Here is a 72,089-nt window from a genome sequence, read left to right on the forward strand (position 1 = left end):
AGAAAAGATTGGCAGCAGTGTGCCATGGTCAGCTGTACCAGAAGAGAATGGCAAGAACATATAATAAGAAGGTGCGCCCCAGGAAGTTTGAAGTAGGGCAGCAGGTATTGAAGAAGATCCTCCCACATCAGGTCGAGGCAAAAGGCAAATTCGCCCCAAATTGGCAAGGGCCTTATATCGTGACCAGAGTATTGTCCAACGGTGCTTTGTGTTTGACAGATGTCGAGGGTAGATGTGTCGACATGGCTATCAATTCAGATGCAGTCAAGAGATATTATGCGTAATTTCTTTAATTATGGCAATTTTTGGTTTATTTGTTTGTATTTGGCATTTGTTGGATAATGAGATGACGGAGGCAATTCTTTCTTCTATCCAAACACTTTTAACCCTTGCTTCCCCCTTTTTGAGCTTTAAGTAATTCTTTCATACCCCTCTTTTGGAATCACTAATGGAAAAAACATGAAAAAAAAAGAAAAAGAAGAAAAAAAAAGAGAGAAAAATAAAAAGAAAAATAAAATGAAAAGAAGGAAAAAAAAAAGAAAAGAAGAAGATAAAATCACATGAAATACAAAACCATGGGAACTACGTTTGACCTGATTCCTCAAAGAGGATACGTAGGCGCCTCACGGCTCGGTCATAGTATGCATCATAGTGAATAATAGGATGCATAAGGTACATAGTGTGCATAATAGGCACATTGTGCGTAACGCACATAACGCAACATAAGTGTAAAAAAATAAATTCCCCAAGCAAGAAAACTGGGGCAGAGGTTATGTTTTAAGTTCCAACAAAGATTTGATTCCAAAAGTTGTAGCACACCACCCATCAAATTATTTTCAATTTCATAGCATTTCTTTAACTCTACACCAAAACCAACATCAACGTCCAAAAGACCTCCCGATCAATGTTCAAAAGATGTCGAGTCAGGCAAATGAGGCCGAGAATAATACACCGATCCCCAGCAAAGAAGAGGATCGTAAGACTGGGAATGAATTGATGGTCAAAGGAATCTCCAGAAGAGAGGGTCGTATCTACAACGCCCCGATTCCTCGAAAGAAATAAAATGAGAGAGTCTTATCGGTGAAAACCTTCACAGGCACCGAGAGGCGATGTAAGATGAGGGATATGAAATGAGAGAGTCTTATCGGTGAAAACCTTCACAGGCACCGAGAGGCGATGTAAGATGAGGGATGTGAAATGAGAGAGTCTTATTGGTGAAAACCTTCACAGGCACCATAAGGCGCCGGGAGATGAGAGAAAAGAGAGAGTCTCATTAGTGAAAACCCCTCGAAGGGCACTATGAGGCGACAAGACAGATCAGAAAAGCTACCACATTCGAAACGAAATGGACACTCCTTTATCATCCCCAGCAAGTCAGACCATCGGGCAAATCGATTGATACAAATAGACTGGGTCGGGAATCTATGGTGCACGTCATGATCACGGGAACCAGTCATGTCCTCCAGATAAGTTCTTCAGAGTTTCTTCTCCCCACCAAATATGGGTTCAAAAAGATTTTCTCCCTCTAGCTTTTATTTTCTCTTCCTAAAATTTGTCTTGAAAAGAATTTTTCAAAGCTTACTACCAGAAACCGGAGGGGAATTCACCCAATGCAGGATAATACAAACAATCTTAGAAGCCGATCCCAGGCAATGCAGGGATCGTGCCCAGTAATTTTGGAGGAAGTGAGCTCCTAAAGGGAGTGGTTTCGGGAGTTAAAAGCAGACTCCCGCAGAATATGCTTGAAGAGAAAGCGGAAAAGGGTATTAATTGAAAGCCAATCCCCAGCAGGCTAGAGGCCCCCAACAGGCAACTTTGCCCACTAATCAATTGGGACATAGAGCAAGAAGAGAGAAGAAAGGAAAATCATCCGCCAGAAAGGCGCCCTCTACCACCACGACGAAAACTAATTAAATCCTTTTGTCTGCTGCAGGAAAACAAAGGATTGATGATGGCAGCAAGATGCAACGCCAGGGAAGTCACCGAAACCGGAGCAGAAACTTTTCTGCCGATTGTCAAAAATTTTCTCGGAAAGAACGGGGAAACAATTTCAAATACATTTAAGTTCTAGGTCGCCCACCAGTATAATGCGGGAATACATTTAAGTTCTAGGGCGCCCACCAGTATAATGCGGGAATACATTTAAGTTCTAGGGCGCCCACCAGTATAATGCGGGAATACATTTAAGTTCTAGGTCGCCCACCAGTATAATGCGGGAATACTTTTAAGTTCTAGGTCGCCCACCAGTATAATGCGGGAATACATTTAAGTTCTAGGTCGCCCACCAGTATAATGCGGGAATACATTTAAGTTCTAGGTCGCCCACCAGTATAATGAGGGAATACTTTTAAGTTCTAGGTCGCCCACCAGTATAATGCGGGAATATATTTAAGTTCTAGGTCGCCCACCAGTATAATGCGGGAATACATTTAAGTTCTAGGTCGCCCACCAGTATAATGCGGGAATACATTTAAGTTCTAGGCCGCCCACCAGTATAATGCTGGAATACATTTAAGTTCTAGGTCGCCCACTAGTATAATGCGGGAATACATTTAAGTTCCAGGTCGCCCACCAGTATAATGCGGGAATACTTTTAAGTTCTAGATCGCCCACCAGTATAATGCGGGAATACATTTAAGTTCTAGGTCGCCCACCAGTATAATGCGGGAATACATTTAAGTTCTAGGTCGCCCACCAGTATAATGCGGGAATACTTTTAAGTTCTAGGTCACCCACCAGTATAATGCGGGAATACAATTAGCTCTAGATTTTGGAATCAGTAGCCCCGCCTGAAGACGGAAGGTTACAACAGAGATCCCCAAGCAGGAAACAATAAAATCCCCAGCGCCAAGAGGCAGAAGGATGCCAAAGCAAGCGCACATTCAAAAGGAAGAAGGAACGCGTCTCAGAAGAAGCAGTTCGGAAACATTATAGCATGCTCAACGTAACAATTTTGATGAAAAGCCATACCGCCGAAGAAACAATTGAAAGGCTTGAAGAAGAGGGTATGTTCCCAACGAGTCAAGCGAAGTGATGAAAACTGGCATTCAGAAAAGGCGAAGGACCAGCATCATCTCCAAAGTTCACAAAATAAAGGCATCAGAGGAAAGCATTAGCCGACAAGAAAGCAAGGCAACAAGAACAAGTTGAAGATACAAGAGATCTCACACTCTAGCTTAACTTCTTGTTTTCCTTTCAAGAACAATGTAACAACGAGATCAGTGAGTAGTAGCATCCTACAGCAGCATGCAACAGCGCACAACAGCAGCAAGCACTACAGTCACACAGTAGTCCCAGCTACCAAAATTTCCCGAACTACATTGACCTGATTCCTGTTCAGCCCAGGATATGTAGGAAACCTCTGAAGCAAAGGTTCGGTCAAATCTTTTTCTAAAAAATGCTTCACACGGAGTATTCGGACGGACAAAAATCGCTTGCTTCATCTTTGCGCGAAAACCCTTCGTGTCTTCGTGCAAAGAGGGGCAGCTGTAAGCACGTGATTTTTGCTTTACGAGCAATCACTCCAAAAGGAAAACAAATAGTGATAAATGACCTCACTGTACAATTTGTCGCTTTCTGAGACATGTGTTGTTAGTCATTTGTGGGTCTGCCCACTTTGCATTTAATCTCACCGATCAAAATGCAAAGCATGTCTGTCAGGATAATCAAGAATCATAATTCAGTCGTTAAAAAGAACGAAAATTCGAAAAATGTATACATGTGCATCGTTCGTTATAGGTTGTGATTTAACTTACTTAAACATTTTAATTTGGTGTGATAATTGTGTTGAGGTGTTACATTGTTGTTTGTTTTAATTTCATTTATTTTATTATTTATTTTGTTATTTTCATTTTTTTTATGTTGAAATTAGAAAACAAAGAAAAGAGGGGTTAAAATCGATTTGGGCCCAAAGAAATAAAACAAAAAGATGGGCCCAAACCAGCACAAGTCCGGTCCAGACCAGGCCTGCCCAGGCACCTCCCGAAACAACGTCGTTTCAGGGACGGTTAATCTGAGCCGTTCATTTCTATTGATCCGATGGCCTTTATTGGCCCTCATGACCCGACCCATTCCCATTTTTGACCGACCCCTTGCTTAACCAAACGGCACCGTATGGTCAAGCCTCCCCAATCCTGGCCATCAATTTTAATCAATCCAACGGCCAGGATTGAATCAGCCTCCCCGTATATAAGCCTCCTATCATACCCCACGCCCCTATCCGAACCCCCCCACTCATCGTCTTCACCCAAACACTGAAGCCCCCCCAAACCCTAGCAGCCGCCCTAGCTTCCCTTTCACCAGAACCCGGTGGCACGAACGCCGGTGACCACCTCCTGAACACCCTAAGACCCCCTCACTCTCCTGAACATGGATCTGTTACCCCCTAGCCTCGAATCACTTTCCTTCGTCTCGAATCTTCATTTGAAGATTTGAGTCGAACCCGGACCTATACCAAATTACCCCATCTTCATACCAGACACTCCCCTGACCCTCCTCGTGACCAAACCAAGCTTGGTTTAGTCCGAATCTACCCACAACTCCTAAAAAACCAGATCTGAAAATCCAGACCTTAGAACACATGCACCTGGGGAGTCCGGCCAGTCTTGACAGGAGTCTGAGGTCTAATAGACCTTAACCAAGGTGTCCTCATGTGAGAACACCGTGGTTAAAGTTTGTTCGGCCTCAAATGGTCAAAGTAAGTCAGTTTTGGGCCAGTTTGGTTTAAACATTTTTCGGTAAGTTTTTCTTTCCCTTTTCATTTTTATTTAACTGCTAATTAAGTCATTAGCATGCTTTGCGGTGATTGTTTGTTATTTTCTGATAGTTTCTTAATTTCTTCCATCTCTGTAAAGACCTTTTATTTGGTCGATTGTTTTTTATGTGTATGTTCTAAATGTACTCTGTGATATACATGTTCGTCGATTAGATTAATCGTCAAATAAGTTAACTTATATAGGTTCCTAGTGATTGACCAAGTTGTCCGAAGCCCTTTAGGTCCCTGTATGTGTTTGTTTATTTGAACGACTGATCATTACCTGTTATAATTAGTATAGTCGACTCGATAAATGTCGTCGATTAGTTCTCTATAATTGATGGATCAAATAAGCTAATAATTTCACGTGACTAATTGAACCTTGTCACTGACTGAATGCCCCAGCATTGTCTGAAATGAGTTTGTTTGCATTGCAAAAATGACTGAAAAGGTTCAGTCCAGGGCAGTCCTGAAATTGAACTTTCAGAAGTTCAAAAATGCCCTGATGCTGCAATAGGCATGGCAGTAATAATCAAGGGTTAACAAGGGTATTCTGGGGTGTTAAAAAGGACAAAAAGATTAGTTTAAATGAACTGACAAGTGAGGTACTAATTAAGATTAAACTAATGCCAATGGGGAACAAGACACAAGAGTATGGGTTTAAAATAAATACTTAAAATGAACCCATAATTCTTGATTAAAGAAAAACCAGGCGTGGGGAACAGGGGGCTGGCACCAAAAGATGCTTAGGCATGGGCTTAAAAGAGTATGGGCAGTCTGCAAATAGGGGGGAGGCAGCTTAACTGCACTGGGATTTTGGCTTATAAATAGGCCATTTGAGAACTTAAAAAGGGTGGAATTTTTAGTCTTGGGGCTGGAATTTTTAGTCTTGAGGCTGGAACTTTTAGTCTGAAAAAGGTCTAGTGAGTTCAAAAGAAAACTGAAAAAACATAGGGTAGTTTCCAGTAAACATTGCAACCAAACGCTGTCTGAAAGTTGTATAAGAGTGCATTTTGGTCAAGCTGTCTTGGCCAAGTTCTGTTTGTTTGCATTAACTGAGCTGTTTATGGTTGTTGAACTATTGGTGTTGCTGCATTGAACGCTCTGTTATTGCTGTTGTTTCTCTACTCTTTCCTGGGATTGCTCGTTTGATGCTCGACTATTTGCTGGTTCTCTTTGTTCTAGGAAATACTGCTGGTTGTCTGTGGACTGTAGAAAACACTTGTGGTTGTTGGTTGTTGCTGTGTTGTTGCTGTGTGTCTGCTGCTGCTGTGTTTGTTGCATACTACTCAACTGATTACTCTCTTTCTTCCTTTCCTTTCTATACCAGGTACACACCTAATACACTGTCAGATGTAGCTGGAAACTTGAGCATGAATGTAAACGAAAAGACCTGAAGAATGTTTTTTTTATACATAGTTTGTTACTTTAAATATCATGTAATGTAGAAAAATTTTATTCTTGTTTTGGATGCTGGAGATAACCTTCAGGCCTAATAACTGTTAATGAATGGTAGTTGAATGTTAGATTGTGTATATAGGATGGTGATAAGAGTATGCCCAAGGCAGTAGGTTGTATCTCAGATTTAGTGCAATGGTGTAGTATAAGCCTGTAATGTATGCCAAGCATGAAAATCGTACACTGTTAATTAAGTTCTTTCCTTTCCAATAAATTGCCATATAACTGTTAAAACCATGTTTTAAGATAAAGAACACAGGGTTTACAATCTCAACCCCACGAAGGTCGAGCCCGGGTCAAAACAGACCAAGCAGGCTCGCATCGAACAAGCAGTGGCCCAGGTCTGGTCAATCACGCATGGGCTGAACAAGCAGTGGCCCAGGTCTGGCCAATCACGCATGGGCTGGATTTGGGCCCGTGATTATTTGTTCGGCTGACTGTGCACGCAGCCTCGTTTCTGATTTTTAAGCATTTCCGAATTCTGTTATAAATAACTTGCAAACATTTAATTAATTAGGACTATCTACTGCTTTCAATTGATAGAGACAAACACGACAAGAAACGTAGTTGTTATAGGATATCCTTTAAAAATAAGAACGAGATGAGCCTCGACGAAAATAAACAAAATGCGCAGGTTGCGGGGCCCTCGTTAAACGTATGGTATCGAAGCATTCAGTTTCCAGGATGGGTCGTTTAGCAAATCTCACGGCCCTCCCAGAATAATAACGCGATAGTCTCTTTAAGCGCGTATCTAATAAATTTACCTTCTTAAATTCGGGTGCGCATTTATGTGACCCAAATCCAAATCTCGACGGATTCGAAATGCGTTTCTAATCACGGGTACATTGATTGTGACGTGGTTCGAAATGTATGTCCATGACATCGCAAATTCATTTTAAAAAAAATAAGAATGAGATGAGCCTCGCCAAATAAAATACAAATTGCGGGGCCCTCAGTAAATATTTGCTTTAAAAATTGTTTAGACTTCGGGATGGACCGTTTAGTAAAATTCCACGGTCCTACCCAAAATAAATACGCTAGTCGCTTTAGGCGCGCCTTTAATAATTTAATTTCCTTAAACTCGGGTGCACATTGATGTGACCCAAATCCAAATCTCAACGGAGTCAAAGTGTGTCGACGACCACGGGTACATTGATTGTAACGCGGTTCGAGATACATTTTTTAAGCGATGTTCACATTCCTAAAAAATAATGATAATAAAGCGGTAAAAGATAAAATTTGCACATGGTTCATAATTGTATTAAAAATCAGATAAATAAGCCGAATATAACAGTTGAGCGACCGTGCTAGAACCACGGAACTCGGGAATGCCTAACACCTTCTCCCGGGTTAACAGAATTCCTTATCCGGATTTCTGGTATGCAGACTGTAATATAGAGTCATTATTTTCCTCGATTCGGGATTAAAATTGGTGACTTGGGACACCCTAAATCTCCCAGGTGGCGACTCTGAAATAAATAAACCAGTCCCGTTTCGATTGTCCTTTAATTGGAAAAAACTCCCCTGCACCCCCTCGGGTGCGGAAAAAGGAGGTGTGACACACCTTATGACGCTCCTATGGCTTCTCCAGCCAGTCCTGGCTTTCTACGCACCATGGCTCCTCGACTTCTTAGATCCTTGAGGGGATCTCGAAGAACCTAGTTGGTTCTGCTTTGAAACTCTACTTGTTAGCCTGTCTGAGGCCATTCTATCGACTGTGAGTGAGAATTTCTCTTTATTTTTGTTACGAATCCATGGTTTCTAAACCTATGCTCTCATCTCTGTTATGTTTTCAAAAAACCCTAGTCTATTACCTTCGATCATTTCCAGATCTATATAGATCTGAGATGAATCGAGCACTATTATGTGTTTTTCTCTGAAAATTTCTAATTTTAATCGTTTGTTCTTGCTTTTTTCCTAAAACTAGGACTCATTACGAGTTGTTTTTCGAAGGATTTCTGACTTCTAGATTTTTGATTATTTCTATTTTTCATCTTCTTGACCGATTTTTGCAAGAGTACTCGAACCCTAATTGACTCTATGTAATATACTGATCTTTCCAATTCTTGCTTCGATTTTGGGTCTTTTCGTGTTACCAATCGTATTAATTTTCTGTATCTTTCGCCTTGCATGTTTTTCTTCGTCAAATCCAATAATCTGTAATTTTACCCTAATTGAGCCCTATTTGGGTTCTAACCTAATTTTTCTGACTAAGTTCTATGTTTCTGTGAAGTTTTACTCAGTTTATTTTCTATTTATGGGAATTGATATATGCTTTCCAGAAATCATTGTTATTTTGAAATTTGGTTGACTGATTTGCTCTGTTAGAGATTTGTATACTTAAGTCTTGCCTGTTTCCCTGTTTAAGGCCTCAATTAGTCATTCTTGCCTTATTTGATTACCTGTATATTTACTGATTCCTTTACGTGATTCTTCCCTTAATTAGACCCCTGATTATTTTATTCTGAACTCTTTTATTTGGTTTAATTTGAACTTCTTTCCTTAATTAGACTCCCTATTATTACCGTTTGACTAATTTCCCCTAATTAAAGTAGTCTATTTTGAACCCCTTAAGTGATTGGATTCTGATTGCCCTTAATTGCTGATTTCTGATTCTTTTACTTTATTGGCTCTACTCTTGAACTGTTATATAAGCACTCTCATTCTGCTCCTTCTACATACGAACACACAGTTCAGAATACACACACATACAATCAAACTCTCTTTTTGCTACTTGTGCTAACTGTTGGTCTAGCAGGCTGAAAGCCAAGGCTAGGTAGTGGAATTGCACCTGTTTTTACATTCTGCATTTTCTTCTTAACTGGTATATCTCTAGTTAAATTTTGAAACTCAAGTTTATGTGTTTCATGTCTATACATCCATGCCTGTTCCTGTACTAGTTATTCAATTTGTTTCTCTGTTTGCTGTTATTAAGCATGTCTAAATTCCGCCTTATGGGTAATCAGCATGTCTGACTTCACTTAGTTTTTTGATACTTGTCCAACATGTTTACTTAGTTCCCTTCCCCCCTTTAACTAGTATGACCATGTAGTTACTTAGTCTTCTAGTGCATTTGATTGGCCCTAATTGTATGTCCAATTTTGTTCAACAAACTCTTATCTTCAACATGATCCTGTTGCATTCTTTCTCTATGTTTTAACTGTCTTGTTCTATACATTTGTTGTCTCAAATGTTTCCCTGTTTATGTGGTCTCAACTCCATATGTTCCCAATCTCCTTCACCCCCTGTTTGTAAGTATGCTTGTTAGAGGTCTGTGAATCTGGGTATTCTGTGAATAATTGGGTTGTTTTCTGAGTATGCTTTTCCTCAAAAATGATTTGAAAACTATTGCTCTTACTCATAGTATTCTTCTCAAAACTGGTCACTCATAGCATCTTTAAAAACTGTTCTCCATTTTTGAATCTTTTCTCTACACTGTTTTACTAAATCTTTCAAAATTATATTAAGCACTCTCACTTTACTCTTAGACTATTAGGTTCTGCCCCTCTGGTGTGTGTACTGCTTAGGCATCCTTGAGATCCCTCTGAACTCTGGCACACCAGGGCTAGCCCTTCCACACTGCACATAACTAATCCCTATCTGAGAAAGGTCTTGGTGTGAGCATTGCTCGGGATACTTGAGGTCCTTAGGGAACTCTAACACACCAAGACATACTATTGGCTATGAGATCTTTCGCTTCTGAGACTGTATTGAAAGCCTGGCATTCCCATGTTTACTTTGGGCCTGATTCAGGCTCCCCATAGTATAGCTTCATTTACTTATGTAATTCATTTGATTCTGGTCTGTAATAATATTATTTGTAACTAGATGTTGGGGTGATTAGTAAAAAAGGAGGGTTCCTATATGATTTTTGTGGGGAAACCGGGTGGAAAACCTGCTTTAGGTTTATATTATGAGAGAAATCATGCTTTAGGACTATGATGTGCTTATCTGCAAATTGGAATCATGCCTTAGGTTCGTGTTGTTGCATTAGAAATCTTGCCTTGGGGTATTCACGTTTATATTTTGCATATTAAAAACATGTTATAAGTTCATCACTTCTTTCTCTAATTCTGCATAGGTTGTTATCACCTGAAAATCATGTCATTAAACTACTACTGTAATCATGCTTAATAAAATGACTGTCTCTCTATGTGCATTAGATATCCTGATTTAGGACTCTGTTTGCATTGGCTCTAAATCATGTCTTCGTCACTTAAATGAATAACTGTCTATAAAAGTTTTAAGAATAGTCCAACACATAGATATCATGTTCTAGTGTAAACATGCATGAAATCAGTTCTGTAATATTAATCACCTAATTTAGTATGCCTATAGGATTGAATGACCTCAAGTTGTCTTAACAAATTCCTAGAATTATGATTGCATACAAACCCACGCCTAGGCAAACCTTAGGTAATTAATGGTCTTATAACTATGAAATTGGGCTCTATTTATGTGTGAAATCGTCCAGGTTTAACAGGCTATAAAATCAGTAGGCAATTGATTAGGATTCTGCCACTTCGCCTAAAACAAATGCTGCATATTCTGTGTTTGTAATGTTCATCTAGATATCATGTTCTAGGGCGTTCTGGATTTCTTTAAAATCAATTGTTTGAGACGTGCTATGTATCTATTTATGTGTGGAGGCAAACATGAGCCCCTAATTGCTTCCCTATTTGACAGTCCTACGTGTTCTTTGTTGTTTCTTAGATTTTACCTTTTAAACACCTTAGGAGTGTCTAAAACTGCCTAAGTATAGAGGTCCTAAACACCTTCGGGACCACAGGGAAGGGACGAGTAAAGCATGCTTAGAGTTCGTTTATTAAACTCGCTCATATAACCACTAAGGGGAGGGTAATGGGTAGTAAAAGGATATGATATCTTGTGCGCTAATGCCACGTGTAACCCCTCTAGTCGAGGAAGTCTTACCGGGTATTGTACATATGTGATCCTATAGGCTAATCAACTTAGGACTTCCCTTCCCCAATTCACATATGTATTCTTGGACTGTTCAAACTTCCTTAATTTATGTATACTTGGACTATCTAAACTTCTTAAACTTACATATACGTGTTTGGACTGTGTAAACATCCTTGATTACATATGCGTTCTTAGATTACATAAACTTCCTTATTTGCAAATGTGTGCTTAGACTGCTTATCTATTAAACGACTAATTCACATAACTAAGTTCGGTCGGGACCCACCGTTGTGGACTGCGAGGGGTGCCTAACACCTTCCCCTAAAGGTTATTTCGAGCCCTTACCCTAATCTCTGGTAATGCAAACTGGTTACATGAGTTAATTTCTCTAGGTGCCCTAACACACCTTAATCCGTTAGGTGGCAACTCTTCAAATACCCAATTCCCAAAAGGAAACGAGTTGTTCCCAATGAATGTCGAAACCCGGACTCCGCGAAGGAAAAAGGGGGTGCGACAACCTGCACGAGTTGCTATAGAAGAGCCACCAGTAGCTCCAGTTGGAGGGTAGGCACCTGAGATGTCTGTTACTGCACCAGCTCTTCAGGAGACCCTCGCCCAGTTTCTGAGCATGTTCAACACTTTAGCTCAGACAGGGTTGATACCACTTGGTCCTGCCACATCTCAGGCCGGGGGAGGAGCACAGACTCCAGACGCCCACACACAGAGTAGCAGGTTCAGATTGACCAGGTTCTAGAGGTCATACTAGTAAAACCGGTAGCCCTAGTCCTGCCCAAGGTTAGGGTAGTAGTTTCTGAGGAGGAGTAGCGCATTCTCGAGAGGTACAAGAAGTACCACCCTCTTACTTTCAGTGGCTTGCCATCAGAGGATGCCTAGGGTTTTCTTGAGGAGTGCCACCATATCCTCCTTACTATTGGTGTAGCGAAGTCTAGTGGGGTTTTTTTCACTGCATTCCAGCTTAGGGGAGCGGCTTATCAGTGGTGGTGAGCATATAAGTTGGGTAGTCTAGCCGAGGTAACTTCACTCACTTGGACTTAGTTCTCAGATATGTTATTGAGGGAATATGTTCCCTATAGTCTCAGAGATGCATGGCGCACAGAATTTGAGCAGTTGCACCAAGGTTCTATGACCGTGTCGGAGTATGCAATTCGGTTCAGTGATTTGGCTAGGCATGCACTAGCCTTGGTTGCTACTGTTCGAGAGCGGGTCCATAATTTTATCGAGGGGCTCAACCTAGTATCAGATTTAGCATGGCCCAAGAGTTGGAGATGGACATCGCATAACAGCAGGTAGTGGGGATTGCTAGGAGGCAGGAGGGTATGCTGACTCGGGAGAGAGAACCCAAGAGGTCTTGAGAGTCTGGCACTTATAGTGGTACTCATGCCCCAGATGCAGCTCGTCAAGGTAGGGGCTATGGGAGTCACCATCATCATTCAGCACTTCCAGCCACCAGTGGTATTCTAGCCACTCCTAGGCCCCAGGCTCCCTATTATGCACTACTATTGTCTAGTGCAACTCCTATAGAGGGTGCTTTCAGCGGTCAGTCTAGCCGATCTGGCCCGAGCCATCTACATCAGCCACGTCTTCCAAGAGTTTGTTTTGAGTGTGGTGACACTCACCAAATGATAAGGGATAGCCCCAGAGTTAGGAGGGGTGCACTTACACAAACTACTCAGGCTCTGTGTGCTCCATCGGGTCCTCAGGCTATGGTTACTGATGTTTTATACATCAATACCACACTAGAGGGGGGGGGGGTGATTTGTGTGGTACCCAATTTTCGCTTAACTTGATTATGGAAGGACCAGATTCTTCTATGGATCCAACTACTCGTGTTTGCGGAATAATAAGTAAAGAAAATAAAGAACACAAAGATTTTTACATGGAAAACACCTGGCTCAAAAGGTGAAAAAACCACGACCTACTACTCAGTGGGATTTTCCCAAACTTCCACTTAAATCACTGAGCCAAAAACTGCATTTACAAAAACTCTTTTGTAAACCTAGGATTAACTCTAGTCCCATTGTGGCACACATTCTCAACTGTTGTGACAACTTCAAGTTAACTCTAACTTGAACACTCTAGGTACCTAATACAATTGCTTCTATAAAAGCTGAAAGGTACAATGTAAAATCACCTACTATAATTGAACTAGAATAAAAGATAGACACTTGGAACTGGTTCTTTTATCTTGTTCAAGTAGCTTTAGGATTGCACGCTTGAATCACACATAAATTGCTTGCAAAATCGCCTTGCTCTTTTTCTCTCAATTTAATTAACTTTTGCTTATGTGCATTGCCTGTAAAAGAGAACAACACTGATATTTAATGGGTTAGTAATTAGAGATTGACTGGGATTCAGATACTACTCTTCTATCATAGAAGAGTTCTAGTTGATCTCATACTCTAACACTACCTTCTTCCTAAACTGTGTTCTTTTCGTGTAAGGAGTCTTTCTCTCCTTATCCAATATGCAACCTTTTCGATCAGATCAGGAGATATTACTTCTGATAAGTTAGATTTATCTCCTTCACGTGCATCTCACATATTTGGGTTGATCATGACTGTGCTTCTCAAGATGGACCTGGTCCATGTCTGAGTTTTTTTGTCAGTCTTCAAAACTTCACCTGTACTTGGGCCAACAAATTTCCCCTTTTTTATGATGACAAACTTTGTGCTTCTTACTTACTTGGATCCTGTAAGAACTCAGCTTAACCATTAATACAAAGTTTAGAAAATTCACTTATCATCAAGAACCAAGTTAATTAGGTTATAAATATCACTTATTCAGAATATGTAAAGCACAATATCTCTTCCCCCTTTTGGCATCATCGAAAAGTTGCATACAAAGTATGAGTCCCAGATTTTAATAAGTACTCATGGCCACTGGGGAAAACTGCAAGTGCAATGATGGATTAATCATCAGTAATCAAGTACACATATATAAACTATCAAGGAAAGATTAACATTGAACAAGAGAAAAATAGTAGATATCATTTATAGAAGATATGTTGCTATCACAATCCACAACCAGAAAGCAAAACATTCAAAACATGAGCAAAAAGAAAGAAAAATCCCTAATCCAAGTCACTGAATGTTACACACATCTTTCCATATGTAAGAGTACGTCATAAGTCAATTAATGTAAGCTAAAAAAAGGAATCATCTTTGAAAAATTTACAAAGTTAGTTCATCATGTTAATGTGGAGGTTACACATATTTAAGATCATTAATACCAAGTAGCAAGATGGTTTGAAGGCTTAGAAGCTAAACGAATTGAAGAAAATAAGTTTCGTCGAAAGTCGACAAGTTGGAATGCTTTACCATGTACTTTTGGGGTGAAACTAGGGTTATTAACATTATAAAGAGATTATAATATGAGTTATTTTAGTCGTATTATAGTTGGTGTTATGTTTTGAAGTCAAGCGAGTTATGGAACAAAAGTTGGAAAAGGTCATCTCACATGTTCCATTCATAAATGTGCTGAATATTAGGTCAAATATAACTGAGCCTTTCTCCCAATATACTTGGAATTAAGGGATTATCTACCTAAAATATTAACATCTATGAGTCTAGTTTCTAAAGCATTAAACCGTTTGTCGATACGAAGTCGGAGTAGAGAGATACTCGTATTTTTGCGAGACTGCATAGGCTGGTAAATGACAAGTAGATGCATCACCTACTTGCCAAAAAGAGAGGCCTCAACTAAGTCGGTCAAGAGGGGACTTTTAAGGGATTATAAACTCAGTTATTTCACCTATATTTCAGACCAAGAAAACCTAACTGAACCCCTGAAATGCCTCCCCAAAAATCCCACACAATCCCTAGGGTATTCCGGGTGTTACGACGTGATTCTAGTGCTGAAAAGTCCGGACAGCTTGCTAGTTTCTCTTTCTCCTTCTTGTAGCCATGTTGAGGAACTTATTTTTGATGAAATATTATCAGGTTTCATGTGTTATACTCAGTACAAGGTAAGTTTATGCTTCTCCTTCCATTATCTATGCGTTTGCGAGTTGTAACTCGATCGTAAAGAATAAACCTAGCTAGTTTCGAAAGAATGGTATGTTGTTTGTTCTTGTGTAATGGTTGGCTGGTTGTGAACTTATTTTTAAGTTGAATTCATGGGTGGTTTATTGGATAAGAGGTATAATGATGTACTTTTCTTTGTATTTCTCAATTTGAAAGAAAATACAAGTCGAAACGTGTTTAAGTAAACTAAACTATTATTTTTGAGTTGATGAACTTGTGGGACTGTTTTGTGGGCTGTTTCTTATTGGTATTGGGTTGTCTCTTTTGCTACTATTTTTATGGAGTTGAGAGGAGGAAGGGTGTGCAGAAACACCACATAATGGCAAGGTTGTTTGTTGGTCGTTCGTTGTAACATTTCCGGGTCGTTTGACACTACTACGGTGGTCGTCTTATATATGAAGTGATTTGGTTGTGTGGACTATTTTGGGAGGCTCAATATGATTATTATTAATGTTGTTTGGGATTTTTGGTGATTGTTTTGACTTGTGTGAAGTAATATATATAGGGGAGTTGTTGTCCGTTTCCTCGTAAAATAGGTTGTATTCAATACATAATAATTACGATGCCTAAATGGTAACGAGAGTGTCATTTCTCTTATTGTAGACTAAGGAGCCGTGAAATTGCATAGCTTGAGGTTGTGAAGAATATACAAGGTATGTGAGGCTATTCCTTTCTTTATTTTGCATGACTCCGATTGTACATAATGTAATGAACGAGCTTCCAAAGATACTCTACTCTTAGAAGCTAGCAGTACTTACATTGTTTCCCCTCTTATGGAACAATTGATGTTAATGTTGCTTCTCTTATTCTTATGTTATCAATGTTGGTGATACTTCCTGATTCTTATAAGGTTCATAGTGAAGAGTTAGTCTTAATAATGTGTATAGAGGATACCAACCTTACGTCACTCTAAAAGGTGTAGAACATGATTCCATGAGTCGAGCATGCATTATATATATGTATCTATTTTTCTCTATCGAGCCGCGCTATAGTCGGCCGGGTACGCACCTATTGTGCAACCACTAATCAGTTGGTATTACCGAGCTCAACGTGGCTAGGTACGATTTTACCGAGCCTTATGATGGTCGGGTATGTTTTTACCGAGTCCTCTTTGAGGCAGGGTACGATATGATGATGATGATGCCCACAGAGGCGAATGTTTTTAAAAGCTTATGTATATATATGTTTTATGCATTTCATGTCAGTAGTACCCAGAGGCACTCAGATGTTATAGGGTGTATCTCCTCTCTTTTTACACTACCGTTCTTGTTTATGTTTTCCTGCCTTACATACTCGGTACTTTATTCGTACTGACGTCCCTTTTGCCTGGGCACGTTGCGTTTCTTTCCCGTAGATCCCGATAGACAGGTTGACATTCCTCCTAGTTGGCTATCAGCTCAGCGGAAGGTGTTGGTGCACTCCACTTGCTCCAGAGTTACCTATTTGGTCAGTATGCATTGGATATGTATTGATTGATATGGCAAGGCCCTGTCCCGACCTTTATGATATTAGGTACTCTTAGAGGCTTGTAGATAGATGTCAGGTGTATGGATATTTTTATGGCCTTGTCGGCCTATGTTTTGAGTTTACAAATGGTCATGTCAGCCTTATAGGCCCGTATGTCACATGTATAAGTTTGCATATCATGTTGGGTCGTCATATGTTGAGTATTCCCTTATGTTTCATTATTATTATATCATGACAGATTTTTTGGCTCATTTACCCATGATAGTATGATAAGAAAGATATCTTACGTTGGTACTCGGTTGAGTAAGTCAACGGGTGCTCGTCGCGGCCCATTTGGTTTGGGCCATGTGGGCCATGATAGAAGTGGTATCAGAGCAATTCTGTCCTAGGGAATCTACAAGCCGTGTCTACTAGAGTCTTGTTTATGGGTGTGTAATGCACCACACTTATAAGCAGGAGGCTGCAAGGCATTTAGGACTGTCACTATTTCTTCTTACTCTAGATCGTGTGGTAGAGCTCAATTCTATTTTATTCGTAACACAATGGTACCTCATCCAAACAGATAGTCGGTAAGAGATTAAATTTTGCCGTGGAAGAGCTGAGTCAATGAAACTCGATTTTGCATCATGCTTATGATGAGTAAATGTAAGGTCTTCATTAGATTATATGTACTCTAAGACGCGTAAGTTTATTGATAAGCAGGCGTAAGGCATGAATATCTATCCACCCATATGGTTTAAAAAGCAACAAGAGAATCAGAAGATAGATACAAGTTTCAACAAATAAAAGAAGCAAGGTGGCGAAGGTTACGAGGTACCAGTTAGTAAAGGTTTTGAGTTTTTACAATTCAGGCAGAGAAATATATGTATTTCGAGTTACATTCAACAGTAACAGAGGTATTTACAATTGGCCACGCCCATCTCTGTATGCCCTATGTGAGTTGACAGATATAGTTTAAGAGAAGAAGGGGATAGCAAGATCCAATTGGGGCTAGAGTAACCCAAAAAGCTAGATGGATTATTATCATTAGCTAACATTTCCGAAGGATATTGCAAATGTGGTAATAGTTCTCCTTGTAAGACACCCCGGTGGTGCAATCTAGAATAGTACATTTAGATATGAATACTAGAATGTCTGGAAAAATTTAGAAGATTGGCACTGTAATCCTAGAAGGAATAAATATTTACCTTTGTATGGCTCCCGTTCCTAGTAAAGAGAGAATGCTAGGTGACCTAAAGAGCTAGTGAGATGAAAAAAGGGGAGCTAAAAGTGCAAGAATGATTTGTTGAAGTTATCAGAATAAAGTGATAGACAGAAATATTAGCTGGAGAATTAGAAAAGAGTAAATGAAGCATTATGAGTAAGATGTAATAAATGGGTGATAACAGTAAATCAAAATACGACACGATGACAGAGTTTATAGTCAAGTAAAGAAAGATAAAAGAGGTGACATGACTTAAGGCAATAAAAGAGTATAAGACATAAAGTCATATTCCCATTTCCAAAAATGTTTTGGTGACTCCAACGTGATTACCAGAAGGAAAGGTTAGACCCCGGAGTAATAAAAATCAGTATGGGCTGGTGAACAAGATAAAGTGAACATCAATTAGGGACTGAAGGATTTTATAATGGTTGATATCATGAGAATTTCAGAGATTACATTCCGACAATAATAGAATGGACAACAAAATAATAACCTTTAAGGTTCATTTAGGAAGATGCTTCCCTAAAGCAACCACGTGGAGCAGAGTTAAGCTTAAGGGAGTAGGTGTGCCAGTTACACTAAGTGTCCACCTTGAGCGTAATAATTCAATTATCCCCGATATAAAGAGGTTACCACAAGACGAGTAAGATGTTAGTGAAGATGTGAAAAAAATGACAAAATAAAGATGTAACTATGGAATAGTAAATGAGGAATGCGGTAAAAGGGTGAAAGGAATGAGATTGCATCTATTTAGATCCTATAGATATGATATGACCCCAGAACATTATGCTAGCATGACGCCGGAGAAAAGTGGTAAGGGTTACACACCCGATGATATTGATAAATAAGTGCAAATGAACACTTGATACATAAGGAGCCAGCCCGAGAGGTAACTTAAGACAAAGCAAATAACAAAAGAGAGATTACGAGAAAAAAAACATGCGCAGAAGGGGCATGAGTACACCACAACGGTACTCAGTAAGTGCCAAGCCTAACCTCGGTTGGGTAGTGACGAGGAAGGTTAGGGCCCTACTGAGGTAAATAATAATAAGCATGAGAGGATAATATAAACAGTATAAATGATAATTCACAGTAAGAACCTATACAGTATGATAAGAGTACAATAACAGAAACAGAAGTAAAGGCATAACAAAAGGAAAACACCGCTCATAGCAAGGATAACAACCGGGGATCTCTTGGTATCCTGAGGATCTCTTGGTATCCTCAATATGAACACTAGGGATCTCTTGTTATCCAGAGGATCTCTTGATATCCTCAATATATATGCCAGGGATCTCTTGGTATCCCGAGGAACTCCTGGTATCCTCAAAATGCATGCCAGGGATCTCTTGGTATCCCGAAGATCTCTTGGTATCCTTAATATACATGCCAGGGATCTCTTGGTATCCCGAAGATCTCTTGGTATCCTCAATATACGTGCCAGGGATCTCTTGGTATCCCGAGAATCTCTTGGCATCCTCAATATACGTGCCAGGGATCTCTTGGTATCCCGAGGATCTCTTGGCATCCTCAATATACATGCCAGGGATCTCTTGGTATCCTCAATATACGTGCCAGGGATCTCTTGGTATCCCGCACCTCAGTTCAGGTCATAAATACGTACATGGGATCTCCCGGGATGCCGTCCTGTAGTCCCAAAGTAAAATACACAGCAGCAACCAGATCATAAATACATACAGGGGATCTCCCGGGATGCCGTCCCGTAGTCCCAAAGTAAAGCGCACAACAACAACACAAGAATACCAATTAAGCTAAATTTCGTACCAAGTATATAGTTAATTCTAGCCTAACATGCTCTACATAATGCAGTTAAGGTAGTTTAAGCAAATAGGCAATTGGGTCAACTAAACATGCTTCTCTAAACTAGCAACAGGCTAAATCTACAAGTAGAAAAAAACAGGAAAAATAACTCAATTGAAATACATAAGGAAAAACCGAATTTTCAACAATTTGCTCAAGTACGCGCTCGTCACCTCACGTATAAGGCATTTAAATTATCAAATATATCATATCCTAAGGGGAAGGTCCCCCACACAAGGTTAGACAAGCCACTTACCTCGAACCGGCTCCAAAATCAACTCGAAACCACACGTTTGCCACGAGTATCTGACTCCAAATGGCCCAAATCTATTCAATTCAATTACATATCGTAAATAACATCTCAAGCAACTGATTCTATGATTTAATTCAAAGCTAAGACGCGAAATTAGGTAAAATGACCAAAACGCCCTTCAGGCCAACGTCTCAGAATTGGGTGAAATTAACATTTTCAGAAACCTCGTACTCTCACGAGTCTAACCATATAAAAGTCTCTCAAATCGGATGTCAACAACCCATTCAAAACTCAATAATTCGGCCTAAGAAGTGTCTTCCAATTTTTCCCACTTTTTAATCCCCAATACGAATTTAGATGATGAAATTAACTATAGATTGATGGAATATAACTAGAAAGGGGTAAAGAATCGTTACCCATAGATCTCCTCTTCAAATCCCTCTCAAAATCGTCATCTCCGAGCTCCAATTTGATTTTTCTAACTTTTGAAACTAAACCCTTGAATTTCATATTTCAGCCCAGTGATTTCCGCATCTGCGGTCAAGGGACCGCATCTGCGGAACATTGGTCGCATCTACGACTTTCATTAAATGGCACAGGAGCCGCATCTGCGATACTACTTTCGCAGATGCAAAACTGCATCTGTGGTGGAGCTTTCGCATCTACGGTCATTGAAGGGACACCCAAATTCTGCTTCTGCAGTCTCCTAAACCTCATTTGCGGTACCGCATCTGCAGTCCCCAAACCGCAGATGCAAAAATACCAGAAGCAGTAAAAATCTGCAACCCTTCAACTTCAAAATTCTTCGGTCAATTATCTGAAATCACCCCGAGGCATCCGAGACCTCAACCAAAAGTGCCAATATCACCTAATACCTTATTCAAACTTGTACTAATCCTTAAAACACCTAAAACAACATTGGAAACCCGAATTAATCAAGGATTTAAGCCTAAGAACTCTAATTTTCCTCAAAATATGCTTTAGATCAAAACCCTAACCAAACCACGTCTAAATGACTTGAAATTTTACACACACATCCCAAATGACATGAAGGAACTATTCCAACTTCCGGAATTCCATTCCGACTCTCGGATCAAAATCTCACTATCGAGCCGGAAACTTCCAAAATTCAACCTTCGGCATATCAAGCCTAAATTAGCTACGAACCTCCAAAACACACTCAGAACACGCTCCTAACCCCAAAATCACCTAACAGAGCTAACGGAACTATCAGATTTCCATTCTGAGTCCGTCTTCACATTTGTCTGACTACGATCAACTTTCTATCACTTAAGCTCTCATTTAGGGACTAAGTGTCCCAAAACTCTCCGAAACTCAAAACCGAATATCTCGGCGAATGGAATTAGTAGAATTAAACTTGGAGAATCAGTTAATAGGGTATCAGAGCGTTAATTCTTAAGCCTACCGGTCGGGTCGTCACATCCTCCTACACTTAAACATTCATTCGTCCTCAAACGAGCATAGAGACATACTTGAAGTAGTGAAAAGATGAGGGTAATGGCTGTGCATATCCTGCTTGGTCTCCCAGGTCGCCTCCTCGACCGGATGGCCCCGCCACTGAACCTTTATCGAAGCAATGTTCTTTGACCTCAGCTTTCTAATCTGCCTGTCCAATATTGCCACCGGCTCCTCAACATAAGATAGATCCTTGTCCAACTGGACCGAACTGAAATCCACCACGTGTGACGGGTCGCCACAATACCTCCGGAGCATCGAAACATGAAATACCGGATGAACTCCTGCCAAGCTGGGAGGCAAGGCCAGCTCATAAACAACCTCCCAAATACGCCTCAATATCTCAAAAGGGCCAATAAACCTGGGACTCAGCTTCCCTTTCTTCCCGAACCTCATAACGCCCTTCATAGGCGAGACTCGAAGAATAACCCGCTCTCCAACCATATAGGAAACATCGTAAACCTTCCGGTCTGCGTAACTCTTCTATCTGGACTAGGCTATACGGAGTCTATCCTGAATCACCTTAACCTTCTCCAAAGCATCCTGAACCAAGTGTGTGCCCAATAGTCTAGCCTCACCCGGTTCAAACCAACCCACCAAATATCTGCACCACCTACCATATAAAGCCTCATACGGTGCCATCTGAATGCTGGATTGATAGCTGTTGTTGTAAGCAAACTTCGCCAATGACAAGAATTGATCCCAAGACCCTCCAAACTCAAACACCAATGCACGGAGAATATCCTCAAGAATCTAAATAGTACGCTCGGACTGTCCGTCCGTCTGAGGGTGAAATGTTGTACTCAACTCTACCCGAGTACCTAACTCATGCTGAGCGGCCCTCCAGAATCGTGATGTGAACTGGGTACCTCTATCTGAAATGATGGAAACTGGAATACCATGCAGACGAACAATCTCCCAGATATAAATCTCCACCAATCGCTCTGAAGAATAAGTAGTACACACAGGAATGAAATGAGCGGACTTGGTCAGCCGATCCACAATCACCCAAATAGCATCAAACTTCTTCAAAGTCTGTGGGAGCCCAACTACAAAGTCCATGGTGATCCGCTCCCACTTCCGCTCCGGAATCTCTATCTGCTGAAGCAACCCACCCGGTCTCTGGTGCTCATATTTCACCTGCTGACAATTGAGATACCGAGCTACAAATCCAACTATATTTTTCTTCATTCGCCTCCACTAATAGTGTTGCCTCAAATCCTGATACATCTTCACAGAACCCGGATGAATGGAATACCGCGAGCTATGTGCCTCCTCCAGAATCAACTCCCGAAGCCCCCCGACATTGGGTACACAAATCCGACCCTGCATCATCAATACCCCATCATCACTAATGGTCACATCCCTAGCATCACCGTGCTGAACCTTGTCCTTGAGGACAAGCAAATGAGGGTCATCATATTGTCGCTCCCTAATACAATCAAATAAAGAAGACCGAGAAACCACGCAATCTAGAACCCGACTTGGCTCTGAAAGATCCAATCTCACAAACTGGCTGGCTAAGGCCTGAATATCTATCGTCGTAGGCCTCTCTGATGCTGGTAAATAAGCCAAACTCCCCAAACTCTCTGCCTGGTGACTCAAACCATCAAGCCATTATATTGTCCTTGCCTAGGTGATATAGAATAGTAATGTCATAATCCTTTAGCAACTCTAACCACCTTCTCTGGCGCAAATTTAGGTCCTTTTTCTTTAACAAATGCTGCAAGCTCTGATGGTCAGTATAAATCTCATAAGGAACCCCGTATTGACAATGGCGCCAAATCTTCAGAGCGTGAACAATGGCAGCTAACGCAAGGTCGTGTACAGGGTAGTTCTTCTCATGTATCTTCAATTATCTGGACGCGTAGGCAATCACCCTACCGTCCTGAATCAACATTGCTTCGAGGCCAACCCTCGAGGCATCACAATAGACTGTATAAGACCCCGAACCTGTAGACAGTATCAAAATTGGGGCTGTGATCAAAGCTGTATTGAGCTTCTGAAAGCTCGCCTCACACTCCTCTGTCCACTGAAACGGAGCACCCTTCTGGGTCAACTTGGTCATAGGGGCTGCAATCGATGAAAACCCCTCCATAAAACGACGGTAGTAACCCGCCAAACCAAGGAAACTACGGATCTCCATAGCTGAGGATGGTCTAGGGCAACTCTGTGCGGCCTCTATCTTTTTCGGATCCACCTGAATGCCCTCACTCGATACCACGTGGCCTAAGAATGCCACTGAATCCAACCAAAACTCACATTTCGAGAATTTAGCATATAACTTCTTCTCTCTCAGAGTCTGAAGCACAGTCCTCAGGTGCTGCTCATGATCTTCCCGACTCCGGAAATACACCAGAATATCATCAATAAAGACAATGACGAACAAGTCAAGATACGGCCGAAAACCACTATGCATCAAGTGCATAAAGGTTGCTGGGGCATTGTTCAGCCCAAATGACATAACAAGGAACTCGTAATGACCATACCGAGTCCTGAAAGCAGTCTTCGGGATATCTGGCTCCTGAATCTTCAACTGATGGTAACCTAAGCACAAATCAATCTTAGAAAACACCCATGCACCCTGAAGCTGGTCAAACAGATCATCAATACGAGGCAAAGGATAAGGGTTCTTCATGGTAACCTTGTTCAACTGGAGATAATCAATACACATCCGCATAGAACCATCCTTTTTCTTTACAAACAAGACAGGAGCACCCCAAGGTGATACACTAGGCCTAATAAAACCCTTATCGAGCAATTCCTGTAACTGATCCTTCAACTCCTTCAACTTAGGAGGAGCCATACGATACGGAGGAATATAAATGAGCTGAGTGCCTGGCAACAGATCAATGCCAAAATCAATCTCTATCAGGGGGCATGCTTGGAAGGTCAGCTGGAAACACACCGGGAAAGTCCCGTACTACTGGAACTGAATCAACTGAAGGGGTATCAATACTGACATCTCTCACATAAGCTAAATATACATCACACCCCTTCTCAACCATACGCTGAGCTTTAAGAAAAGAAATGACTCTACTGGGGGGTGTAATCTAAGGTACCCCTCCACTCAACACGCGGTACACCTAGCATAGCCAGCATCACGGTTTTGGCGTGACAATCAAGAATAGCATAATGGGGCGACAACCAGTCCATGCCCAAGATAATATAAAAATCAACCATGCTGAGTAACAATAAATCGGCTCTAGTCTCAAAACTACTAAGAGCAACCAAACATGACCGATAAACGCGGTCCACAATGAGAGAATCTCCCACAGGAGTAGAAACATAAACAAGGAAACTCAAAGAATCCCGAGATACCCCCAAATATGGAGCAAAATAAGAAGAGACATAAGAATAAGTAGAGCCTGGATCGAATAGAACCGATGCATATCTGTGACAAACCAATATAATACCTGTGATGACAGAGTCAGAGGAATCAACCTCGGTGCGGGCAGGAAGGGCATAGTATCGAGCCTGGCCTCCCCCTCTAGGGCGACCTCTACCTCCCCGACCTTCACCTCTAGTTGGCTGAGCAGGTGGGGTAGCAACTGGAGCTGTAACCATAGCTTGAGAACTCTGCGGGGCACGCTGTGGCTGGGAATTCTGTGGAGGTGCACTCCTCCCAAGTCTAGGGCAATCCCTCACCACGTGGCATGTGTCACCACACTCAAAACAAGCTCTGGTAGGATGTGGTGGCATGTGCAGGAGGCACGCTAGAAACTGGAGGTGCATAATACGGCTCCTGAGGCCTAGGAAGAGCTGTAGCACTACTGGCTGCTGGAAGAGCTGAATGAATAGGGTAGGTCATATAACCCCTCCTATGACGACCGGAAGCTGGTGTACGGGCACCAGAATAATGGCCCGACTCTCGAGACCTCTTAGCCTCCCTCTCCTCTCTCTTCCTAGCATGCATACCCTCAATCCTCCTAGCAATGCTCACCACCTGCTGATAAGAGATGTCCATCTCTAACTCACAAGCCATGCTAGACCTGATGCTGGGAGTGAGCCCATCAATAAACCGGCAAACCCTCTCGCAAATAGTGGAAACCAAGGTTGGTGCATGCCTAGGCAATCTGGTGTAATGGATAGCATACTCTGAAACAGTCATAGCGCCCTGGCGCAAATGCTCAAACTCTGCGCTCCACGCGTCCCTGAGGCTCTGAGGAACAAACTCTCTCAAGAACAACTTTGAGAACTGAATCCAAGTCAGTGAAGCAGCCTCGTCTGTACTGTCTAACTCATAGGTGCGCCACCACTCATAGGCGGCTCCCCGAAGCTGGAAAATAGTGAAAGAAACCCTGCTTGATCCTGATATACCCATAGTGCGAAGGATACGGTGGCACTCCTCCAGAAATCCCAAGGCATCAGCTGATGCTAGTCCACTGAATACCGGAGGATCATACTTCTTAAACCTCTCAAGTCTCCGCTGCTAATCCTCTGAAGCAGCTACCCCGTCCTCGGGCTGAACTAGCACTGCAGGCGGTGCTGGAATGATCTCTGGGAACATGCACTCGCTACTCAGGAGTGCCGACAGCGGGAGTCTGTGCTCCTCCCCCGGCCTAGGATGTGGCTGCAGCAAGGGGAAGCAGCCCTGCCTGAGCCAAGGTAGTGTACATGCTCATGAACTGTGCTAGAGTCTCCTGGGGAGCTGGAGTGGTAGTAGCAGTAGGCGTGTTAGGTGCCTGGACTCCAGCTTGATCCGCTGGTGGTACCTCGGCGACAGCTCGCGCAGGTGCTCTGGCTGCACCACGTGCGCATCCTCGGCCTCTACCCCGGCCTCGGCCTCTGACGGCTACAGTAGGGGGCGCGGGTGCCTGATCATCTCGGGTAACATGTGTCCTCACCATCTGTGAGAGAATAGAAGACAAAATTTTAGAATTGTGATATCAAAAATTATTGCACGACAAGGAAATCAAATGAAGGAGAATTTTCCTAACAGTTACATAGCCTCTCGTAGATAAGTACAGACGTCTCCGTACCGATCAACAAGACTCTAATAAACCGGCTTGTGATCCATGACTCCTATGAACGTAGAGCTCTGATACCAACTTTTCACGACCCTAGTTCGCCCTCCGTGAACCATCGTGACGGCACCTAGTCTCTACAACTAGGTAAGCCTAACTTTGCGAAAGATAACCAAACTTGCGGAAGTAAAACAATCTAAAAACAGAAATAAAGCAATAACAATAGGTAAATGTGCCGCTCGACATATACCATGTTCAACTCTCAACACCAAACATAAATCCAAGACCCGGAAACCCATGAATCACAAGCTAAGAAAAGAAATACCACATAGCTCTAACTTCGGAATTTCAAATAAAGAACAGAAAAGTATAGAAGTGCTAAATACTGCAAGCAAGAATAGAAAGGGACTCCTTGGTCTGCGGACGCGGCAGATGTACCTCGGAGTCTCTAAGCAGTCTCCTCCCTCAACGATAGTAGGCCTGATCAGCGATACCTGGATCTGCACATGAAAAATAAATGCGCAGAAGGGGCATGAGTACACCACAGCGGTACTCAGTAAGTGTCATGCCTAACCTCGGTTGGGTAGTAACGTGGAAGGTTAGGGCCTTACTGAGGTAAATAATAATAACCATGACAGGATAAGATAAATAGTATAAATGAGAATCCATAGTAAGAACCTATACATTATGATAAAAGCACAATAACGAAAACAGAAGTAAAGGCATAACACAAGGAAAACACCGCTCACAGCAAGGATAACAACCGGGGATCTCTTGGTATCCCGAGGATCTCTTGCTATCCTCAATATGAACACTAGGGATCTCTTGGTATCCTCAATATATATGCAAGGGATCTCTTGGTATTCGAGGATCTCTTGGTATCCTTAATATACGTGCCAAGGATCTCTTGATATCCTGAGGATCTCTTAGTATCCTCAATATACGTGCCAGGGATCTCTTGGTATCCCAAGGATCTCCTAGTATCCTCAATATATGTGTTAGGGATCTCTTAGTATCCCGAGGATCTCTTGGCATCCTCAATATACGTTCCAGGGATCTCTTGGTATCCTAAGGATCTCTTGGTATCCTCAATATACGTGCCAGGTATCTCATGTTATCCCGAGGATCTCTTGGTATCCTCAATATACGTGTCAGGGATCTCTTGGTATCTTTCACCTCAGTCCAGGTCATAAATACGTACAGAGGATCTCCTGGGATGCCGTCCCATCGTCCCAAAGTAAAATACACAGCAACAACCAGATCATAAATACATACAGGGGATCTCCCGAGATGTCGTCCCGTAGTCCCAAAGTAAAGCGCACAACAACAACACAAGAATACCCAATTAAGCTAAATTTCATACCAAGTAAACAGTAAATTCCAGCCTAACATGCTCCAAATAATGCAATGAGGCAGTTTAAGCAAATACGCAATTGGGTCAACTAAACATGCTTCTCTAAACTAGCAACAGGCTAAATCCACAAGTAGAATAAAACAGGAAAAAGAACTCAATTGAAATACTTAAGGAAAAATAGTATTTTCAACAATTTGCTCAAGTACGTGCTCATCACCTCACGTACAAGGCATTTCAATTATCAAATATATCATATCCTAAGGGGAAGGTCCCCCACACAAGGTTAGACAAGCCACTTACCTCAAATCGGCTCCAAGATCAACTCGAAACCACACGTTTGCCACGAGTATCTGACTCCAAATGGCCCAAATCTATTCAATTCAATAACATATCGTAAATAACATCTCAAGAAACTGATTCTACGATTTAATTCAAAGCTAAGACGCGAAATTAGGTAAAATGACCAAAACGCCCCTCGGGCCAACGTCTCGGAATCGGGTGAAATTAACATTTTCAGAAACCACATACTCTTACGAGTCTAACCATAAAACAATCTCTCAAATCGGATATCAACAACCCATTCAAAACTCAATAATTCGACCTAAGAAGTTTCTTCCAACTTTTTCCAATTTTTAATCCCCAATATGAATTTAGATGATGCAATTAACTATAGATTGATGGAATATAACTAGAAAGGGGTAAAGAATCGTTACTCATAGATCTCCTCTTCAAATCCCTCTCAAAATCGCCATCTCCCGAGCTCCAATTTGATTTTTCTAACTTTTGAAACTAAACCCTTGAATTTCATATTTCAGCCCAGTGATTTCCGCATCTGTGGTCAAGGGACCGCATCTGCGGAACATTGGTCGCATCTGCGACTTTCATGAAATGGCACAGGAGCCGCATCTGCGATACTACTTTCGCAGATGAGAAACTGCATCTGCGGTGGAGCTTCTGCCTCTACGGACACTGAAGGGACATCCAAATTCCGCTTCTGCGGTCTCCTAAGCCTCATTTGCAGTACTGCATCTGAGGTCCCCAAACCGCAGTTGCAAAAATACTAGAAGCAGCAAAAATCTGCAACTTTTCAATTCAAAATTCTTCCGTCAATTATCTGAAATCATCCCGAGGAATCCGGGACCTCAACCAAAAGTGCCAATATCACCTAATACCTTATTCAAACTTGTACTAATCCTTAAAACACCTAAAACAACATCAGAAACTCAAATTAATCAAGGATTTAAGCCTAAGAACTCCAATTTTCCTCAAAATACGCTTTCGATAAAAAACCTAACCAAACCACGTCTGAATGACTTGAAATTTTACACACACATCCCAAATGACATGAAGGAACTACTGCAACTTCCGGAATTCCTTTCCGACAATCGGATCAAAATCTCACTAATGAGCTGGAAACTTCCAAAATTCAACTTTCGGCATTTCAAGCCTAAATTAGCTACGGACCTCCAAAACACACTCCGAACATGCTCCTAACCTCAAAATCACCTAACGTAGCTAACAGAACCATCAGATTTCCATTCTGAGTCCGTCTTAACATTTTTCTGACTACGGTCAACTTTCTAACACTTATACTCTCATTTAGGGACTAAGTGTCCCAAAACTCTTCGAAACTCAAAACCGAACATCTCGGCGAATCAAATAAGCAGAATTAAACTTGGGGAAATAGTTAATAGGGGATCAAGGTGTTAATTCTTAAGACGACCAGCCGGGTCGTCACAAGAAGTGGCCCTACAAGCACAAGGGCATGGAGGTTTGTAACTAAGGATGTTTATAGGTGAGTAAGAATATCAAAAATTCCTTCATGTATACAGTATAACAAGATCATAACTTTACAAGATCCATAAGGTATCCTAAGTACTACCACGAAACACTATCTCCGAAAATAAGGAAGAGGGAGTCAACCTAAGCATATTAACTTGAAGATGAATTGGTCTGGTAACAATAGTCTCACTACAACATTGGATGCACTCTATAAGAAAGTGGCGCCTATAGTGGCTAATGAATGGGGAAAAAAATCAAAGGTGATGTTTGAGATCATATGAGGTACATGAAATTATAGTATTCGTGGGCAATAAGACAAGCCAAGTATTGATGTAACAAGTGGCATAACGACCAGGAAGAGTAATTGCTTACATTTAAAGACAACCGAGAAGGTACAAAAGGAAATCTGTGGTTCTGGCAAGTTAAAGGAAGGATGTGAGTAGTACAATAGATATGTGTAAGTCGCAATCTAAAGTATGGCAGAGTGACAAGTTTTTAGGTATATGGGAGTAAGGATAAGAAAAGGTGAGTTAGAAGCTGATAAGAATAGGTAAGACCTTAGAATTAAGCCCATCAAACAAGAGAGCTGATGGTTTATGTATGTTATAAAAAGCTCAGTATAGCTTGAATTAACATGGTGAGTCTAAGACTAGGAGCAATTAGAAGAGATGAAATGCTGCCCCGGTAGTAGAATAAGGGTGTAATTGTGATAGATAAGAGGATGACATTTAGGCCTTTGATTGAGGAATAATTTAAAGAGAAGGAATTTTATGAATTGCAATGGATTGTAATACCCCCATAAGATGAATCATGTTAGGATGCTATGAAATACGGTTATGGAAGTATATTATCATCCCTAGGTGGATCGGACAAATCACTACCGATATTCCCCGATGAGACATGAGCCCTAGCGATAATGTACTATGTAAGGGGTTTCAAGTTATCAGTGGTAGATTATGGATCAACATTAAGGTGAATCACCAATGGATGGATAAAACTTGCAAAGTATGAGATGAGATTAGACCGTCATTATTAAGATGAACATTAATGAGGAAGCATTAAAGGACTTAGATTTATACATATAGGACAAGCAGCGAAAGAGTAACCCGGAGCTGTGTGGCAGGCCTCGGTAATAATAAACCGAAGTAAGAGTTAGTATATAGTATGAACTACCTAACATAAAACCATAAGCATATGTAACCAAGGCTATGAAGAAATGTATAGCAATAGTCGTAAGTTCTACAAAGTATCAAGCGAAGGACTTTAGTACACCTATAGATGCCTAGAGAGACATCTTGTCATAGTTCTGTATATGTTCACAAAGTGAGGCCTAGAGATTGGCCAAAAATTGGAGGAAAAATAAATAGAAGAAATGCATAAGAACATATACAAGTACACGATTGTACATGATGCATGTCAGAAGGTAATAACAGTTACGAGATTGGAAGAATTCTGACCACAGGTCGCGGTATGTGAAAGAGGCCTAAAGTGGGGGAATACCCAGGCCCTTGGATTTATTTACGGAATAGTTTCCTAGATGTCAAGGACAATATTTAAGTATTCATAAGAGCTATAGGTTATGATATTGATAAGAGCATTAGTCGACATTCGAGGACAAATGTTTCAAAGGGGGGAATGATGTTACACCCCATGTTTTCATACGTCATAAGTCAATTAATATAAGCTCAAAAAGGGAATCATCTTTGAAAAGTTTAAAAAGTTAGTTCATCATGTTAACGTGGAGGTTAAAAATATTTATGATCATTAATACCAAGTAACAGGAGGGTTTGAAGGCTTAGAAGCTAAACGAATTGAAGAAAATAAGTTTCGTCGAAAGTCGACAAGTTGGAATATTTTACCATGTACTTTTGGGGTAAAACTAGGGTTATTAACATTATAAAGATATTATAATATGAGTTATTTTAGTCGTATGATATTTGGTGTTATGTTTTGAAGTCAAGCGAGTTATGGAACAAAAGTTGGAAAAGGTCATCACAAGTTCCATTCATAAATGTGCTGAAACTTAGGTCAAATGTAACTGAGCTTTTCTCCCAATATTCTTGTAATTAAGGGATGATCTATATACCAGATTAACGATCTATGAGTCTAGTTTCTAAATCATTAAACCATTTGTCGATACGAAGTCGTAGTAGAGAGATGCTTGTATTTTTGCGAGACTGCATAGGCTGGTAGATGACAAGTAGATGCATCACCTACTTGCCAAAAAGTAATGCCTCAACTAAGTCGGTCAAGAGGAGACTTTTAAGGGATTAGAAACTAAGTTATTTCACCTATCTTTAAGACTAAGAAAACCTAATTGAACCCCTGCAACTCCTCCCCAAAAATCCCACACAGACCCTAGGGTATTCCGGGTGTTACGACCCGATTCTATTGCTGAATAGTCCGGACAATTTGCTAGTTTCTCTTTCTCCTTCTTGTAGCCGTGTTTAGGAACATATTTTTGATGAAAAAGGACCAGGTTTCATGGGTTATACTCATTACAAGGTAAGTTTATGCTTGTCCTTCCATTATCTATGCGTTTGCGAGTTGTAACGCGATCGTAAAGAATAGACCTAGCTAGTTTCGAAAGAATGGTATGTTGTTTGTTCTTCTGTAATGGTTGGCTGGTTGTGAACTTATTTTTAAGTTGAATTCATGGATTATTTATTGTATAATAGGTATAATGATGTACTTTTGGTTGTATTTATCCATTTGAAAGAAAAGACAAGTCGAAACGTGTTTAAGTAAACTGAAATATTATTTTTGAGTTGATCAACTTGTGGGACTATTTTGTGGGCTGTTTCTTATTGGTATTGGGTTGTCTCTTTTGCTACTGTTTTTATGGAGTTGAGAGGAGGAAGTTTTTGGAGAAATACCACATAATGTCAAGGTTGTTTGTTGGTCGTTCGTTGTAACATTTCCGGGTCGTTGACACTACTACGGTGGTCGTCTTATGTATGAAGTGATTAGGTTTTGAGGATTGTTTTGTGAGGCTCAATATGATTATTATTGATGTTGTTTGGGCTTTTTGGTGATTTTTTTGACTTGTGTTAAGTAATATATATAGGGGAGGTGTTGTCCGTTTCCTCGTAAAATAGGTTGTGTTCGATACATAATAGTTACGACGCCTAAATGATAACGAGAGTGTCATTTATCTTATTGTAGACTAAGGAGCCGTGAAATTGCATAGCTTGAGGTTGGGAAGAATATACAAGGTATGTGAGCCTATCCCTTTCTTTCTTTTGCATGACTCCGATTTTACATAATGTAATGAACGAGCTTCCAAAGATACTCTACTCTTAGAAGCTAGCAGTACTTACATTGTTTCCCTTTTTATGGAACAATTGATGTTGATTTTGCTTCTCTTATTCTTATGTTATCAGTGTTGTTGATATTTACTGATTCTCATAAGGTTCATAGTGAAGAGTTAGTCCTAATAATATGTACAGAGGATACCGACCTTACGTCACTCTAAAAGGTTTAGAACATGATTCCATGAGTCGAGCATGCATTATATATATGTATCTATTTTACTCTACCAAGCCGCACTATAGTCGGTCGGGTACGGCACCTATTGTGAAACCACTGATCAGTTGGGATTACCGAGCTCCACGTGGCTGGGTACGATTCTACTGAGCCTTATGATGGCCGGGTTCATTTTTACTGAGTCCTCTTTGAGGCCGGGTACGATATGATGATGATGATGGCCACAGAGGCGAATGTTTTTAAAAGTTTAGGTATATATATGTATTATGCATTTCATGTCAGTAGTCCCCAGAGGCACTCAGATGTTATAAGGTGTATCTCCTCTCTCTTTACACTACTATTCTTGTTTATGTTTTCCTGCCATACATACTCGGTACTTTATTCGTACTGGCGTTCCTTTTGCCTGGGGACGTTGCATTTCATGACCGCAGGTCCCGATAGACAGGTTGACATTCCTCCTAGTTGGCTATCAGCTCAGCGGAAGGTGTTGGTGCACTCCACTTGCTCCGGAGTTGCCTATTTGGTTAGTATGCTTTGGATATGTATTGATTGATATGGCGGGGCCCTTTCCCGACCTTTATGATATTAGGTGCTCTTAGAGGCTTGTAGATAGATGCCAGGTGTATGGATACATTTATAGCCTTGTCGGCCTATGTTTTGAGTTTACAAATGGTCATGTCGGCCTTATAGGCCCGTATGTCTCATGTATAAGTTTGCATATCATGTTGGGTCGTCATATGATGAGTATTCCCTTATGTTTCATTCTTTTTATCTCATGACGGGTTTTCTGGCTCATTTACCCATGATAGTATGATAAGAAAGATATTTTACGTTGGTACTCGGTTGAGTAAGTCACCGAGTGCTCGTCGCGGCCCATTTGGTTTGGGTAGTGATAGAAGTGGTATCGGAGCAGTTCTGTCCTAGGGAGTCTACAAGCCGTGTCTAGTAGAGTCTTATTTATGGGTGTGTAGTGCACCACACTTAAAAGCAGGAGGCTGCAGGGCATTTAGGACTGTCACTCTTTCTTCTTACTCTAGATCGTGTGGTAGAGCTCAATTGTAAGAATTCAAAATTCTATATTCTATTTTATTCGTAGGACAATGATACCTCATCCAAACAGATAGTTGGTAAGAGATTAAATTTTTGCCTAGTAAGAGTTGAGTCAATGAAACTCAATTTTGTATCATGCTTATGATGAGTAAATATATGTTCTTCAGTAGATTATATATGTACTAAGATGCGTAAGTTTATTGATAAGAAGGCGTAATGTATGAATATCTATCCACCCATATGGTTTAAAAAGCAACAAGAGAATCAGAAGATAGATACAAGTTTCAAAAAATAAAAGAAGCAAGGTGGCGAAGGTTACGAGGTACCCGTTAGTGAAGGTTTTGAGTTTTTACAATTCAGGCAGAGAAATACATGTATTCTGAGTTACATTCAATAGTAACAGAGGTATGTACAAGTTAAATGAAGGATGTGAGTAGTACAATAGATATGTGTAGGTCGCAATCTAAAGTATGACAGAGTGACAAGATTTTTGGTATATGAGAGTAAGGATAAGAAAAGGTGTGTTAGAAGATGATAAGAATAGGTAAGACCTTAGAATTAAGCCCATCAAACAATAGAGCTGATGGTTTATGTATGTTATAAAAAGCTCAGTATAGCTTGAATTAACATGGTGACTCTAAGACTGAGAGCAATTAGAAGAGATGAAATACTGCCCCGGTAGTAGAATAAGGGTGTAATTGTGATAGATAAGAGGATGACATTTAGGCCTTTGATTGAGGAATAATTTAAAAAGAAGGGATTTTATGAATTGCATGGGGTTGTAATACCCCCATAAGATGAATCATGTTAGGATGCTATGAAATATGGTTATGGAAGTATAGTATCATCCGTAGGTGGATCGGGCAAATCACTACCAATATTCCCCGATAAGATATGAGCCCTAGCGATAATGTACTACGTATAAGGTTTCAAGTTATCCGTGGTAGATTATAGATCAACATTAAGGTAAATCATCAATGGATGGATAAAAGTTGCAAAGTATGAGATGAGATTAGACCGTCATTATTAAGATGAATAGTAATGATGAAGCATTAAAGGACTTAGATTTATACATATAGGACAAGCAGTGAAAGAGTAACCCGGAGCTGGGTGGCAGACCTCGATAATAATAAACCGAATTAAGAGTTAGGATATAGTATGAACTACCTAGATGTAGTAAAACCATAAGCATAGGTAACCAAGGCTATGAATCAATGTATAGCAATAGTCGTAAGTTCGACAAAGTACCAAGCGAAGGACTTTAGTACACCTATAGATGCCTAGAGGGACATCTTGTCATAGTTCTGTATATGTTCACAAAGTGAGGCCTATAGATTGGCTAAAAGATGGAGGTAAAAGGAGAGAAGAATCGCATAGGTACACATACAAGTACATGGTTGTACATGATGAATGTCAGAAGGAAACAACATTTACGAGATTGGAAGAATTCCGACCATAGGTCGTGGTATGAGAAAGAGGCCTAAAGGGGGGAATACCCAGGCCCTTGGATTTATTTACAGAACAGTTTCCTAGATGTCAAGGATAATATTAAATTATTCGTAAGAGCTAAAAGTTATTATACTGATAAGCGTATTAGTCAATATTCAAGGAAGTATGTTTCAAAGGGGGGAATGATGTTACACCCCATGGTTTCGTACGTAAGAGTACGTCATAAGTCAATTAATGTAAGCTCAATGAGGGAATCATCTTTGAAAAGTTTACAAAGTTAGTTCAACATGTTAACGTGGAGGTTACATATATTTAAGATCATTAATACCATGTAGCAAGAGGGTTTGAAGGCTTAGAAGCTAAACGAATTGAAGAAAATAAGTTTCGTCGAAAGTCGACAAGTTGGAATATTTTACCATGTACTTTTGGGGTGAAACTAGGGTTATTAACATTATAAGGAGATTATAATATGAGTTATTTTAGTTGTATGATAGTTGGTGTTATATTTTGAAGTCAAGCGAGTTATGGAACAAAAGTTGTAAAAGGTCATCACAAGTTCCATTCATAAATGTGCTGAAAATTAGGTCAAATGTAACTGAGCTTTTCTCCCAATACACTTAGAATTAGGGGATGATCTACCTTCTAGATTAACGATCTATGAGTCTAGTTGAAATAATGGCTGGTTTATTGGATAATAGGTATAATGATGTACTTTTGGTTGTGTTTCTCAATTTGAAAAAAAGACAAGTCGAAACATGTTTAAGTAAACTGAAAAATTATTTTTGAGTTGATGAACTTGTGGGACTGTTTTGTGGGTTGTTCCGTGTTGGTATTGGGTTGTCTCGTTTGCTACTGTTTTATGGAGTTGAGAGGAGGAAGTGTTTGGAGAAACACCACAGAATGCCAAGGTTGTTTGTTGGTCGTTCGTTGTAACATTTTCGGGTCGTTTGACACTACTACGGTGGTCATCTTATGTATGAAGTGATTAGGTTGTGTGGACTATTTTGGGAGGCTCAATATGATTATTATTGATGTTGTTTTTGTTTTTGGTGATTTTTTTGACTTGTGTGAAGTAATATATATAGGGGAGGTGTTGTCCGTTTCCTCGTAAAATTGAATGTGTTCGATACATTCAATAGTAATAGAAGTATGTACAATTAGCCACGCCCATCTCTGTATGCCCTATAGGAGTTGACAGATATAGTTTACGAGAAGAAGGGGATAGGAAGATCCAATTGGGGCTAGAGTAACCCAAAACGGTAGATGTATTATTATCATTAGCTAATATTTTCGAAGGATATTGCAAATGTGGTAATAGTTCTCCTTGTAAGACACCCCGGTGGTGCAATTTAGAATAGTACATTTAGATATGAATACTAGAATGTCTAGAAAATTTAGAAGATTGGCACTATAATCCTAGAAGGAATAAATATTTACCTTTTTATGGCTCATGTTCCTAGTAAAGAGAGAATGCTAGGTGACCTAAAGAGCCAGTGAGATGAACCAAGGGGAGCTAAAATGCAAGAATGATTTGTTGAAGTTATCAAAATAAAGTGATAGACATAAATAGTAGTAGTAGAAGAAGAAGAGAGTAAATGAAGCATTACGAGTAAGATGTAATAAATGGGTGATAAAAGTAAATCAAAATACGACACGATGACAGAGTTCATAGTCAAGTAAAGGAAGATAAAAAAGATGAAATGACTTAAGGAAATAAAAGAGTATAAGACATAAATCATATTCCCATTTCGAGAAATGATTTGGTGACTCCAACGTGATTACCAGAAGGAAAGGTTAGACCCCAGAGTAATAAAAATCAGTATGGGCTGGTGAACAAGATATAGTGAACATGAATTAGGGACAGAAGGATTTTATAATGGTTTATATCATGAGAATTTCAGATATAACATTCTGATAATAATAGAATGGACAACAAAATAATAACCTTTAAGGTTCATTCAGGAAGATGCTTCCCTAAAGCAAGCACGTGAAGCAGAGTTAAGCTTAAGGGAGTAAGTGTGCCAGTTACACTAAGTGTCACCCTTGTGCGTAATAAATTCAATTATCCCTGGTATAAAGAGGTTACCGCAAGGCGAGTAAGATGTTAGTGAAGATGTGAAAAAATGACAAAATGAAGAGGTAACTATGGAATAGTAAATGAGGAATGCGGTAAAAGGGTGAAAGGAATGAGATTGCATCTATTCAGATCCTATAGATATGATATGACTCCAGAACATTATGCCAGCATGATGCCGGAAATAAGTGGTAAGGGTTGCGCACCCGATGATATTGATAAATAAGTGTAAATGAACACTTGATACATAATGAGCCAGTCCGAGAGGTAACTTAAGACAAAGCAAATAACTAAAGAGAGATTACGAGGAATATAGATATGAGAATGGACCAACGATTAGTTTGTAGTTGATTCAGGAAGAGCCAAGTTATGGCTAGATAAGAGGTTATAAGCAAATAAGTAGATCATGCAAGATAAACGTAGTGTATCCTAATATAGTTAATTCAGTCTCGCAGATATGACGTCATAACCCTTGAGAAATGCTCATATAGGAGTTAGGGTATTTAAAGGTATTTTATACGGGTTACGGGAATAATGGAGAGTTCCATTAAGGAGACAATCAAAAACTGAGTTTAGAAGTAACCCTACAAGCACAAGGGCACAGAGGTATGTAACTAAGAATGTTTGTAGGCGAGTAAGAATATCAAAAATTCCTTCGTGTATACAGTATAACAAGATCACAACTTTACAAGATCGAGAAGGTCTCCTAAGTACTACCACGAAAGACTAGCTCAGGAAATAAGGAAGAGGGCTTCAACCTAAGCATATTAACTTGAAGAAGAATTGGTCTGGTAACAATAGTCTCACTACAACATTGGATGCACTCCATAAGAAAGTGGCGCCTATAGTGGCTAATGAATGGAAAAAAATCAAAGGTGATGTTTGAGATCATATGAGGTACATGCAATTATAGTATTCGTGGGTAATAAGACAAGCAAAGTATTCATGCAACAAGTGGCAGAACGACCAGGAAGAGTAATTGCATACCTTTAAAGACAACTGAGAAGGAACAAAAGGAAATCTGTGGTGCTAGCAAGTTAAAGGAAGGATGTGAGTAGTACAATAGATATGTGTAGGTCGCAATCTAAAGTATGGCAGAGTGACAAAATTTTAGGTATATGGGAGTAAGGATAAGAAAAGGTGAGTTAGAAGTTGATAAGAATAGGTAAGACATAAAAATTAAGCCCATCAAACAAGAGAGTTGATGGTTTATGTATGTTATAAAAAGCTCAGTATAGCTTGAATTAACATGGATGAGTCTAAGACTGGGAGCAATTAGAAGATATGAAATGCTGCCCCAGTAGTAGAATAAGGCCTTTGATTGAAGAATAATTTAAAGAGAAGGGAATTTATGAATTGTACGGGATTGTAATACCCCCATAAGATGAATCATGTTAGGACGATATGAAATACGGTTATGGAAGTATAGTATCGTCCCTAGGTGGATCGGACAAATCACTACCAATATTCCCCGATAAGATATGAGCCCTAGCGATAATGTACTACGTAAGAGGTTTCAAGTTATCCGTGGTAGATTATAGATCAACATTAAGGTGAATCATCAATGGATGGATAAAAGTTGCAAAGTATGAGATGATATTAGACCGTCATTATTAAGATGAATAGTAATGTGGAAGCATTAAAGGACTTAGATTTATACATATAGGACAAGCAGCGAAAGAGTAACCCGGAACTGTGTGCCAGACCTCGATAATAATAAACCGAATTAAGAGTTAGGATATAGTATAAACTACCTAGATGTAGTAAAACCATAAGCATAGGTAACCAAGGCTATGAAGCAATGCATAGCAATAGTTGTAACTTCGACAAAGTACCAAGCAAAGGACTTTAGTACACCTATAGATGCCTAGATGTACATCTTGTCATAGTTCTGTATATCTTCACAAAGTGAGGCCTAGAGATTGGCTATAAGCTGGAGAAAAAAGGAGAGAAGAATCGCATAGGCACACATACAAGTACAAGGTTGTACATGATGAATGTCAGAAGGTAACAACAGTTACAAGATTGGAAGAATTCTGACCACAGGTCGTGGTATGAGAAAGAGGCCTAAAGGGGGGAATACCCAGGCCCTTGGATTTATTTACAGAACAGTTTCCTAGATGTCAAGGACAATATTAAAGTATTCGTAAGAGCTACGGGTTATGATACTGATATGCACATTAGTCAACATTCGAGGTCAAATGTTTCAAAGGGGGGAATGATATTACACCCCATGTTTTCGTACGTAAGAGTACGTCATAAGTCAATTAATGTAAGCTTAAAAAGGTAATCATCTTTTAAAAGTTTACAAAGTTAGTTCATCAAAATAACATGGAGGTTTCAAATATTTAAGATCATTAATAACAAGTAGCAAGAGGGTTTGAAGGCTTAGAAGCTAAACGAATTGAAGAAAATAAGTTTCGTCGAAAGTCGACAAGTTGGAATATTTTACCATGTACTTTTGGGGTGAAACTAGGGTTATTAACATTATAAAGAGATTATAATATGAGTTATTTTAGTTTTATGATAGTTAGTGTTATGTTTTGAAGTCAAACGAATTATGGAACAAAAGTTGGAAAAGGTCATCACAAGTTCCATTCATAAATGTGCTGAAAATTAGTTCAAATGTAAATGCGCTTTTATCCTAATATACTTGGAATTAGGGGATGATCTACCAACCATATTAACGGTCTATCGGTCTAGTTTCTAAACCATTAAATCGTTTATCGATACGAAGTCGGAGTAGAGAGATACTCGTATTTTTGCGAGACTGCGCAGGCTGGTAGGTGACAAGTAGGTGCATCAACTACTTGGCAAAAAGAGAGGCCTCAATTAAGTGGTCAAGAGGGGACTTTTAAGGGATTATAAACTCAGTTATTTCACCTATCTTTCAGACCAAGAAAACCTAATTGAACCCCTGCAACGCCTCCCCAAAAATCCCACACAAACCCTAGGGTATTCCGGGTATTACGACCCGATTTTAGTGCTGAAAAATCCGGACAACTTGCTAGTTTCTCTTTCTCCTTCTTGTAGCCGTGTTTAGGAAAATATTTTTGACGAAAAAGGACCAGGTTTCATGGGTTATACTCATTACAAGGTAAGTTTATGCTTGTCCTTCCATTATCTATGCGTTTGCGAGTTGTAACGCGATCGTAAAGAATAGACCTAGCTAGTTTCGAAAGAATGGTATGTTGTTTGTTTTTGTGTAATGGTTGGATGGTTGTGAACTTATTTTAAAGTTAAATTCATGGCTGGTTTATTGGATAAGAGGTATAATGATGTATGTTTGGTTGTATTTCTCAATTTGAAAGAAAAGACAAGTCGAAACGTGTTTAAGTAAACTGAAAAATTATTTTTGCATTGATGAACTTGTGGGACTGTTTTATGGGCTGTTCCGTGTTGGTATTGGGTTGTCTCTTTTGCTACTATTTTTATGGAGTTGAGAGGAGGAAGGGTGTGGAGAAACACCACATAATGTCAAGGTTGTTTGTTGGTCGTTCGTTGTAACATTTCCGGGTTGTTTGACACTACTACGGTGGTCGTCTTATGTATGAAGTAATTAGGTTGTGTGGACTATTTTGGGAGGCTCAATATGATTATTATTGATGTTGTTTAGATTTTTTAGTGATTGTTCTGACTTATGTGAAGTAATATATATAGGGGAGGTGTTGTCCGTTTCCTCGTAAAATAGGTTGTGTTCGATACATAATAGTTACGACTCCTAAACGATAACGAGAGTGTCATTTCTCTTATCGTAGCCTAAGGAGCCGTGAAATTGCACAGCTTGAGGTTGGAAAGAATATACAAGGTATGTGAGTCTATCCCTTTCTTTCTTTTGCATGACTCCGATTGTACATAATGTAATGAACGAGCTTCCAAAGATACTCTACTCTTAGAAGCTAGCAGTACTTATATTGTTTCCCCTCCTATGGAACAATTGTTGTTGATGTTGCTTCTCTTATTCTTATGTTATCAATGTTGTTGATACTTCCTGATTCTTATAAGGTTCATAGTGAAGAGTTAGTCCTAATAATGTGTATAGAGGATACCGACCTTACGTTACTCTGAAAGGTTTAGAACATAATTCCGTGAGTCGAGCATGCATTATATATATATATGTATCTGTTTTACTCTACTGAATCGCGCTATAGTCGGTCGGGTATGGAAACTATTGTACAACCACTAATCAGTTGGGATTACTGAGCTCCACGTTATCGGGTACGATTCTACCGAGCCTTATGATGGCCGGGTACGTTTTTACCGAGTCCTCTTTGAGGCCGAGTACGATATAATGATGATGATTCCCATAGAGGCGAATGTTTTTAAAAGTTTGTGAATATATATGTATTATGCATTTCATGTCAGTAGTCCCTAGAGGCATTTAGATGTTACAGGGTGTATCTCCTATATCTCTTTTTACACTACTGTTCTTGTTTATGTTTTCTTGCCTTAGATACTCGAAAATTTATTCGTACTGACGTCCCTTTTGCTCGGGGACACTGCGTTTCATGACCGCAAGTCCCGATAGACAGGTTGGCATTCCTCCTAGTAGGCTATCAGCTCAGCGGAAGGTTTTGGTGCACTCCACTTGCTCCGGAGTTGCCTATTTGGTCAGTATGCTTTGGATATGTATTGATTGATATAGCGGGGCCCTGTCACGACCTTTGTGATATTAGGTACTCTTAGAGGCTTGTAGACATATGTTAGGTGTACGGATACTTTTATGGCCTTGTCGGCCTATATTTTGAGTTTACAAATGGTCATGTCGGCCTTATAGGCCCGTATGTCACATGCATAAGTTTTCATATCATGTTGGGTCATCATATGTTGAGTATTCCCTTATGTTTCATTCTTGTTATCTCAAGACGGGTTTTCTGGCTCATTTACCCATGATAGTATGATAAGAAAGATATCTTACGCTGGTACTCGGCTGAGTAAGGCACCGGGTGCTCGTCGTGGCCCATTTGGTTTCGGTCGTGATAGAAGTGGTATCAGAGCAGTTCTATCCTAGGGAGTCTACAAGTTGTGTCTAGTAGAGTCTTGTTTATAGGAGTATAGTGCACCACACTTATAAGTATGAGGCTGCAGGACATTTAGGACTGTCACTCTTTCTTTTTACTCTAAATTGTGTGGTAGAGCTCAATTGTAATAATTCAAACTTCTAATTTCTATTTTTGTCGTAACACAATGATACCTCATCCAAACAGATAGTTGGTAAAAGATTAAATTTTGCCGTGGAAGAGTTGAGTCAATGAAACTTGATTTTGCATCATGCTTATGATGAGTAAATGTAATGTCTTCAGTAGATTATATGTGTACTAAGACGCGTAAGTTTATTGATAAGGAGGCGTAAGGCATGAATATCTATCCACCCATATGGTTTAAAAAGCAACAAGAGAATCAGAAGATAGATACAAGTTTCAATAAATAAAAGAAGCAAGGTGGCGAAGGTTACGAGGTAACAGTTAGTGAAGGTTTTGAGTTTTTACAATTCAGGCAGAGAAATATATGTATTCTGAGTTACATGCAATAGTAACAGAGGTATGTACAATTGGCCACGCCCATCTCTATATGCCCTATGGGAGTTGACAGATATAGTTTAAGAGAAGAAGGGGATAGCAAGATCCAATTGGGGCTAGAGTAACCCAAAAGGGTAGATGGATTATTATCATTAGCTAACGTTTCCGAAGGATATTACAAATGGGGTAATAGTTCTCCTTGTAAGACACCCCGGTGGTGCAATCTAGAATAGTAAATTTTGATATGAATACTAGAATGTCTGGAAAAATTTAGAAGATTGGCACTGTAATCCTAGAAGGAATAAATATTTACCTTTGTATGGCTCCCGTTCCTAGTAAAGAGAGAATGCTAGGTGACCTAAAGAGCCAGTGAGATGAAGAAAGGGGAGCTAAAAGTGCAAGAATGATTTGTTGAAGTTATCAGAATAAAGTGATAGACAGAAATATTAGCTGGAGAATTAGAAAAGAGTAAATGAAGCATTATGAGTAAGATGTAATAAATGGGTGATAACATTAAATCAAAATACGAAACATGACAGAGTTTATAGTCAAGTAAAGAAAGATAAAAGAGGTGACATGACTTAAGGCAATAAAAGAGTATAAGACATAAAGTCATATTCCCATTTCGAGAAATGTTTTGGTGACTCCAACGTGATTACCAGAAGGAAAGGTTAGACCCCGGAGTAATATAAATCAAAATGGGCTTGTGAACAAGATAAAGTGAACATCAATTAGGGACTGAAGGATTTTATAATGGTTGATATCATTAGAATTTCAGAGATTACATTCCGACAATAATAGAATGGACAACAAAATAATAACCTTTAAGGTTCATTTAGGAAGATGCTTCCCTAAAGCAAGCACGTGGAGCAGAGTTAAGCTTAATGGAGTAAGTGTGCCAGTTACACTAAGTGTCAACCTTGAGCGTAATAAATTCAATTATCCCCGATATAAAGAGGTTACCACAAGGCGAGTAAGATGTTAGTGAAAATGTGAAAAAATGACAAAATGAAGAGGTAACTATGGAATAGTAAATGAGGAATGCGGTAAAAGGGTGAAAGGAATGAGATTGCATCTATTCAGATCCTATAGATATGATATGACCCCAGAACATTATGCTAGCATGATGCCGGAGAAAAGTGGTAAGGGTTACGCACCCGAAGATATTGATAAATAAGTGCAAATGAACACTTGATACATAAGGAGCCAGCCCGAGAGGTAACTTAAGACAAAGCAAATAACTAAAGAGAGATTACGAGGAATATAGATATGAGAATGGACTAATGATTAGTTTGTAGTTGATTTAGGAAGAGCCAAGTTATGGCAAGACAAGAGGTTATAAGCAAATCAGCAGATCATGCAAGATAAACGTAGTGAATCCTAATATAGTGAATTCAGTCTCGCAGATATGACATCATAAACCTTGAGAAATGCTCAGATAGGAGTTGGGGTATTTAAAGGTATTGTATAAGGGTTACGTGAATAATGGAGATTGCCATTAAGGAGACAATAAAAATCTGAGTTTAGAAGGGTCACGACCCTGGTTCGCCCTCCGTGAACCATCATGACGGCACCTAGTCTCTACGACTAGGTAAGCCTAACTTTGCGGAAGATAACCAAACTTGCGGAAGTAAAATAATCTAAAAACAGAAATAAAGCAATAACAATGGGTAAATGTGCCGCTCGGCATACACCATGTTCAACTCTCAACACCAAACATAAATCCAAGACCCAGAAACCCATGAATCACAAGCTAACAAAAGAAATACCACATAGCTCTAACTCTAGAATTTCTAATAAAGAACAGAAAAGAACAGAAGGGCTAAATACTACAGGCAGGAATAGAAAGGGACTCCTTGGTCTGCGAATTCGGCAGATGTACCTCGGAGTCTCTAAGCATTCGCCTCCCTCTATGATAGTAAGCCTGATCAGCGATACCTGGATCTGCACATGAAAAAAAACATGCGCAGAAGGGGCATGAGTACACCACAGCGGTACTCAGTAAGTGCCAAGCCTAACCTCGGTTAGGTAGTGACGAGGAAGGTTAGGGCCCTACTGAGGTAAATAATAATAAGCATGACAGGATAATATAAATAGTATAAATGAGAATTCACAGTAAGAACCTATACAGTATGATAAGAGTACAATAACGAAAACAGAAGTAAAGGCATAACACAAGGAAAACACCGCTCACAGCAAGGATAACAACCGGGGATCTCTTGGTATCCTGAGGATCTCTTGCTATCCTCAATATGAACACTAGGGATCTCTTGGTATCCCGAAGATCTCTTGATATCCTCAATATATATGCCATGGATCTCTTGGTATCCCGAGGAACTCCTGGTATCCTCAATATGCATGCCAGGGATCTCTTAGTATCCCGAAGATCTCTTGGTATCCTTAATATACGTGCCAGGGATCTCTTGGTATCCTCAATATACGTGCCAGGGATCTCTTGGTATCCTGAGAATCTCTTGGCATCCTCAATATATGTTCCAGGGATCTCTTGGTATCCCGAGTATCTCTTGGCATCCTCAATATACATGCCAGGGATCTCTTGGTATCCCGAGGATCTCTTGGTATCCTCAATATACGTGCCAGGGATCTCTTGGTATCCCGCACCTCATTCCAGGTCATAAATACGTACAGGGGATCTCCCAGGATGTCGTCCTGTAGTCCCAAAGTAAAATACACAACAACAACCATATCATAAATACATACAGGGGATCTCCCGGGATGCCGTCCTGTAGTCCCAAAGTAAAGCGCACAGCAGCAACACAATAATACCCAATTAAGCTAAATTTCGTATCAAGTATATAGTTAATTCTAGCCTAACATGCTCTACATAATGCAATTAAGGTAGTTTAAGCAAAGAGGCAATTGGGTCAACTAAACATGCTTCTCTAAACAAGCAACAGGCTAAATCTACAAGTAGAATAAAAGAGGAAAAATAACTCAATTGAAATACAAAAGGAAAAACTGGATTTTCAACAATTTGCTCAAGTACGCGCTCGTCACCTCACGTATAAAGCATTTCAATTATAAAATATATCATATCCTAAGGGGAAGGTCCCCCACACAAGGTTAGACAAGCCACTTACCTCGAACCGACTCCAAAATCAACTCGAAACCACACGTTTGCCACGAGTATCTGACTCCAAATGGCCCAAATCTATTCAATTCAATTACATATTGTAAATAACATCTCAAGCAATTGATTCTACGATTTAATTCAAAGCTAAGATGCGAAATTAGGTAAAATGACCAAAATGCCCATCGGGCCAACGTCTCGGAATCGGGTGAAATTAACATTTTCAGAAACCACGTACTCTTACGAGTCTAACCATAAACAAATCTCTCAAATCGGATATCAACAACCCATTCAAAACTCAATAATTCGACCTAAGAAGTTTCTTCCAGTTTTTCCCAATTTTTAATCCCCAATACGAATTTAGATGATGAAATTAACTATATATTGATGGAATATAACTAGAAAGGGGTAAAGAATCGTTACCCATAGATCTCCTCTACAAATCCCTCTCAAAATCGCCATCTCACTAGCTCCAATTTGATTTTTCTAATTTTTGAAACTAAACCCTTGAATTTCATATTTCAGCCCAGTGATTTCCGCATCTCCGATCAAGGGACCGCATCTGCGGAACATTGGTCGCATCTGCGACTTTCATTAAATGGAACAGGAGCCGCATCTGCGATACTACTTTCGCAGATGCGAAACTGCATCTGCGGTGGAGCTTTCGCATCTACGGACATTGAAGGGACACCCAAATTCCGCTTCTGCAGTCTCCTAAGCCTCATTTGTGGTACCGCATCTGCGGTCCCCAAACCACAGATGCAAAAATACCAGAAGCAGTAAAAATCTGCAACTCTTCAACTTCAAAATTCTTCCGTCAATTATCTGAAATCACCATGAGGAATCCGGGACCTCAACCAAAAGTGCCAGTATCACCTAATACCTTATTCAAACTTGTACTAATCCTTAAAATACCTAAAACAACATCGGAAACTCGAATTAATCAAGGATTTAAGCCTAAGAACTCCAAGTTTCCTCAAAATACGCTTTCGATCAAAAACCTAACCAAACCGCGTCTGAATGACTTGAAATTTTACACACATATCCCAAATGACACGAAGGAACTACTGCAACTTCCAGAATTCCATTTCGACCCTCGGATCAAAATCTCACTATCGAGCCGGAAACTTCCAAAATTCAACTTTCGGCATTTCAAGCCTAAATTAGCTACGGACCTCCAAAACACACTCCGAACACGCTCCTAACCCCAAAATCACCTAACGGAGCTAACGGGACCATCAGATTTCCATTCTGAGTCCGTCTTCACATTTTTCTGACTACGATCAACTTTCTATCACTTAAGCTCTCATTTAGGGACTAAGTGTCCCAAAACTATCCGAAACTCAAAACCGAACATCTCGGTGAATCAAATTAGCAGAATTAAACTTGGGGAAACAGTTAATAGGGGATCGGGGTGTTAATTCTTAAGACAACTGGCCGGGTCATCACAAGAAGTGGTCCTACAAGCACAAGGGCACGAAGGTTTGTAACTAAGGATGTTTATAGGTGAGTAAGAATATCGAAAATTCCTTCATGTATACAGTATAACAAGATCATAACTTTACAAGATCCAAAAGGTATCCTATGTACTACCACGAAAGACTATCTCCGGAAATAAGGAAGAGGGATTCAACCTAAGCATATTAACTTGAAGATGAATTGGTCTGGTAACAATAGTCTCACTACAACATTGGATGCACTCTATAAGAAAGTGGCGCCTATAGTGACTAATGAATGGAAAAAAAATCAAAGGTGATGTTTGAGATCATATGAGGTACATGAAATTATATTATTCGTGGGCAATAAGACAAGCCAAGTATTGATGCAACAAGTGGCATAATGACCAGGAAGAGTAATTGCTTACATTTAAAGACAACTGAGAAGGTACAAAATGAAATATGTGGTTCTATCAAGTTAAAGGAAGGATGTGAGTAGTACAATAGATATGTGTAGGTCGCAATCTAAAGTATGACAGAGTGATAAGTTTTTAGGTATATGGGAGTAAGGATAAGAAAAGGTGAGTTAGAAACTGATAAAAATAGGTAAGACCTTAGAATTAAGCCCATCAAACAAGAGAGCTGATGGTTTATGTATGTTATAAAAAGCTCAGTATAGCTTGAATTAACATGGTGAGTCTAAGACTAGGAGCAATTAGAAGAGATGAAATGCTGCCCCGGTAGTAGAATAAGGGTGTAATTGTGATAGATAAGAGGATGACATTTAGGCCTTTGATTGAGGAATAATTTAAAGAGAAGGGATTTTATGAATTGCATGGGATTGTAATACCCCCATAAGATGAATCATGTTAGGATGCTATGAAATATGGTTATGGAAGTATATTATCATCCCTAGGTGGATCGGACAAATCACTACCGATATTCCCCGATGAGACATGAGCCCTAGCGATAATGTACTACGTAAGAGGTTTCAAGTTATCAGTGGTAGATTATGGATCAAAATTAAGGTGAATCACCAATGGATGGATAAAAGTTGCAAAGTATGAGATGAGATTAGACCGTCATTATTAAGATGAACAGTAATGAGGAAGCATTAAAGGACTTAGATTTATACATATAGGACAAGCAGCGAAAGAGTAACCCGGAGCTGTGTGGCGGGCCTCGGTAATAATAAACCGAAGTAAGAGTTAGTATATAGTATGAACTACCTAACATAAAACCATAATCATATGTAACCAAGGCTATGAAGCAATGTATAGCAATAGTCGTAAGTTCTACAAAGTATCAAACGAAGGACTTTAGTACACCTATAGATGCCTAGAGGGACATCTTGTCATAGTTCTGTATATGTTCACAAAGTGAGGCCTAGAGATTGGCCAAAAATTGGAGGAAAAATAAATAGAATAAACGCATAGGAACATATACAAGTACACGATTGTACATGATGCATGTCAGAAGGTAATAACAGTTACGAGATTGGAAGAATTCTGACCACAGGTCGCAGTATGAGAAAGAGGCCTAAAAGGGGGGAATACCCAGGCCCTTGGATTTATTAACGGAACAGTTTCTTAGATGTCAAGGACAATATTAAAGTATTCATAAGAGCTATAGGTTATGATATTGATAAGAGCATTAGTCAACATTCGAGTACAAATGTTTCAAAGGGGGGAATGATGTTACACCCCATGTTTTCATACGTCATAAGTCAATTAATGTAAGCTCAAAAAGGGAATCATCTTTGAAAAGTTTACAAAGTTAGTTCATCATGTTAACGTGGAGGTTAAAAATATTTATGATCATTAATACCAAGTAGCAAGAGGGTTTGAAGGCTTAGAAGCTAAACAAATTGAAGAAAATAAGTTTCGTCGAAAGTCGACAAGTTGGATATTTTACCATGTACTTTTGGGGTGAAACTAGGGTTATTAACATTATAAAGATATTATAATATGAGTTATTTTAGTCGTATGATATTTGGTGTTATGTTTTGATGTCAAGCGAGTTATGGAACAAAAGTTGGAAAAGGTCATCACAAGTTCCATTCATAAATGTGCTGAAAATTAGGTCAAATATAACTGAGCTTTTCTCCCAATATACTTGGAATTAAGGGATATCTATATACAAGATTAACGATCTATGAGTCTAGTTTCTAAATAATTAAACCATTTGTCGATACGAAGTAAGAGTAGAGAGATGCTCGTATTTTTGCGAGACTGCATAGGCTGGTAGATGACAAGTAGATGCATCACCTACTTGCCAAAAAGAGAGGCCTTAACTAAGTCGGTCAAGAGGAGACTTTTAAGGGATTAGAAACTCAGATATTTCACCTATCTTTCAGACTAATAAAACCTAATTGAACCCCTGCAACTCCTCCCCAAAAATCCCACACAGACCCTAGGGTATTCCGGGTGTTACGACCCGATTCTATTGCTGAATAGTCCGGACAGCTTGCTAGTTTCTCTTTCTCCTTCTTGTAGCCGTGTTTAGGAACATATTTTTGATGGAAAAGGACCAGGTTTCTTGGGTTATACTCATTACAAGGTAAGTTTATGCTTGTCCTTCCATTATCTATGCGTTTGCGAGTTGTAACGCGATCGTAAAGAATAGACCTAGCTAGTTTCGAAAGAATGTTATGTTGTTTGTTCTTCTGTAATGGTTGGCTGGTTGTGAACTTATTTTTAAGTTGAATTCATGGCTGATTTATTGTATAAGAGGTATAATGATGTACTTTTGGTTGTATTTATCCATTTGAAAGAAAAGACAAGTCGAAACGTGTTTAAGTAAACTGAAATATTATTTTTGAGTTGATCAACTTGTGGGACTGTTTTGTGGGCTGTTTCTTATTGGTATTGGGTTGTCTCTTTTGCTACTGTTTTTATGGAGTTGAGAGGAGGAAGGGTTTAGAGAAATACCACATAATGTAAAGGTTGTTTGTTGGTCGTTCTTTGTAACATTTCTGGGTCGTTTGACACTACTACGGTGGTCGTCTTATGTATGAAGTGATTAGGTTATGAGGACTATTTTGGGAGGCTCAATATGATTATTATTGATGTTGTTTGGGCTTTTTGGTGATTTTTTTACTTGTGTGAAGTAATATATATAGGGGAGGTGTTGTCGATTTCCTCGTAAAATAGGTTGTGTTCGATACATAATAGTTACGATGCCTAAACGATAACGAGAGTGTCATTTATCTTATTGTAGACTAAGGAACTGTGAAATTGCATAGCTTGAGGTTGGGAAGAATATACAAGATATGTGAGCCTATCCCTTTCTTTCTTTTGCATGACTCCGATTGTACATAATGTAATGAACGAGCTTCTAAAGATACTCTACTCTTAAAAGCTAGCAGTAATTACATTGTTTCCCTTTTTATGGAACAATTGATGTTGATGTTGCTTCTCTTATTCTTATGTTATCAGTGTTGGTGATACTTTCGGATTCTCATAAGGTTCATAGTGAAGAGTTAGTCCTAATAATGTGTACAGAGGATACCGACCTTACGTCGCTCTAAAAGGTTTAGAACATGATTCCATGAGTCGAGCATGCATTATATATATGTATCTATTTTACTCTACCAAGACGCACTATAGTCGGTCGGGTACGACACCTATTGTGAAACCACTGATCAGTTGGGATTACCGAGCTCCACGTGGCTGAGTACGATTCTACTGACCCTTATGATGGCCGGGTTCATTTTTACTGAGTCGTCTTTGAGGCCAGGTACGATATGATGATGATGATGCCCACTGAGGCGAATGTTTTTAAAAGTTTAGGTATATATATGTATTATGCATTTCATGTCAGTAGTCCCCAGAGGCACTCATATGTTATAAGGTGTATCTCCTCTCTCTTTACACTACTATTCTTGTTTATGTTTTCCTGCCATACATACTCGGTACTTTATTCGTACTGGCATTCCTTTTGCCTGGGGACGTTGCATTTCATGACCGCAGGTCCCGATAGACAGGTTGACATTCCTCCTAGTTGGCTATCAGCTCAGCGGAAGGTGTTGGTGCACTCCACTTGCTACGGAGTTGCCTATTTGGTTAGTATGCTTTGGATATGTATTGATTGATATGGCGGGGCCCTGTCTCGACCTTTATGATATTAGGTACTCTTAGAGGCTTGTAGATAGATGCCAGGTGTATGGATACATTTATGGCTTTGTCGGCCTATGTTTTGATTTTACAAATGGTCATGTCGGCCTTATAGGCCCGTATGTCACATGTATAAGTTTGCATATCATGTTGGGTCGTCATATGATGAGTATTCCCTTATGTTTCATTCTTTTTATCTCATGACGGGTTTTCTGGCTCATTTACCCATGATAGTATGATAAGAAAGATATCTTACGTTGGTACTCGGTTGAGTAAGTCACCGAGTGCTCGTCGCGGCCCATTTGGTTTGGGTCGTGATAGAAGTGGTATCAGAGCAGTTCTGTCCTAGGGAGTCTACAAGCCGTGTCTAGTTTAGTCTTATTTGTGGGTGTGTTGTGCACCACACTTATAAGCAGGAGGCTGCAGGGCATTTAGGACTGTCACTCTTTCTTCTTACTCTAGATCGTGTGGTAGAGCTCAATTGTAAGAATTCAAACTTCTATATTCTATTTTATTCGTAGGAAAATGATACCTCATCCAAACAGATAGTTGGTAAGAGATTAAATTTTGCCGTGGAAGAGTTGAGTCAATGAAACTCAATTTTGCATCATGCTTATGATGAGTAAATATATGTTCTTCAGTAGATTATATGTGTACTAAGATGCTTAAGTTTATTGATAAGAAGGCATAATGTATGCATATTTATCCACCCATATGGTTTAAAAAGCAACAAGAGAATCAGAAGATAGATACAAGTTTCAAAAAATAAAAGAAGCAAGGTGGCGAAGGTTACGAGGTACCAGTTAGTGAAGGTTTTGAGTTTTTACAATTCAGGCATAGAAATATATGTATTCTGAGTTACATTCAATAGTAACAGAGGTATGTACAAGTTAAAGGAAGGATGTGAGTAGTACAATAGATATGTGTAGGTCGCAATCTAAAGTATGACAGAGTGACAAGATTTTAGGTATATGGGAGTAAGGATAAGAAAAGGTGTGTTAGAAGCTGATAAGAATAGGTAAGACCTCAGAATTAAGCCCATCAAACAATAGAGCAGATGGTTTATGTATGTTATAAAAAGCTCAGTATAGCTTGAATTAACATGGCTGACTCTAAGACTGGGAGCAATTAGAAGAGATGAAATGCTGCCCCGGTAGTAGAATAAGGGTGTAATTGTGATAGATAAGAGGATGACATTTAGGCCTTTGGTTGAGGAATAATTTAAAAAGAAGGGATTTTATGAATTGTACGGGATTGTAATAACCCCATAAGATGAATCATGTTAGGATGCTATGAAATACGGTTATGGAAGTATAGTATCGTCCCTAGGTGGATCAGACAAATCACTACAAATATTCCCCAATAAGATATGAGCCCTAGGAATAATGTACTACGTAAGAGGTTTCAAGTTATCCGTGGTAGATTATAGATCAACATTAAGGTGAATCATCAATGGATGGATAAAAGTTGCAAAGTATGAGATGAGATTAGACCGTCATTATTAAGATGAACAGTAATGAGGAAGCATTAAAGGACTTAGATTTATACATATAGGACAAGCAGTGAAAGAGTAACCCGGAGCTGGGTGGCAGACCTCGGTAATAATAAACCGAATTAAGAGTTAGGATATAGTATGAACTACCTAGATGTAGTAAAACCATAAGCATAGGTAACCAAGGCTATGAAGCAATGTATAGCAATAGTCATAAGTTCGACAAAGTACCAAGCGAAGGACTTTAGTACACCTATAGATGCCTAGAGGGACATCTTGTCATAGTTCTGTATATGTTCACAAAGTGAGGCCTATAGATTGGCTAAAAGCTGGAGGAAAAAGGAGAGAAGAATTGCATAGGCACACATACAAGTACACGGTTGTACATGATGAATGTCAGAAGGTAACAACAGTTACGAGAATGGAAGAATTCCGACCATAGGTCGTGGTATGAGAAAGAGGCCTAAAGGGGGGAATACCCAGGCCCTTGGATTTATTTACAGAACAGTTTCCTAGATGTCAAGGATAATATTAAAGTATTCGTAAGAGCTACAGGTTATGATACTGATAAGCGTATTTGTCAATATTCAAGGAAGTATGTTTCAAAGGGAGGAACGATGTTACACCCCATGTTTTCGTACGTAAGAGTACGTCATAAGTCAATTAATGTAAGCTCAGTGAGGGAATCATCTTTGAAAAGTTTACAAAGTTAGTTCATCATGTTAACGTGGAGGTTACATATATTTAAGATAATTAATACCAAGTAGCAAGAGGGTTTGAAACCTTAGAAGCTAAACGAATTGAAGAAAATAAGTTTCGTCGAAAGTCGACAAGTTAGAATATTTTACCATGTACTTTTGGGGTGAAACTAGGGTTATTAACATTATAAGGAGATTATAATATGATTTATTTTAGTTGTATGATAGTTCGTGTTATGTTTTGAAGTCAAGCGAGTTATGGAACAAAAGTTGGAAAAGGTCATCACAAGTTCCATTCATAAATGTACTGAAAATTAGGTCAAATGTAACTGAGCTTTTCTCCCAGTATACTTAGAATTAGGGGATTATATACCTTATAGATTAACTATCTATGAGTCTAGTTTCTAAATCATTAAACCCTTTGTCTATACGAAGTCAGAGTAGAGAGATACTCGTATTTTTGCGAGACTGCACAGGCTGGTAGATGACAAGTAGGTGCATCACCTACTTGCCATAAAGAGAGGCCTCAACTAAGTCGGTCAAGAGGAGACTTTTAAGGGATTATAAACTCATTTATTTCACCTATCTTTCAGACTAAGAAAACATAATTGAACCCATGCAACTCCTCCCCAAAAATCCCACACAGACCCCAGGGTATTCCGGGTGTTACGACCCGATTCTAGTGCTGAATAGTCCGGACAACTTACTAGTTTCTCTTTCTCCTTCTTGTAGCCATGTTGAGGAACTTATTTTTGATGAAAAAGGACCAGTTTTCATGGGTTATACTCATTACAAGGTAAGTTTATGCTTCTCCTTCCATTATCTATGCATTTGCGAGTTGTAAATCGATCGTAAAGAATAGACCTAGCTAGTTTTGAAAGAATGGTATGTTGTCTGTTCTTGTGTAATGATTGGCAGGTTGTGAACTTATTTTTAAGTTGAAATAATGGCTGGTTTATTGGATAAGAGGTATAATGATGTACTTTTGGTTGTATTTCTCAATTTGAAAGAAAAGACAAGTCGAAACGTGTTTAAGTAAACTGAAATGTTTTTTTTGAGTTGATCAACTTGTGGGACTGTTTTGTGGGCTGTTCCGTGTTGGTATTGGGTTGTCTCATTTGCTACTATTTTTATGGAGTTGAGAGTAGGAAGTGTTTGGAGAAACACCACATAATGCCAAGGTTGTTTGTTAGTCGTTCGTTGTAACATTTTCGGGTCGTTTGACACTACTACGGTGGTCATCTTATGTATGAAGTGATTAGGTTGTGTGGACTATTTTGGGAGGCTCAATATGATTATTATTGATGTTGTTTGGGTTTTTGGTGATTTTTTTGACTTGTGTGAAGTAATATATATAGGGGAGGTGTTGTCCGTTTCCTCGTAAAATTGGTTGTGTTCGATACATAATAGTTATGACGCCTAAACGATAATGAGAGTGTCATTTATTTATTGTAGACTAAGGAGCCGTGAAATTGCATAGCTTGAGGTTGGGAAGAATATACAAGGTTTGTGAGGCCATTCCTTTCTTTCTTTTGCATGACTCCGATTGTACATAATGTAATGAACGAGCTTCCAAAGATACTCTACTCTTAGAAGCTAGCAGTACCTACATTGTTTCCCCTCTTATGGAACAATTGATTTTGATGTTGCTTCTCTTATTCTTATGTTATCAATGTTATTGGTACTTCCTGATTCTTATAAGGTTCATAGTGAAGAGCTAGTCCTAATAATATGTACAGAGGATACCGACCTTACGTCACTCTGAAAGGTTTAGAACATGATTCCATGAGTCGAGCATGCATTATATATATGTATCTATTTTACTCTACCAAGCGTTGTGCAACCACTAATTAGTTAGGATTATCGAGCTTCATGTGGCCGGGTACGATTCTACCGAGCCTTATGGTGGACGAGTACGTTTTTGCCGAGTCCTCTTTAAGGTCGGGTACAATATGATGATGATGATTCCCACAGAGATGAATGTTTTTAAAAGTTTATGTATATATATGTATTATGCATTTCATGTTAGTAGTCCCTAGAGGCACTCATATGTTACAGGGTGTATCTCATCTATCTCTCTTTACACTATTGTTCTTGTTTATGTTTTCTTGCCTTACATACTCGGTACTTTATTTGCACTGACATCCCTTTTGCTTGGGGATGCTGCGTTTCATGCCCGTAGGTCCCGATAGATAGGTTGGCATTCCTCCTAGTAGGCTATCAGCTCAGCGGAAGGTGCTGGTACACTCCACTTGCTCCAGAGTTATCTATTTGGTCAGTATGCTTTGGATATGTATTGATTGATATGGCGGGGCCCTGTCCCGACCTTTATGATATTAGGTACTCTTAGAGGCTTGTAGACAAATTTCAGGTGTATGGATACTTTTATGGCCTTGTCGGCCTATGTTTTGAGATTACAAATGGTCATGTCGGCCTTATAGGCCCGCATGTCTCATGTATAAATTTGCATATCATGTTGGGTCGTCATATGTTGAGTATTCCCTTATGTTTCATTCTTGTTATTTCATGACGGGTTTTTTGGCTCATTTACCCATGATAGTATGATAAGAAAGATATTTTACGTTGGTACTCGATTAAGTAAGGCACCGGGTGCTCGTCGTGGCCCATTTGCTTTCGGTCGTGAAAGAAGTAGTATCAGAGCAGTTCTGTTCTAGGGAGGCTACAAGCTGTGTCTAGTAGAGTCTTGTTTAGAGGAGTGTAGTGCACCACATTTATAAGCAGGAGGCTGCAGGCCATTTAGGACTGTCACTCTTTCTTTTTACTCTAAATCATGTGGTAGAGCTCAATTTTAAGAATTCAAACTTGTAAATTCTATTTTAGTCGTAACACAATGATACCTCATCCAAACAGATAGTTGGTAAGAGATTTAATTTTTCCGTGGAAGAGTTGAGTCAATGAAACTTGATTTTGCATCATGCTTATGATGAGTAAATGTAAGGTCTTCAGTAGATTATATGTGTACTAAGACGCGTAAGTTTATTGATAAGCATGCTTAAGTCATGAATATCTATCCACCCATATGGTTTAAAAACCAACAAGAGAATCAAAAGATAGATGCAAGTTTCAACAAATAAAAGAAGCAAGGTGGCGAAGGTTACGAGGTACCAGTTAGTAAAGGTTTTGAGTTTTACAATTCAGACAGAGAAATATATGTATTTTGAGTTACATTCAATAGTAATAGAAGTATGTACAATTAGCCACACCCATCTCTGTATGCCCTATAGGAGTTGACAGATACAGTTTAAGAGAAGAAGGGGATAGGAAGATCCAATTAGGGCTAGAGTAACCCAAAACGGTAGATGTATTATTATCATTAGCTAATATTTCCGAAGGATATTGCAAATGTGGTAATAGTTCTCCTTGTAAGATACCCCGGTGGTGCAATTTAGAATAGTACATTTAGATATGAATACTAGAATGTCTAGAAAAATTTAGAAGATTGGCACTATAATCCTAGAAGGAATAAATATTTACCTTTTTATGGCTCCTGTTCCTAGTAAAGAGAGAATGCTTGGTGACCTAAAGAGCCAGTGAGATGAACCAAGGGGAGCTAAAAATACAAGAATGATTTGTTGAAGTTATCAAAATAAAGTGATAGACATAAATATTAGTCGGAGAAGAAGAAGAGAGTAAATGAAGCATTACGAGTAAGATGTAATAAATGGGCGATAAAAGTAAATCAAAATACGACACGATGACAGAGTTTATAGTCAAGTAAAGGAAGATAAAAGAGATGAAATGACTTAAGGCAATAAAAGAGTATGAGACATAAATCATATTCCCATTTCGAGAAATGATTTGGTGACTCCAACGTGATTACCAGAAGGAAAGGTTAGACCCTGGAGTAATAAAAATCAGTATGTGTTAGTGAACAAGATAAAGTGAACATGAATTAGGGATAGAAGGATTTTATAATGGTTGATATCATGAGAATTTCAGATATAACATTATAATAATAATAGAATGGACAACAAAATAATAACCTTTAAGGTTCATTCAGGAAGATGCTTCCCTAAAGCAAGCACGTGAAGCAGAGTTAAGCTTAAGGGAGTAAGTGTGCCAGTTACACTAAGTGTCACCCTTGTGCGTAATAAATTCAATTATCCCTGGTATAAAGAGGTTACGGCAAGGCGAGTAAGATGTTAGTGAAAATGTGAAAAAATGACAAAATGAAGAGGTAACTATGGAATAGTAAATGAGGAATGCGGTAAAAGGGTGAAAGGAATGAGATTGCATCTAATCAGATCCTATAGATATGATATGACTCCAGAACATTATGCCAGCATGATGCCGGAGAGAAGTGGTAAGGGTTGTGCACCCGATGATATAGATAAATAAGTGCAAATGAACACTTGATACATAAGGAGCCAGTCCGAGAGGTAACTTAAGACAAAACAAATAACTAAAGAGAGATTACGAGGAATATAGATATGAGAATGGACCAACGATTAGTTTGTAGTTGATTCAGGAAGAGCCAAGTTATGGCTAGATAAGCGGTTATAAGCAAATCAGCAGATCATGCAAGATAAACGTAGTGTATCCAAATATAGTTAATTCAGTCTCGCAGATATGACGTCATAACCCTTGAGAAATGCTCATATAGGAGTTAGGGTATTTAAAGGTATTTTATAAGGGTTACGGGAATAATGGAGGGTGCCATTAAGGAGACAATCAAAATCTGAGTTTAGAAATAACCCTACAAGCACAAGAGCACGGAGGTATATAACTAAGAATGTTTGTAGGTGAGTAAGAATATCAAAAATTCCTTCGTGTATACAGTATAACAAGATCACAACTTTACAAGATCGAGAATGTCTCCTAAGTACTACCACGAAAGACTAACTCAGGAAATAAGGAAGAGGGCTTCAACCTAAGCATATTAACTTGAAAAAGAATTGGTCTGGTAACAATAGTCTCACTACAACATTGGATGCACTCCATAAGAAAGTGGCGCCTATAGTGGCTAATGAATGGAAAAAAAATCAAAGGTGATGTTTGAGATCATATGAGGTACAAGCAATTATTGTATTCGTGGGTAATAAGACAAGCCAAGTATTCATGCAACAAGTGGCAGAACGACCAGGAAGAGTAATTGCCTACCTTTAAAGACAACTAAGAAGGCACAAAAGGAAATCTGTGGTGCTAGCAAGTTAAAGGAAGGATGTTGTGAGTAGTGCAATAGATATGTGTAGGTCGCAATCTAAAGTATGGTAGAGTGACAAAATTTTAGGTATATGGGAGTAAGGATAATAAAAAGTGAGTTAGAAGTTGATAAGAATAGGTAAGACATCAGAATTAAGCCCATCAAACAAGAGAGTTGATGGTTTATGTATGTTATAAAAAGCTCAGTATAGCTTGAATTAACATGGATGAGTCTAAGACTAGGAGCAATTAGAAGATATGAAATGCTGCCCCAGTAGTAGAATAAGGGTGTAATTGTGATAGATAAGAGGATGACATTTAGGCCTTTGATTGAGGAATAATTTAAAGAGAAGGGATTTTATGAATTGTACGGGATTGTAATACCCCCATAAGATGAATCATGTTAGGATGATATGAAATACAGTTATGGAAGTATAGTATCGTCCCTAGGTGGATCGGACAAATCACTACCAATATTCCCCGATAAGATATGAGCCCTAGCGATAATGTACTACGTAAGAGGTTTCAAGTTATCCGTGGTAGATTATAGATCAACATTAAGGTGAATCATCAATGGATGGATAAAAGTTGCAAAGTTTGAGATGAGATTAGACCGTCATTATTAAGATGAATAGTAATGAGGAAGCATTAAAGGACTTAGATTTATACATATAGGACAAGTAGCGAAAGAGTAACCCGGAGCTGGGTGGCAGACCTCGATAATAATAAACCGAATTAAGAGTTAGGATATAGTATGAAATACCTAGATGTAGTAAAACCATAAGCATAAGTAACCAAGGCTATGAAGCAATGCATAGTAATAGTCGTAAGTTCGACAAAGTACCAAGCGAAGGACTTTAGTACACCTATAGATGCCTAGAGGGACATCTTGTCATAGTTCTGTATATGTTCACAAAGTGAGGCCTAGAGATTGGCTATAAGCTGGAGGAAAAAGGAGAGAAGAATCGCATAGGCACACATACAAGTATAAGGTTGTACATGATGCATGTGAGAAGGTAACAACAGTTACAAGATTGGAAGAATTCTGACCACAGGTCGTGGTATGAGAAAGAGGCCTAAATGGGGGAATACCCAGGCCCTTGGATTTTTTTACAGAACAGTTTCCTAGATGTCAAGGACAATATTAAAGTATTTGTAAGATCTACGGGTTATGATATTGATATGCACATTACTCAACATTCGAGGACGAATGTTTCAAAGGGGGGAATGATATTACACCCATGTTTTCGTACGTAAGAGTACGTCATAAGTCAATTAATGTAAGCTCAAAAAGGTAATCATCTTTTAAAAGTTTACAAAGTTAGTTCATCAAAATAACGTGGAGGTTACAAATATTTAAGATCATTAATAACAAGTAGCGAGAGGGTTTGAAGGCTTAGAAGCTAAACGAATTAAAGAAAATAAGTTTCGTCGAAAGTCGACAAGTTGGAATATTTTACCATGTACTTTTGGGGTGAAACTAGGGTTATTAACATTATAAGGAGATTATAATATGAGTTATTTTAGTTTTATGATAGTTAGTGTTATGTTTTGAAGTCAAGCAAATTATGGAACAAAAGTTGGAAAAGGTCATCACAAGTTCCATTCATAAATGTGCTGAAAATTAGTTCAAATGTAACTGAGCTTTTCTCCTAATATACTTGGAATTAGGGTATGATCTACCAACCATATTAACGATCTATGAGTCTAGTTTCTAAACAATTAAATCGTTTATCGATACGAAGTCGGAGTAGAGAGATACTCGTATTTTTGTGAGACTGCATAGGCTGGTAGGAAACAAGTAGGTGCATCACCTACTTGGCAAAAAGAGAGGCCACAACTAAGTGGTCAAGAGGGGACTTTTAAGGGATTATAAACTCAGTTATTTCACCTATCTTTCAAACCAAGAAAACCTAATTGAACCCCTGCAACTCCTCCCCAAAAATCCCACACAAACCCTAGGGTATTCCGGGTGTTACGACCAGATTTTAGTGCTGAAAAGTCCGGACAACTTGCTAGTTTCTCTTTCTCCTTCTTGTAGCCGTGTTTAGGAAAATATTTTTGATGAAAAAGGACCAGGTTTCATGGGTTATACTCATTACAAGGTAAGTTTATTCTTGTCCTTCCATTATCTATGCGTTTGCGAGTTGTAACGCGATCGTAAAGAATAGACCTAGCTAGTTTCGAAAGTATGGTATGTTGTTTGTTTTTGTGTAATGGTTGGATGGTTGTGAACTTATTATAAAAAGTTAAATTCATGGTTGGTTTATTGGATAAGAGGTATAATGATGTATGTTTGGTTGTATTTATCAATTTGAAAGAAAAGACAAGTCGAAACGTGTTTAAGTAAACTGAAAAATTATTTTTGCGTTGATGAACTTGTGGGACTGTTTTATGGGCTGTTCCGTGTTGGTATTGGGTTGTATCTTTTGCTAATATTTTTATGGAGTTGAGAGGAGGAAGGGTGTGGATAAACACCACATAATGTCAAGGTTGTTTGTTGGTCGTTCGTTGTAACATTTCCGGGTTGTTTGACGCTACTACGGTGGTCGTCTTATGTATGAAGTGATTAGGTTGTGTGGACTATTTTGGGAGGCTCAATATGATTATTATTGATGTTGTTTGGATTTTTTAGTGATTGTTTTGACTTGTGTGAAGTAATATATATAGGGGAGGTGTTGTCCGTTTCCTCGTAAAATAGGTTGTGTTCGATACATAATAGCTACGACGCCTAAACGATAACGAGAGTGTCATTTCTCTTATTGTAGACTAAGGAGACGTGAAATTGCACAGCTTGAGGTTGGGAAGAATATACAAGGTATGTGAGGCTATCCCTTTCTTTCTTTTGCATGACTCCGATTGTACATAATCTAATGAACGAGCTTCCAAAGATACTCTACTCTTAGAAGCTAGCAGTACTTACATTGTTTCCCCTCTTATTGAACAATTGTTGTTGATGTTGCTTCTCTTATTCTTATGTTATCAATGTTGTTGATACTTCCTGATTCTTATAAGGTGGAAGAGTTAGTCCTAATAATGTGTATAGAGGATACCGACCTTACGTTACTCTGAAAGGTTTAGAACATAATTCCATGAGTCGAGCATGCATTATATATATGTATCTGTTTTACTCTACTGAGTCGCGCTATAGTCGGCCGGGTATGGAAACTATTGTACAACCACTGATCAGTTGGGATTACCGAGCTCCACATTACCGGGTACGATTCTACCGAGCCTTATGATGGCCGGGTACGTTTTAACCGAGTCCTCTTTCAGGCCGAGTACGATATAATGATGATGATTCCCATAGAGGCGAATGTTTTTAAAAGTTTGTGTATATATATGTATTATGCATTTCATATCAGTAGTCCCTAGAGGCACTCAGATGTTACAGGGTGTATCTCATCTATCTCTTTTTACACTACTGTTCTTGTTTATGTTTTCTTGCCTTAGATACTCGAAACTTTATTCGTACTGACGTCCCTTTTGCCTGGGGACACTGCGTTTCATGCCAGCAGGTCCCGATGGACAGGTTGGCATTCCTCCTAGTAGGCTATCAACTCAGCGGAAGGTTTTGGTGCACTCCACTTGCTCCGGAGTTGCTTATTTGGTCAGTATGCTTTGGATATGTATTGATTGATATGGCGGGGCCCTGTCCCGACCTTTATGATATTAGGTACTCTTAGAGGCTTGTAGACATATGTTAGGTGTATGGATACTTTTATGGCCTTGTCGGCCTATATTTTGAGTTTACAAATGGTCATGTCGGCCTTATAGGCCCGTATGTCACATGCATAAGTTTTCATCTCATGTTGGGTCATCATATGTTGAGTATTCCCTTATGTTTCATTCTTGTTGTCTCGAGACGGGTTTTCTGGCTCATTTACCCATGATAGTATGATAAGAAAGATATCTTACGCTGGTACTCGGCTGAGTAAGGCACCGGGTGCTCATCGTGGCCCATTTGGTTTCGGTCGTGATAGAAGTGGTATCAGAGCAGTTCTGTCCTAGGGAGGCTACAAGTTGTGTCTAGTAGAGTCTTGTTTATAGGAGTGTAGTGTACCACACTTATAAGCAGGAGGCTGCAGGACATTTAGGACTGTCACTCTTTCGTTTTACTCTAAATTGTGTGGTAGAGCTCAATTGTAAGAATTCAAACTTCTAATTTCTATTTTTGTCGTAACACAATGATACCTCATCCAAACAGAAAGTTGGTAAGAGATTAAATTTTGCCGTGGAAGAGTTGAGTCAATGAAACTTGATTTTGCATCATGCTTATGATGAGTAAATGTAAGGTCTTCAGTAGATTATAGGTGTGCTAAGACGCGTAAGTTTATTGATAAGCAGGCATAAGGTATGAATATATATCCAGCCATATGGTTTAAAAAGCAACAAGAGAATCAGAAGATAGATACAAGTTTCAATAAATAAAAGAAGCAAGGTGGCGAATGTTACGAGGTAACAGTTAGTGAAGGTTTTGAGGTTTTACAATTCAGGCAGAGAAATATATGTATTTTGAGTTACATGCAATAGTAACAGAGGTATGTACAATTGGCCACGCCCATCTCTATATGCCCTATGGGAGTTGACAGATATAGTTTAAGAGAGGAAGGGGATAGCAAGATCCAATTGGGGCTAGACTATCCCAAAAGGGTAGATGGATTATTATCATTAGCTAACGTTTCCGAAGGATATTACAAATGTGGTAATAGTTCTCCTTGTATGACACCCTGGTGGTGCAATCTAGAATAGTACATTTAGATATGAATACTAGAATGTCTGGAAAAATTTAGAAGATTGGCACTGTAATCCTAGAAGGAATAAATATTTACCTTTGTATGGCTCCCGTTCCTAGTAAAGAGAGAATGCTAGGTGACCTAAAGAGCCAGTGAGATGAAGAAAGGGGAGCTAAAAGTGCAAGAATGATTTGTTGAAGTTATCAAAATAAAGTGATAGACAGAAATATTAGCTAGAGAATTAGAAAAGAGTAAATGAAGCATTATGAGTAAGATGTAATAAATGGGTGATAACAGTAAATCAAAATACGACACGATGACAGAGTTTATAATCAAGTAAAGAAAGATAAAAGAGTTTTGGTGACTCCAACGTGATTACCAGAAGGAAAGGTTAGACCCCGGAGTAATAAAAATCAGTATGGGCTGGTGAACAAGATAAAGTGAACATCAATTAGGGACTGAAGGATTTTATAATGGTTGATATCATGAGAATTTCAGAGATTACATTCCGATAATAATAGAATGGACAACAAAATAATAACCTTTAAGGTTCATTTAGGAAGATGCTTACCTAAAGCAAGCACGTGGAGCAGAGTTAAACTTAAGGGAGTAAGTGTGCCAGTTACACTAAGTGTCAACCTTGAGCGTAATAAATTCAATTATCCCCGATATAAAGAGGTTACCACAAGGCGAGTAAGATGTTAGTGAAGATGTGAAAAAAATGACAAAATGAAGAGGTAACTATGGAATAGTAAATGAGGAATGCGGTAAAAGGGTGAAAGGAATGAGATTGCATTTATTCAGATCCTATAGATATGATATGACCCCAGAACATTATGCTAGCATGATGCCGGAGAAAAGTGGTAAGGGTTACGCACCCGATGATATTGATAAATAAGTGCAAATGAACACTTGATACATAAGGAGCCAGCCCGAGAGGTAACTTAAGACAAAGCAAATAACTAAAGAGAGATTACGAGGAATATAGATATGAGAATGGACCAATGATTAGTTTGTAGTTGATTCTGGAAGAGCCAAGTTAGGGCAAGACAAGAGGTTATAAGCAAATCAGCAGATCATGCAAGATAAACGTAGTGAATCCTAATATAGTGAATTCAGTCTCGCAGATATGACATCATAACCCTTGAGAAATGCTCAGATAGGAGTTGGGGTATTTAAAGGTATTGTATAAGGGTTACGAGAATAATGGAGAGTGTCATTAAGGAGACAATCAAAATCTGAGTTTAGAAGGGTCACGACCCTGGTTCGCCCTCCGTGAACCATCATGATGGCACCTAGTCTCTACGACTAGGTAAGCCTAACTTTGCGGAAGTAAAATAATCTAAAAACATAAATAAAGCAATAACAATGGGTAAATGTGCCGCTCGGCATACACCATATTCAACTCTCAACACCAAACATAAATCCAAGACCCGAAAACCCATGAATCACAAGCTAAGAAAAGAAATACCATATAGCTCTAACTCTAGAATTTCTAATAAAGAACAAAAAAGTACAGAAGGGCTAAAAACTGCAGGCAGGAATAGAAAGGGACTCCTTGGTCTGCGGACTCGGCAGATGTACCTCGGAGTCTCTAAGCAGTCACCTCCCTCAACGATAGGAGGCCTGATCAGCGATACCTGGATCTGCACATGAAAAAAACATGCGCAGAAGGGGCATGAGTACACCACAGCGGTACTCAGTAAGTGCCAAGCCTAACCTCGGTTGGGTAGTGACGAGGAAGGTTAGGGCCCTACTGAGGTAAATAATAATAAGCATGACAGAATAATATAAACAGTATAAATGAGAATTCACAGTAAGAACCTATACAGTATGATAAGAGTACAATAACGAAAACAGAAGTAAAGGCATAACATAAGCAAAACACCGCTCACAGCAAGGATATCAACCGGGGATCTCTTGGTATCCTGAGGATCTATTGGTATCCTCAATATGAACACTAGGGATCTCTTGGTATCCCGAGGATCTCTTGATATCCTCAATATATATGTCAGGGATCTCTTGGTATCCCGAGGAACTCTTGGTATCCTCAATATGCATGCCAGGGATCTCTTGGTATCCCAAATATCTCTTGGTATCCTTAATATACGTGCCAGGGATCTCTTGGTATCCCGAGGATCTCTTGGTATCCTCAATATACGTGCCAGGGATCTCTTGGTATCCCGAGAATCTCTTGGCATCCTCAATATACGTGCCAGGGATCTCTTGGTATCCCGAAGATCTCTTGGCATCCTCAATATACGTGCCAGTGATCTCTTGGTATCCCGAGGATCTCTTGGTATCCTCAATATACGTGTCAGGGATCTCTTGGTATCACGCACCTCAGTACAGGTCATAAATACGTACAGGGGATCTCCCGGGATGCCGTCCTGTAGTCCCAAAGTAAAATACACAGCAGCAACCAGATCATAAATACATACAGGGGATCTCCCGGGATGCCGTCCCGTAGTCCCAAAGTAAAGCGCACAACAGCAACACAAGAATACCCAATTAAGCTAAATTTCGTACCAAGTATATAGTTAATTCTAGCCTAACATGCTCTACATAATGCAATTAAGGTAGTTTAAGCAAATAGGCAATTGGGTCAACTAAACATGCTTCTCTAAACTAGCAATAGGCTAAATCTACAAGTAGAATAAAACAGGAAAAATAACTCAATTGAAATACATAAGGAAAAACCGGATTTTCAACAATTTGCTCAAGTACGCGCTCGTCACCTCACGTATAAGGCATTTCAATTATCAAATATATCATATCCTAAGGGGAAGGTCCCCCACACAAGGTTAGACAAGCCACTTACCTCGAATCGACTCCAAAATCAACTCGAAACCACACGTTTGCCACGAGTATTTGACTCCAAATGGCCCAAATCTATTCAATTCAATTACATATCGTAAATAACATCTCAAGCAATTGATTCTATGATTTAATTCAAAGCTAAGACGCGAAATTAGGTAAAATGACCAAAATTCCCCTCAGGCCAACGTCTCAGAATTGGGTGAAATTAACATTTTCAGAAACCTCGTACTCTCACGAGTCTAACCATATAAAAGTCTCTCAAATCGAATGTCAACAACCCATTCAAAACTCAATAATTCGGCCTAAGAAATTTCTTCCAATTTTTCCCAATTTTTAATCCCCAATACGAATTTAGATGATGAAATTAACTATAGATTGATGGAATATAACTAGAAAGGGGTAAAGAATCGTTATCCATAGATCTCCTCTTCAAATCCCTCTCAAAATCGCCATCTCCCGAGCTCCAATTTGATTTTTCTAACTTTTGAAACTAAACCCTTGAATTTCATATTTCAGCCCAGTGATTTCCGCATCTGCGGTCAAGGGATCGCATCTGCGGAACATTGGTCGCATCTACAGACATTGAAGGGACACCCAAATTCCGCTTCTGCAGTCTCCTAAGCCTCATTTGTGGTACCGCATCTGCGGTCCCCAAACCGCAGATGCAAAAATACCAGAAGCAGTAAAAATCTACAACTCTTCAACTTCAAAATTCTTCTGTCAATTAGCAGAAATCACCCCGAGGCATCCGAGACCTCAACCAAAAGTGCCAATATCACCTAATACCTTATTCAAACTTGTACTAATCCTTAAAAAACCTAAAACAACATCAGAAACTCGAATTAATCAAGGATTTAAGCCTAAGAACTCCAATTTTCCTCAAAATACGCTTTTGATCAAAAACCTAACCAAACCACATCTGAATGACTTGAAATTTTACACACACATCCCAAATGACATGAAGGAACTACTACAGCTTCCGGAATTCCATTCTGACCCTCGGATCATAATCTCACTATCGAGCCGGAAACTTCCAAAATTCAACTTTCGGCATTTCAAGCCTAAATTAGCTACGAACTTCCAAAACACACTCCAAACACGCTCCTAACCCCAAAATCACCTAACGGAGCTAGCGAAACCATCAGATTTCCATTCTGAGTCCGTCTTCACATTTTTCTGACTACGATCAACTTTCTATCACTTAAACTCTCATTTAGGGACTAAGTGTCCCAAAACTCTCCGAAACTCAAAATCGAACTTCTCGGCGAATGGAATTAATAGAATTAAACTTGGGGAAACAGTTAATAGGGGATCAGAGCATTAATTCTTAAGACTACCGGTTGGGTCGTCACATCCTCCTACACTTAAACATTCATTCGTCCTCAAACGAGCATAGAGACATACTTGAAGTAGTGAAAAGATGAGGGTAATGGCTGTGCATATCCTGCTTGGTCTCCCAGGTCGCCTCCTCGACCAGCTGGCCCCGTCACTGAACCTTTACCGAAGCAATGTTCTTTGACCTCAGCTTTCTAATCTGCCTGTCCAATATTGCCACCGGCTCCTCAACATAAGATAGATCCTTGTCCAACTGGACTGAACTGAAATCCAACACGTGTGACGGGTCGCCATGATACCTCCGGAGCATCGAAACTTGAAATACCAGATGAACTCCTGCCAAGCTGGGAGGCAAGGCCAGCTCATAAACAACCTCCCCAACACGCCTCAATATCTCAAAAGGGTCAATAAACCTCGGACTCAGCTTCCCTTTCTTCCCGAACCTCATAGCGCCCTTCATAGGCGAGACTCGAAGCATAACCCGCTCTCCAACCATATAGGAAACATCGCGAACCTTCCGGTCCACGTAACTCTTCTATCTAGACTGGGCTGTACGAAGTCTATCCTGAATCACCTTAACCTTCTCCAAAGCATCCTGAACCAAGTCTGTGCCCAATAGTCTGGCCTCACCCGGTTCAAACCAACCCACCAAATATCTACACCGCCTACCATATAAAGCCTTATACGGTGCCATCTGAATGCTAAACTGATAGCTATTGTTGTAAGCAAACTTCGCCAATGACAAGAATTGATCCCAAGACCCTTCAAAATCAATCACACATGCACGGAGCATATCCTCAAGAATCTAAATAGTACACTCGGACTGTCCGTCCATCTAAGGGTGAAATGTTGTACTCAACTCTACCCGAGTACCTAACTCATGCTGAGCGACCCTCCAGAATCGTGATGTGAACTGGGTACCTCTATCTGAAATGATGGAAACTGGAATACCATGCAGACGAACAATCTCCCAGATATAAATCTCTACCAACCGCTCTAAAGAATAAGTAGTACACACAGGAATGAAATGAGCGGACTTGGTCAACCGATCCACAATCACCCAAATAGCATCAAACTTCTTCAAAGTCCGTGGGAGCCCAACTACAAAGTCCATGGTGATCCGCTCCCACTTCCGCTCCGGAATCTCTATCTGCTGAAGCAACCCACCCGGTCTCTGGTGCTCATATTTCACCTGCTGACAATTGAGATACCGAGCTACAAATCCAACTATATCTTTCTTCATCCGCCTCCACCAATAGTGTTGCCTCAAATCCTGATACATCTTCGCGGAACCCGGATGAATGGAAGACCGCGAGCTATGTGCCTCCTCCAGAATCAACTCCCAAAGCCCCCCAACATTGGGTACACAAATCCGACCCTGCATCATCAATACCCATCATCACTAATGGTAACATCCCTAGAATCACCGTGCTGAACCTTGTCCTTGAGGACAAGCAAATGAGGGTCATCATACTGTCGCTCCCTAATACAATCAAATAAAGAAGACCGAGAAACCACGCAAGCTAGAACCCGACTGGGCTCCGAAAGATCCAATCTCACAAACGGGCTGGCTAAGGCCTGAATATCCATCGCCGTAGGCCTATCTGATGCTGGTAAATAAGCCAAACTCCCCAAACTCTCTGCTCGACGACTCAAACCATCGGCCATTATATTGGCCTTGCCTGGGTGATATATAATAGTAATGTCATAATCCTTTAGCAACTCTAACCACCTTTTCTGGCGCAAATTTAGGTCCTTTTTCTTTAATAAATGCTGCAAGCTCCGATGGTCAGTATAAATCTCACAGGGAACCCCGTATTGATAATGGCGCCAAATCTTCAGAGCGTGAATAATGGCAGCTAACGCAAGGTCGTGTACAGGGCAGTTCTTCTCATGTATCTTCAATTATCTGGACCCTTCTAGGTCAACCTGGTCATAGGGGCTGCAATCGATGAAAACCCCTCCATAAAATGACGGTAGTAACCCGCCAAACTAAGGAAACTGCGGATCTCCATAGCTGAGGATGGTCTAGGGCAACTCTGTACGGCCTCTATCTTTTTTGGATCCACCTGAATGCCCTCACTCGATACCACGTGGCCTAAGAATGCTACTGAATCCAATCAATACTCACATTTCGAGAATTTAGCATATAACTTCTTCTCTCTTAGAGTCTGAAGCACAGTCCTCAGGTGCTGCTCATGATCTTCCCGACTCCGGGAATACACCAGAATATATCAATAAAGACAATGACGAACAAGTCAAGATACGGCCGAAACACACTATGCATCAAGTGCATAAAGGCTACTGGGGCATTGTTCAGCCCAAATGACATAACAAGGAACTCGTAATGACCATACCGAGTCCTGAAAGCAGTCTTCGGGATATCTGGCCCCTGAATCTTCAACTGATGGTAACCTAAGCACAAATCAATCTTAGAAAACACCCGTGCACTCTGAAGCTGGTCAAACAGATCATCAATACGAGGCAAAGTATAAGGTTTCTTCACGGTAACCTTGTTCAACTAGAGATAATCAATACACATCCGCATAGAACCATCCTTTTTCTTCACAAACAAGACAGGAGCACCCCAAGGTGATACACTAGGCCTAATAAAACCCTTATCGAGCAATTCATGTAACTGATCCTTCAACTCCTTCAACTTAGGATGAGCCATACGATACAGAGGAATAGAAATGAGTTGAGTGCCTGGCAACAGATCAATGCCAAAATCAATATCTCTATCAGGCCGCATGCTTGGAAGGTCAGCTGGAAACACATCGGGAAAGTCCCGTACTACTGGAACTGAATCAACTGAAGGGGTATCAATACTGACATCTCTCACATAAGCTAAATATACATCACACCCCTTCTCAACCATACGCTAAGCTTTAAGAAAAGAAATGACTGTACTGGGGGGTGTAATCTAAGGTACCCCTCCACTCAACACGCGGTACACCTAGCATAGCCAGCATCACGGTTTTGGCGTGACAATCAAGAATAGCATAATGGGGCGACAACCAGTCCATGCCCAAGATAATATCAAAATCAACCATGCCGAGTAACAATAAATTGGCTCTAGTCTCAAAACCACTAAGAGCAACCAAACATGACCGATAAACGCGGTCCACAATGAGAGAATCTCCCACAGGAGTAGAAACATAAACAAGGGAACTCAAAGAATCCCGAGATACCCCCAAATATGGAGCAAAATAAGAAGATACATAAGAATAAGTAGAGCCTGGATCGAATAGAACCGATACATCTCTGTGAAAAACCAATATAATACCTATGATGACAGAGTCAGAGGAATCAACCTCGGTACGGGCAGGAAGGGCATAGTATCGAGCCTGGCCTCCCCCTCTAGGGCGACCTCTACCTCCCCGACCTCCACCTCTAGTTGGCTGAGCAGGTGGGGTAGCAACTGGAGCTGTAACCATAGCTTGAGAACTCTGCGGGGCACGCTGTGGCTGGGAAGTCTTTGGAGGTGCACTCCTCCCAAGTCTAGGGCAATCCCTCACCATGTGGCGTGTGTCACCATACTCAAAACAAGCTCTGGTAGGACGTGGTGGCTGTGACTGGCTAGGGCCAGGTCTACTGGACTGACCTCTGAAAATACCCCGTGCAGGAGGCACGCTAGAAACCAGAGGTGCATAATACGACTCCTGAGGCCTAGGAGGAGGTGTAGCACTACTGGCTGCTGGAAGAGCTGAATGAATAGGGTAGGTCATATAACCCCTCCCATGACGACCGAAAGCTGGGGTACGGGCACCATAATAATGACCCGACTCTCGAGACCTCTTAGCCTCCCTCTCCTCTCTCTCCCTAGCATGAATACCCTCAATCCTCCTAGCAATGCTCACCACCTGCTGATAAGAGATGTCCATCTCCAACTCACAAGCCATGTTAGACCTGATGCTGGGAGTGAGCCCCTCGATAAACCGGCAAACCCCCTCACGAATAGTGGAAACCAAGGTTGGGGCATGCTTAGCCAATCTAGTGTAACGGATAGCATACTCTAAAACAGTCATAGCGCCCTGGCGCAAATGCTCAAACTCTACGCTCCATGCGTCCTTGAGACTTTCAGGAACAAAATCTCTCAGGAACAACTTTGAGAACTGAATCCA

The sequence above is a fragment of the Nicotiana sylvestris genome, chromosome 11 (genome assembly GCF_000393655.2).
Source record: "Nicotiana sylvestris chromosome 11, ASM39365v2, whole genome shotgun sequence".
In the NCBI taxonomy this organism is placed as follows: domain Eukaryota; kingdom Viridiplantae; phylum Streptophyta; class Magnoliopsida; order Solanales; family Solanaceae; genus Nicotiana; species Nicotiana sylvestris.